The 54,842-nt window shown below is 35.8% G+C and overlaps 1 protein-coding gene across 1 annotated transcript; it reads right to left on the reverse strand.

Moving 5' to 3' along the window:
* Window positions 1-5,040: 5,040 nt before the first annotated feature.
* On the reverse strand, window positions 5,041-30,574 carry Dsg4 (desmoglein 4; the record flags this gene model as incomplete). The annotated part of the gene is given in 15 exon segments (XM_026400760.2): window positions 5,041-5,808; window positions 8,535-8,743; window positions 10,150-10,213; window positions 10,368-10,507; window positions 12,247-12,552; window positions 14,554-14,772; window positions 17,278-17,417; window positions 18,718-18,989; window positions 22,095-22,280; window positions 23,481-23,615; window positions 23,883-24,049; window positions 25,930-26,074; window positions 26,595-26,750; window positions 28,777-28,908; window positions 30,515-30,574. Coding segments are annotated over 15 exon segments (3,099 nt in total), but the record flags the coding sequence as incomplete, so codon positions are not given.
* Between the last annotated feature and the right edge of the window lie 24,268 nt (window positions 30,575-54,842).

The raw sequence follows: 54,842 nt of genomic DNA on the forward strand, positions 1-54,842 counted from the left end.
CTTTGAAGAGGGAATTTCAGCTTCTGTGTCTATATGGATGTGTGTGTAGAATGTGTATGTAAGATATAAGCTAATGTTCATGTAGCATTATTTATAATTGTAAAAACTGGAGTCCATCTTTTTGGTAACAAGAAAATGATAACAACACATGTTGCAAATATATGAATATTTGCAGATTTTTTGGAAGAATGAAATCTGACATTGAATGATGTTTATTATAATGTGAGAAAATCAAGTTACAGATGAGTATGACAGAAAAAAATATTCAATGACGAAATCATGGTGCCAAACTCATATTGTAATAGCTCTATTTTGGTTAACTCTGGGAAAATCCACTCTGCTGTCATGGCTGTAAATACTGGCTGTGTTGGATATTAGTGTTGGATTGCAATTGTCAATTCTGCATTATTATCATCATTCACTTTTAAGGTTTTCAAAGTCCCACCAAAGTCAGCTCCCAGTCATTGTATCACTGTTAAATACATAATAAAGAAGTCCTTGTGAATCAATGTTTATTTTGGCCATTTTTCAGATTCACATTCCAGACTCACTTTCTCTATAACACTTCTAGGATTTATTTTATCCATCTACACCATCATTGTTTCCAAAAAGCGTGAGACCATAACTTCATTTTGGTACTCTTTATGCAAAAGATCCATTTTGCCTGAATTTTCATTGTGGGTTATATACTTGCATATTCTTGCTAAGGGTGACATTTGCACAAGCCTTTGGAAGATCACCCCAGAGCCTGCTATCTAGAGGGACACTGTTGAACTAAAGACACTTGGTTTCAGGTGCTAGAGAGAATTGAACTATATTCTTCTAAAATTAATAAGGGCATACTAAGTCCTAGACATTCTAATAACACTGCAGATAGAGAAATGAGAAGAGTGTTGTTTTTGATTTCAAGGAGTTCACAGTCTAGCAAATAAAGTAGAAATAGTGTGTTCATTACTCAAGGGAGCAAGGAAGGAGAGCTAGATAAACAAGCAGGTTGTGGTTGTGGGAGGAAGATCCAGCAATGCTCCTGAGAATTGGCAGTGCTTGAGGTGTGTTGAGGGGTAAGAGAAAGCTAAACAGATGAGGGGAGTGGAGAGGGTTCTAGATTAAGGAACTAGGGTGGTGCAGGGTGACAGAAGTATGAGGAAGCATGCCTTGTTCCAGAAATTATGAATAGGCCACACACCTCTCTTAAAGTAATAAAAAAAAGTCAAGGGCATTCATTGTGTAAATTTAATTAACACAGAGAATGACTAATCAGCATCACTTTAGATAATTCAACCCAAACCAGAGCTCTCTTTAGTGGTGATCTGAAAGATCTCCTTGTCTTGGGATGTTGACTTAACAGATCCTGACTGCTACAGAAGCAAATACCAGGCTCTCAGCTTCAGTGATCCATTCATGAGGGTGTGTCTGTTGTGGTGATCAAAGCACATCAGCTGTCCCATAAAATAGGATCTGGCTACTGCTTGGCACAAAAGTTTCAACAATTAAATCCAACCCTCTAGTGAGATTCAAGATCCTCTTTCCCTCATGTATCCTTCCAGAATAACAGTAACAGATTTTGGTGAGTAAGAATAGTCTTTGGAGTTAGATTTTTGATTTGATTTTTAAACCTGCTACTCACTTAAGCTCTAACATAAAAGTAACAATTTTTAGCTTGAGCATCTTCATCTGTGATATGGGTATAAATCATACTTTATTAGTGTTGTTTTGAGGATTCAATAGGATAATTTATGATAATTCAATAGAATGATTTATAATTATATGGCAATTTTGTAATTCAGATTCAGATATTTTTATTATATTTAATTTGAATATTTAATAGTTTTTAGATATGTTTTTGACCTTTGAATCTTTGTGATTCCTATCAGACAAAATCTACTTGACCAAGGCTAGATGTCACCATCTTCAAAGCAACTTTCTGAATTCCCCTAACTGAAATTAATCATTCTTTCCTTATTTCCGTAGAAATTGGTACATTTAGTACAGAAATAATAATAGTAATTTTGTTGAATTTAAATCCAGTGGGAAGAGACAGTATAAGAGACTATAATTACAATGTCTAGAATAATTTCTGATGTTTATTCATATGATTTGTTATTTTATAATGAGCATTCAAAAATAAAACAATGATTCTATTAAGAATTCTTCCATTAATAAACAAACGGATTATTGTGATTTCAATTTACAAATGAATTCATGCCCCTGTATCATACACACAATGAGAAGAATGACACTCATCTAGTGACACAATGGGAAAAGCTTTCCCCAATGGGTATCTGTGTTTATGCATGGAATACGATGTGTACCCAGGATAAAGTGAAGCCTTTTTTTTTTCTCTCTTAGCACACATTTTTTTAATTGAAGAATTATATAAAACATTATTACATTTAGTAAGATATTGCAATCAAAATATTTAAACAGGGGGTTTTTAAAAGAATAATTCCCTTTGAACAAATCAATAAATATGCTCATATTCTAAGTGATTTCCTTTCCCCTCACCTAAGATTTTTCCAAGAGAGTCCATTTATTCATTTAGTAATGCCATCTACTTAAGCAATTCCACAGGTCAGGCAATATGGCTCAAACAATATGCTGTTATATTTATTTATCAAATCTCATTTCCTAGACTTCTGCATTCATTTTCAAACCTTAACATAAATGCTATATTAAGTTTACTTCTTAGACAAAACAATATTCTAACTCTTAAGCAGTGAAGAGGGATCTTGGTTTATGCTTTCTATTTTGTTTGGGATGATATTTAGAAATGCCTCACTTTCAGAATCTGGAAATACATGTGAACAACCCTCACCATCAGGGCATGATGGGAAAGTTGCCTCTCACTGTATGCTGAGAGAGAAAATGGAAAGCTTCTGTTCTTGTTTTCACAGAGAATGTGGGGGAAGGCATCCATAAGAGGCGGATTTCCTCTTTTAGAGGTAATTGTAAGTTTTTGTGTATTGATAAAGAGAGAGGAAAAACTTCACAGAAAAAATTTCTTACCCTTCTCACAAGTAGTTTCATCTCCTTTCAAACTTTTAATCTGTTAATCAATGCTTATTTCTATTTTATTTATTTCTCAAATTTCATAGTGTTTTCAGTTTTCACTTCACTAACACTTTACATTCAATTATCCACTAATCATTTTATAATTCTGAGAATTATTGGCTTAATAGAATGCACATTTCAAGAGTAATGTCCATGTCAGGACAGAATTGAACACATGAACAGGCTATGGGGCAGGCCATTTTGATTGAGTGTTAAAATGACCACAGATTAGTGATGCTTGGCTCCACCCTAGATGTCATCAAATTATAGATTAATAAAGTGTAGCAGAATCTTTGTTATAAATGACTAAAGCGAGGAATGACTGTAACAGTTGGCAGTACCCACAATTTGAAAACTAGTACAAAATGTGCAATGCTTTAGTTATTTTGCACTTAAACTTCATAAAACCTATTTCTTTAAGAGATACTTTTTGTTCCAAATAGCAATAGCAAAGTCCATGCAATAGACAAAATCTAATCCTCTTCATTCTGATGAAGTTATAGTATTGAAACACTGGCTAGGTATCTGAGTAATGGGTTCAAGGTTTTGTTCTACAACTAGCTCCTTGTGGTCATTTAATCCACTTTTAGATTCATTGTCTATAAAATTGGTGAAATGGGTAAATGATTATGTAAGATGACTCAATTTCTATAATAGTTTTATTCATAAAGGAACAAACAAAAAACCAAGAAGTCCAATTACTTCCTTATGAAAGGAAAAAAGCCCTGAAAATGTTTATTTCATTTACATTATCTTTCTAGTCACATTATAGTTACTACTATATAGTTTACATATTTTACAGAATTAAATAAAACTACCCTGCAGAATTTCTTTTTCTTAAACCAACTTTTATGTCTACTGAAACAATCTGTGCACGTTTCCATTTCATTCATTCAGTGTGAGTAGTAATATTAGAAACCCAGCTTGGTAATGGATCAAATAGGTTACTAGTTATTCTTGGTAGGAACTCAAAGTCATATTTCAGAGTTTTATTTTAAGTATAGAAATGAATTAAAGGCTCTATGAAGATAGGAATCATGTCTGTCTTTTTTACCTCTGTGCTCACAGACCCAAGACCAGTGTTCAACACCTAGTAGCTTCTAAGTAAATATTGTTGAGTATATTAAAAAAAGATAGGTGTGCTTTAGAAAACATCTGGCTGCCAAATGAAAGCCCTATGATCCAGGTCAATAAAACTGCTTAAACTATGTCTCACATAGTTTTAGACAAAATTAGAAAAAAGTAGTGAAAAAATTCCCTTTACTGGGGAAAATGCTAAGATTTCTCTTAAGATCTGTTTTTATTGTAGATTTGTCATAAATTTTCTTTTGCAATTCTAAATTAATATTACAGTAATGATACAAATCAATAAAGTGCAATAAAATTGATATGTGTATATATATTTCCTTTGGAGTAGCCACTTCCTGTTGGCAAACTCTTCTTAAAAAATTAAGCATGCCCTATCACTTAATATTGCTTATCTTGAGAAATCGTTTGAAAAAACAAATGACTTCAGATATCTATTAACATATGTTCCATATTCCTTTACCATTTCCTTTCAGAAATGTACTTTTCATTAGAAAATTTTTAAAAGACATATTTCTCTAAAGAAAAATGTTGCCAGATAAGACTTCTTTGCAAATTCCAAGAACGTGGACATCTTGATTTATGTGACTTTCTACAGGCCTCAAGACCCACTGGATTTGTGAAATGAGTTATGCACTTTAGACAATATCAAAGGATACAAAATATTTTCTTTAGGTTTTTTGGCATATATTGAAAATCAGAAAAAAACTAAGAAAGATTTATCTAAAGTGCTTAGCCATATTTATCCCTCGAAAGATCCAATCAAAGCCACCTTAAACTTAGAACATCTGAATGTTTGTTGACTATTAACATTTTAAATATAGTACATTATACATCTTTGATGAATGTTTTGGTGACTATTAGGCTGCAAGATCAGCATCTACTATACCGGTCATAAGTCACTTACTGTTGGGAGTAATGTATGTTACTATATCTTGTTACTCTGTGTCGAGATGTCATTGGGGATGTAGAGCCAATGGTTTGGCTTATGTGAATGTCTGGACTCACCATTTGTGTCACTTGAATTTCTGGTCCTACCAAAATACCACCACTCATCACAGGTCCCATACAACCATCAGTCATGCTACCATTGTTCACGTCAGGCATACCAGGGCTAGACAGGACTCTCTCGGCATAGTATACATTGTGTGTGTTGGCTAACTCGGCAGGCACACAAATATTCCCTTGAACATCATAGACAGGTGCCATCACTGTTTCTGTTACTACCACATTGGGAGGAAGCTGAGGATCAAAAACAATTGTTGTGGGTTGTACACATGGGTCAGCCGTAGTGTAAGTCTCAGTCACTATGATATCCCCATGAATCATGGGTTCAGAGGCTGCCATTTCTGCTTGGAATTCAGCTTCTGAGAGAGTCATTCCTGAAGATTCATTAACAAAGTAATTAGGTCCCAGCAAAGGGAGGTCAGTACTGATAGGGATACAGGCCTGGTGTGAAGGAAATGGCTCAATTTCGGTGTCTAAGCAGATTTCAGCAAGAGTCCGAAATTTTGGATCTAAAGTTTCCATGTAGCTTTCATCCAGGTCGTCCACGATCCAACTGCAGCAACCAATGGAGCCCACTGGTGACCCCACTCCCTCGTGGTCGTAGATAAGCAAGCAGTCATTGGCTGGTCGGCCTTCATCCTCATCTGCATATGCGTATGCTTTCTAAAATTAGAAGAAAAATGGAGAAGTAGAAGTTTCCTTTCCCTTAAAATAATCAGAGAAGCCCTGCCAGTGGCCCATGCTTATAATCTCAGAGGCTGGGGAGGCTGAGGCAGGAAGATTGTGAATTGAAAGCCAGCCTCAGCAAAAGCGAGGTGCTAAGCCACCCAGTGAGACCCTGTCTCTAAATAAAATGTAAAATAGGCCTGGGGATGTGGCTCAGTGGTCCAGTGCCCCTGAGTTAAATCCCTGGTACCTGCCCCCCAAAAATAATAATCAAAGAAGACTAATAGCAATGCTTCAGAGACTTCTAAGATTAAATCAAGGAATAAATTGAGGAAAAAGACTAGCACTTAATGTATTACTAAATAACTGGAATTTTTAAAAAGGAGATCAGATTGCATTAATGATGCATTCAATTTGAGGATTAAACATGAATTTCTCTTATTTGAAAACTAATAAATAATAATGACTATATTTTGTTCAGATTTGAATCAAAACTAATATTTAAATCTTTTGTAGTTATAGATTTTTGTTTCTGGAATAAAATTGTATTTAGTTATGTTCAAACTATTTATATAAAGAGAGATATTTGATCAATTTGAAATGAAAGCATTTATAAAGATTTAAATCTTTCTGAGCTACAGGGACTTGTGTTAGAATGTTCATGAAATTTTATGTGGCTTGAGCTGAGAGAGCTGGAATGATCTCTGGAGTTAGTTCCATAAAAAGGAAGGCACTAAAAGATCATCTACCATGATTTTCAAATTATTCTTTAAAGAAAGACATTTAAAATGAAACCTTACGTTGGAGCACAATATGTAGAATAAAACAGATGCAAGTAGAATCTCCCTATTTGGAGGGAGTGCAGACCTGCCAGCTCTCTTCCTTCTTCCCTCACCTATAATGGTCTTTGTTATTTAAAATCAGAAAAAAAAAAACCCAAAAACTGAAAAAGCCTTATCTAAAGTGCTTAGCCATAAATCTTATGGAATCTTACAGGTCCTGCAGAACAGCATTTGAAATCCCTTGATGTAGTTCAACATTCTGTTTACCTTATAAAGTAACTACAAGCCCAGAGAAGGTAAGAGTTGAATTGCTTGCCCAAGACCCAAACAGTCTTAAAACAAAACTTCAAATCCAATTTTCCCCTTTACACAATATGGTGTTTCCCCTCTGATCCAGCTTTTAAATTCTACCATTAGAAATGGAATGATTTTTAGGCTTTGAACCAACAATTCATGAGTTTAGAATAACCTTAAGCCTTTGTTATGTAATATTTGGAATGACTCCTCAGTAAGAGGGTAATCTCCTCTTGCATGCATGGAACACAAATTAGTTCCCCCGGGGTAGATGTTGGAGATGTGTAAGGTGGCAGGAAGGAAGCATTAGTAAAATTTTGCAGAGGCTCACCCTGGGGTAGGGAGAGCTTGAGTCTCCTGAAATCACCTCAAAAATTTAGCACCACTTTTAAAGTTTCTAGCTAAATGTTTTGGGAAGGATGATCTCAGTTCCCACAAAGGAACACATTTTTATTTTGTCTCATAAAGCACTGATGATAACCAAAGGAAAAATGCCAGGTGCAATTTGCCATTAATGGTAGAGCACCTTTGATACTGGTGGGGGTTTTATGAATAATTTAAAAAAATATTTCTTCTATGATATATTATTTGTGCCTGTTCGTTGAATGAATTGATTAATGGTATCTACCATTCATTTCAATGAGTTTATGGTCTGAAACAGTATTTTTACTTGTTTAAATAAGAGACAGGGTTTCACAAAGTTGCTAAGGCTGGCCTGGAATTTTGGGATCCTCCAGTCTCAGTCTCCTGTGTCTCTAAGATGACATGTGTGCACCACTGAGCCCAGCTTGTTGCAAAAGTATTTTTTTAACTACTAATTTTAAGATATAGTTTACATCTGCAACAACATCTTCAGCATTTTTTTGTGTGTGTGAATAGCAGTGGTGAAATTCATGACTGAGAAATGGTGAATAAAATGGGTTTGTTGAAATATGAGATCCAATGAATTGCTAATTAAGCAAATTAAACTTTCTGAATAGGATACACAAGATTTATTTACCCATTATGTTATTGTATTAGGCAAACTCTGGTGACTATGGGCCTTTCTTCTTTGGGATGCTCATTAATAGACCTATGACCCTTTTTCTTTGTGAGAGTGAGTTTAGTGGAAGGCAGGATGGGTGATCTCGCTTCTAGGTCCTCATTTGTAACCAAATTGTGGTGATGCTATATGTGTACCTGAGCTTTCACTCCCTTCACTTCCCAGTTTTGACTTTTAATTTATTCTCCATTTCTGGAGAACAGATGGGACATCATAAAGAGAGGACATGAATGCACATTTTTTTGGTGTTTTTTTTTTTGGATCAGCATTCTTCTTGTTTTTTGATGCTATGGGAAACAGAGAAGAAATCAGAAGGAAACAGAAGACAAGAAAATGGAAAAGAGAAGTGGAGAATGAAGAGGAATGCTAGCTTTTTTTTTCTTTTGTTTTTCTTTCTTTTTTTACAGTATTAAATTTTGTTATGGCAACTGAATATGTAATACTGCTGTGAGTTGGCTTTATGTATGTTAAGGAGAAGTAAAATGTTTCTTTATTAAGATTAGGATAGGGCTAAGAATATTTGAATGTATTTCTGGAGGGGCCCACTGCCCTTGTTTTCATGGTTAGTCACAGATATGTTGTGTGTAACTGCATAAGAAAATTACCTCTGAGAAGTAGCTGTCCAGGAAGGCCATGTTCATGCCAGTGTCTGCATACTCCCGAAGGGTGCCTATGGTAGAACTCCTCTTCCTCAATGTCCCCATAGTTCCTCCAGCCACCATGCCCTCTGCCATTCCAACGCCTGTATTGAGTTCCACTCCTGACACACCTCCTTCAACTGTTCCTCCACCTGCATAGGTGTTGGTGTAGATTTCTGAAAAGAGAGGATGTCCCTTAATAGTGCTTGAGTTGCCTGCGTTGCTCATGCACCCCAAACATTGCCAGCTGCTGTCTTCCAGCCCTCCACACCATACAATAAGCAGGCTCTGGAAAACCAGGCAAGGAACAGCAGGAATTACACCCAGAATCTCCAAGCTTGGTGAGAAAACAAAAGTAGCTGATACAGAGGGAGCAAGTTATGGGAGATAGACTTCGTGTATGCACAGAACCTTCTCCTCTAGACTTAGAGGTGTAGAGCTTGCCACGAGGAGCGGGGTCTCTGCATTGGTGCCAGTTCCTGCCTTTGCTACCTCTGGCAAGTGCCCCAGCTCCCGTGAAAGGATGTGACTTGCATTTCCAACAGTTGAAATTCCAGGTCCTCATTCATACTGGTACTGAATGGAGAGCTGGAATTCTCACAGGAATGTTCAGTCAATGTATATCTTTGCATGGAAAGTGTCAGACTTGGGATACTAAGGAAAAGAAATCTCATGTCTGCTTCAGAATGGGGGCAGCTCTCTGTTTGGTTCCAGCATTGCACAATATCCGGGTATTTTTCAGTATTCTAAAGTGTGGGTGGGACTGGTAAGTTAGGAAAGTATAAGACACTGTTTAGGCAAAAGAACATGTGAATTGAAGGAAAGTTATTCAATTTTTATTAGAACATATTTGCTGCTTTTTCTTTTGTTCTTATTTATATTATTGTAAATAATCCCTATAAGAGCCTATGCTCTGTCAGGGACAATTCTCATATATATTTTGTGACATCTACCTGTATCATACCTAATATATGTGTAAGTTTTGATAACATATTTAATATTTGTGTGTGTTTAGTTCATTCCTCCTAGCTACACTTTGAAGTAGGTATTGTGATAATTTCGATTTTAAAGAGAAGGAAATAGGCTCAGGGAAGTTGGGTCTTGCCCAGGGACTATTCTTACTAATGAGTGGCTGAGCCAGGAATCAAATGGAAACACTCTGATTTCAGAATTTGTTGTAAAAGATAAGTTTAAGATAGAAAAATAAAGTGGCCACTTCAACACGTCACTTTCCCTGTGATTATACCATCCATTAAGGAGATCGACAGATTTTTTTTTGCGGGGGAGGGTACCAGAGATTGACCTCAGGGGCATTCGACCACTGAGCCACATCCCCAGCCCTATTTTGTATTTTATTTAGAGACAGGGTCTCGCTGAGTTGCTTAGTGCCTCGATTTTGCTGAGGCTGGCTTTGAACTTTCAATACTCCTGTCTCAGCCTCCAGAGGTGCTGGATTACAGGCATGCACCACTGTGCCTGGCTGGATATGTTATTTTTTTTATAAGATACTTTTAGGTAAGATAGGTTTGGTTGAATAATTTTGCAAATTGAAAAAGAAAAACAGAATTTATTGTTCACTGACCAGATGAATCAATACGATCCTGGGTATTAGAAGCTGTCATGGGTGCGCATATATTGGACACATCCTGAAAAGAAAAAAAAAAAGATTTTAAAACAAATGTGTTATGTTAAACATTTTAACATTGACATCCACTCATTTTTGTGTCATGGGTAATCATTAAAGCATGCACAAGTTCCACCTAAACTCTGAGCTTCTCTGGAAAGTGACAGACCACTTACCCTGTCCTCGGGTTGGGCCCCCTCTATCCTCCAGGACTGCATCACTCCTTCTCCACCCTCAGGCACAGGAGCAAACCTGGTCCCCAGGCCCTCTGGTTGTCTTCGTTTGCAGCAGCACATGAGCAGCAAGAGTGGCGACACTGCCCAAGAAAGCAATAAGTAAGGCTTAAAATCTGTCGCTCAATCTAGGAAGCCAATGAATTCATTGTTTTTTTTTTTTTTTTTTTTTTTTTTGTGTGTGTGTGTGTGTGTGTGGCATTATGGTTAGAACCAAAGGGATAAATATTAAGATAAAAAATATTTAGGATAAATACTAAAGTAAAATAAATTTTGCTCCTACAGGATTGAGAACACATATCCATGTCTATAAATACTAACTTAACCAAATCACATAGGACTTTAGAATGGAAATGGAGGGAGTGTGAGATCACTTAATCCAGACCCTTTACTGATAAAAGTAGGAAAGTAAAGTCCACTCTTTCCTCTAGTCCAAGACTCCTGAGCCTGTTGGTAGCATATTCAGGTCAGGAAGACTAATGAAATTCTAGTGCTATCCTGCAGAAAATGTAGCTGATTCTGGGTTTTAACCTTTAAATTCCCAAAGGCTTAAATATGCAGGTGCTTGGGTTTCGTTTTGGGTTAGGGCTCAGATGTGAGTAATTATAAAGCCTTCTAGGTGTTTCTTAATGCTGCTAGAGCTGAGAACAGCTGATTTAAAGGCTAGCTGCCATCTCAGTTGCTCTGGAATTGTGTTCTGGGAAAATGTCTCTAATATTATTTTGAGCATCATCCATTATTTTTTATAGCTTTGCAAAATCACAGATTATTTTAAGGATGATAGGCTATCCAAAAGTCAGTTGCTAATTTTTTATACTTTGAAATGATAATGTTTTAATTTGTGCTCATTCATTAACACATGTTCAATCCTTTTTAGTTTTAGAACCAGTGTTTGAACCCCATGAAACTTAAGTCTTGCAAGGGCAACCTAAAATACGTGAAGTATTTCTGTTTTGAGACTCTGCATGGTTTTTAAAAAGATATATAGAGAGGAGAACTTCATTTTGAAAGTTCTGCTTGGGGCTCTTGTCATGGTCTTAGTTCAGAGCACAGAAGCTAATTCCCTTTTCTAAACTAGATTCCAAGCATCCTATTGCATCATAGACAGCAGGTCACCAGATCACCTGAGCTCCAGGTCCTTACTGATTCCTTGTTGCCTGTGAATCAAAGCCCAGAACATTTGGTATATCATGAACGTGCCTCCACGTGGGTCCCCGACCTATTTTTTAGCCTGTTCACCTCCTGGGTGTGCTCTGCTTTTCCATTCTCCTCCTGTCTGTTGTTTTATTTTGGTTTTTGGTTCTGAGGATTGAACCCAGGGCCTCACTCATGCTAAACATGTGCTGGGATACACTCCTAGCCTCTCTCCTGTTTGTGTGATTTCTTTGTTGTAGATGGCTATTTGGCTTTCCTACAAACATCATCCTTCTAAAAAAATTCTCAGCTTTCAAAGGCCAGCTGAAAATCCATTTCTTCCATAAAGATTTTCCCAATATTCCTATTTTGAATTAATTGCTTTTGCTTTTCTGCTCTTAAAGCATGTTGATGAAATTCCCATTATAAGCTTATTTTATGCTCTTCTATATTTATGTTGCTGATTAGCATGGGGTTCTCATTTTCAGGACACTCACTAACTTCAGGTCAGTTACCATTATTGAATAGATGCCTACCTTATCAGCCCCATCGTTTATTTCCAAGGACACACAAAAATTGCCATAGATTCCAAAAAGAAACAGCCACGTGAACCTAGCCATCCTGGTGTGCCTGGTGACAGCCCTATTTTGAAGAACTGCTGAAAAGGTGGACTTAATACAATACTTACAGAGCAGAAGTAAGCCACCCATCGCCATCATGCCAATTGCTGCTGGTCCAAGACCAACATTTGACTCTCTAGCTTGGTCATCAGTGATTGTCCCGTACATGTCATCAGGGGATGAGCTGATGTCTTCAGTATGGATACCCGGAGTGCTAGAGTGCAGGCATATGCCATTGCTATCACAACTGCAGGCATCAAACTGCACAATCTGTGGCAATTCACATGCCCTGTTATAGCTGTCCTTCACTAGGATTGGGATTTGGTGAAGTCCTGGAGATATCACCTCATCAGTGGTCAGGATTGCAAAGGTCCCTGAAAAGGAAGAGAAGAAACAGAATCAATTAAAATTCCTTGAGGGTAGCTCTTAATACCCAAGACTAAATTAGAAGCCGAAGTTTCCATGCTCTTAGTTGTAAAGCATCCTCTCCTTTGACTAATATTTTCATTTATAATTAATTGTTCAGTACTGCTCCCTGCTTATTTCTACAAAACAGGCAGGGACTCTGTTGATTAATTCTGGAGCAACAATACCTGGAATTTGATAGACACTCAATAAAATTGGTCTAATGATGAATTATACTTAGTTGAAAAAAAATATTGGAAGTTTCCTATTGAGTATTACAGTTCACAAAATAATCTCCTTAGAGCTGTTATTTATTAATTGCCTTTGCATTTAAAATTAATTCAATAGCTATTCTAATTCTTTGTGCTACCTTGATTATGAATTTCTATGTGAAATATTACTTAAACATTGGTTGATATATACTTATTAACCCAGGGAAAGTTTAGAGATGATTAAATCTTTACCTAAAATATGAATAGTAACAAACTAATGTTAATAGTAACTGATTAGTGTAACACATAATTTTTTTTGGTGTGATGGTTTATTACCTTCAGTTAGCTTTATAAAAAGCCAGCTGTGTCTGCCAAAATCTAACCTGTGCACAAAATAAGAATCAAGTAAGGCAACATCACAGCAAGTAGACAAAGTTCATTGCATTCTTCAACATTAAAATGGATTCTAGGAAAATTCTCTCTGGTGTGGTTATATTTATTGGCAAATTTATAATGTCATTTGTATACCTTTGCCAACCTTCATGTAAAACAGTTTTTAAAAATATTTTTTACTCACAATACCTAGGATATGAATGAAGAAAAAAGTGGCTAGCAATTATCATTTAAGAATGCTCTATTAAGCTTTATAGGGGAAGGTAGATTGAGAGTTATCTTGATTTTAGTGGAATTTCTTTAATGTGTTTAGCTTTTAAAATATTGATGTGGTTTTGTTGCCAAAAAAATAAAAAATAAATAAAAAAGACTTACATCAAGTCTTTATTGGTGGTATTTTTTCCAGTATCATTCAGGGTTTCTCCATCCTGTGAAGTCTGTGAATGATGGTCTCAGAGTGGTGGGAAGTATTTTCTCTCGCTTTGAGGGTAGTCTGACACCCTCCTTGGTACCCCTCAAAGTTTTTTGTATTGCCCCAAATAAATGTGAACTCAGGGTACTATCTTAGTCCAAATTAGGTTTCTCATAGTATTTAATTTTCTATTTATACAATTAATGTTTCAGGAGAAAGAATCCATGGTAGATAAAATGGTATGTTGCTTAAAATTTACTGATTTTTTAAAAAAATCAACGTCAGACATTCATTTCTATGTATCTATAGTCAGCACAGATACACAGAATGAGTCTTTCGCTTCACATTCTTTGGTTTATGCATTCCTTTGTGTTTAAATACTTTGCATGATTCTAATTTTAATGGCTGTGTAGTACCACATCTTAATAATATGTACCAGAATTTGTTCAACCTTTCTTCTAATACCGGGAAATTTGGGTTTAAATTTTTATCCTTACTAATAGCTCCCGATTAGAAACATTTTCATGGATCTTATGTGCTCCTTAGTAGACTATATATAAATGTGTCTACATGAATACCCAAATTTCAGAGATTAATGACATGCATGAAATTATTCAGAATAGGGAACTGTGACATTAGATGATTTAGTTAAGTGTTCTGTTTATTTCATCTGATCAAATATTGGTTTACTCACTATCTATATAAAATGATGGGTAAACTGGTATCTGTTATTTATATACCACTATTTATAAATGCAGTATTAATGAAACATTTTGACATTTATTTCAGTCTAAATTTTCCCTCAAGTATCCTAAGTGTTTATGAGAAATTTTTTTCCATTTAATGTGAACATGGCAAGAATTATGAAAAACAGACATAGAAATGACTTACCTAATTATTTGGTAACTGTTTTGCCTTTGGACTTAAAGCGACCAAGTTTACATTTCACTTACCATTTATTGGTTCGATATTCCATATGTCAGCTGTTCCTGGTGGCTCATCAACAACACAGAAGGTAAAGGGAGCCCCATAAGAATGATCACTAACATAGATAGGGACGGATGGAGAAACCATGCAGGTGGTGCTGCTTTCAGGACAAATGATTGGACAGTAGTCATTGACATCAGGAACCTCAATACATATGGTTCCTGTAGCTGTTTTCCCAGAGCCGTCTGAAAAGCAAAGCATTATGTGTTGAGATAAATGCTGCCAGGGAGAAAACTCTGTCTCATATTTCATGATGATGCCACAGTATATAGGAATTGTTTACCAGTTCATCAACCTGCTTTCACTCTTGCTCTTCCTTTGTGTGTTTCATTTCAGTCTCATTGGCTTCTTTTGCTTTTTTTTTTTTTGCAGAGCTGAGACCTGTACAGGAAGCCTTGCTCATGCCAGGCAAATGCCCTACCACTGAGCTACACCACCAGCCCTTTTTGGGTTGCTGGAACAATTTTTTTTCCTAACTTGAGGTTCTTATGCATTCTGTTCACTCTTCCTAAAGTGATTTTCATCTTCATTTCATTCCCCTAAAATCTCTGCATCCTAAGGTGGAAAATTAAATGTCCTTCTTTAGAGAAATTTCACTGCGTTCTATTCTCACACTGTCCCAATAAATTAGGGTCGCCCAGACCAGGTGACAACCTTCCATTTGGGATGCTTATGGAGACTTAGGTGTTGGAAATAACTGCAATTAAAATTAAAATAGTTGTGTATTTTTCTTTCTGTTTCTTTGTTAATTTGAATCCCTTCCTATTTCTCTCTGAAATGTTACTTCTGAAAATAAATGTGAATCTATTTGATTTTTTCCTCCTAACCCATTTGAAACAGATTTTTAGTTAACATAATTTATTGGAAAAACCAGGGGATAAGAATTAGGAATCTGTGCCTGGTCCACTTTTTAATTCTATGTTCTCTGATAGTGAATAAAGAATTTCATGTTTGCTTTTGCAACCCACTTTGGTTTTCTCATCATTTGCAGACTAGAACATTATCACTTCTAGGACTTTACTAGGTCATTTTCTGAGAAGTTAATTGATTTTGTTTATCGCTTTTGTGTGTGTATCTAAGTGGAGTCACTGAGTTTACCAAATGGCAATAAACCAATGAGCTATCCATGTCTAGCATGATTTTGTACAGTCTGTTCTGATACCCTATTTAGCAATAGATTGTCTAAAGTATTTATTCACTCAGTCTCTCATTAGAGAGATGATCGCATAGATTGCTTTGACATTCTCTGGTCCTCCTTGCTTTCTTATGGCCTCCTGGTGTAGTAACCAAAGCTGAAGCTATTGCTTACAGCACCTACTCTCCAATGCAGTTTGGTTCCTCCGGAGTTCTGTCTTCATTCATGATGGCCAGGCAGCCTGGGTCAAAACAGAACTGTCTGGATATCTCTGTGCCATGCAGACACTGCTCAGGTGACAAATGATGAGCCTGTGTTTAGTTTACCACGGGTACATTTTGATTACACTTTCACTCTCTCTTTCTGTACTTGAAATGACTACTTTTCTATTTCTAGTTTAGGAAGATTGGCTTCAAATATAATCAATATGTAAACATGGGGTGTGGTCAATGTGGTTAAAATCCATTTCCTTCTAGAATACTGATAGTAAATATTATTCATAAACTGACTCAGATGTTGAAAGTTACACCCTTAGGATGAAGACCAGAATCTGTGGCCCATTGCTTGGACTTTAATCACGGTCTCTTTTTGAATCTTATGCTGCTCATTGTATCTTTCTCGTTTGGCTATTGTAAAGATCAGATATAAAAGTAGTGCAAACCTACAGTATTTATCTTACATTAGGCATGTGTTTGAGGCATCTATCTTTCCCCTTCTTTCCTGGTTACTGACCTATCTCTGTTTTGTTCTGTAGCAGCTGGTTTCCTAGGCACTGCTCTGAAGAATCATTAACTGCTGAAAAATCAACAAATCCTGTTGCTACTCATCCAGATGAATGTGTAATAGATTTTCTCATGTGGGAAGTGGCTCAATTACAAATTAATTCAGTGCATTTGTGCTTCTAGGCTTTAAATTTGAATCTTCTATTTGGAATAATCTGGTACTTTCATGGCTCATAGTATCTTATTCTGGGCAATACGTCTAATAAAACAGTACTTATGCAAATTTGTCATTGTAGTTCAGTTTTGGTGGCTCTAAAATAACTATTGCCTTCCCAGCAGGTGACCCCACAGTGAACTTTGTGCACAGATTGTAGAATTTACTTTAGGTAAGCATTCCTGACATACTTGAAGGTGGGATTAGTCATACTTAAGAGATGAGGTAATAAATGGAAACAAACCTATATACTTTTTCTTTTTTTGGTGATGTTGCAGACCAAACCTACAGCCTCACACATATAGGCAAGCTCTCTACCACTGAACTAACTCCCCAGTCCTATGTATATATATATTTAATCTTCTATGTTTTATTCTGTAAACCATATTAAATTCTTTTTGAAAGTAGGTGAAATAAATTATACCTAAGTGTAAATTAAATTTATAAGTGTAGTTAAATTCAGTTTTTGATCTTAGGTGCTTAGAACGTTCCTTAAGTCTTGCCTATACCACTAAACGATATATTTTGTGACTCATATATCAACATAAGAATAATAACATTTATAATATTTAATATAATAGGATTAATTTTTTAAAATATTGGAAATAAATATTCTTACCATCTATAGCCAGGATCTGTGCTGTGTACATCCCATTGGTAATATATTTTGACTTCTTATCAAATTCTCTAGAAAATTGTATTTCACCAGTCCTTGAATCAACTTTTAACCACTTGCCTGCATCATGCCCTATGACGTACCTGTTTTTAAATAAGTTCATCATTATGTTTTTATGAAAATTAATACTTTAAAATCACGTAAGAGATTCAATGTGGTAAACATATTGTTTCTGCGTGCTTTATAGTGACAATTGTCTTGGTTTATAAAAGGCATATATATATATATATATATATATGACAATAAGAATCCAATATTAAATGTAATAATGCACAGGTTGACAATAAAGTATTGAAATTTCATCATTCTTACTCTTCTAGCTCTGAGTGTAATTAACAAAATGTATGAGTTTCAGATCTATTTATTAAATCATAGCAATATTAAATATATTTTATTTATTTTAAAAAACAATTATGGTGTATTCATTTTTACATGTGGCATACTTAGTATATGTGCTGTGGATTTTAGGGCATCTTGATTTCAGAGAACCCCATTGCTGGCTTGTTTGGGAGCTCTCCTTGCTTCTCTCTCTGGGTCTTTTTATAGCTAATGGATTTAAAGTTCTTGACCTAATTGGAGGGAGATTTGGGTCTCTGTACCAGGCACAATTTCAAATCTTCAGTTCATTTATTTGATATTCCTCTTCCTTTCCCCTATACCATCAGGCTTCATACTTTTTTTGAATCTGTCAACTTGTTATTTAATTAGTTGAAACTGTTAATATCAAAGTAACTTATAAGTCAATAGACTTTCTTGACTACAAAAATATTAGAAGGAATAAAAGGAGAGAGATGGGAAGCATATAGAGAAGACCCAAATACTTCACTGTTTTTCATCGTTTTAATTTGTATCTATGTACCTAGTTCCCCTCATACCTACCTTTCTATTTCTCCCATTGTGACTCTTTATGTTCATTAAATTTCTGAAACAACCATGTTTTAGCTTTTTCTATTGTTTTTCTTTTTCCTCTTAGGTTAAGCAGAGGGTTGAAATGAGTCTCAAAGTCATAGACACCCACAGGCTTTAAGAAAACAAGCAGTGACTCATCTTTAGAGTGTGTTTCTGTCTACAATATGATTTAATCAGCCTTAGTCCAGGCTAGTACAACTGGGTACAAGAGATCAAAGAGACTGCTGGAGTAACTTGGGTGGATCTTTAGTTCTACAATTGTTCCTTGCACACAACTAATCTTAGAATCAATTGGAGCTCTCATAAAAAAAATTTCAAATGCCACACTAGTTTTCTTAAAGAAATATTCATACAAAGAAGAGCAAAACAAAGTCTCAAAAAAGTATTTATAACCAAAATACACTAGCAGATATCACATAAATTAACAATGGCCAGAATCAAGCTACACCAACATGAATCAAGCATTGGCAGTACCTGACATTTGTTGCAGGATTTCCTGTGTCCATATCAATGGCTGTGTATGTGCCAAGCACATAATTCAATAAGGAATCTCCTCTTATTCCTTCCCGTACACTAAAAGTCATGGAAGTTGGATGAAATGTGGGTCCTTCTCTCACGTTAACAATTTGAATTCTCACAGGGGTTGAGTGCATTCGGAATTGAGAAGCAACCGAGTGGTGAAAATCAGCTTGGTTTTTAACTCCAATACCAAGATTTACATTAGGCACTTGTTCATAATCCAGGGTCTAAAATAATGAAAAGTGAAAAACTCTGAAACAGCCAACAACTCTCTTTTTATAGAAGGAGAAACCAGGACTAAAGCCCAGGAGCTATGCAACTCAGATTTTAAATGGGAAAAATAGTAATTACTGCATTGGGTATTTTAGCATTTGATTCTTTTTTGTCTTTTGGCATAATCAGGTAGGTATGTAGGTCATTTAAGTCTGTGGCTTTAAATTGGAGTCTAGTTTTGAATTTCTTATACAAAAACCCTTATACAAATGAACAGTTTATAAAAAATAAAAAATAAATTTAGAATGAAATAAAAAATGTTCACAACCATTGAATGAATAAATCAATAGGACCCAGATTTCCTTTGTAGAACTCACATTTGAGAATCTGTTGGAAGTATGAAGAGCAGATTAAAGGAGTCAAAATATCTGACATAATTAAACAAATAATTTTAAAAAAAACGACACAAACAGTTCTAAAGAACTTAGGAGTATTATAGTCAGCCCTACACTATAATTTAATTGCACTGGGCCTGGTGGATAAGAAGACTCCTTTATAGGGCTCATTCAAAAAAGTAAATACCACACCCTGAGAAAAATAACCTTTGAACTTGGTTTTCTGGGTGAAAGATGAATAGAATCATTTTATCTAGAGTGACTGATGTGGTGACATGAAAAGTTCCAAGAGAAAAAGCCGTTGTAAACAAGGGAGTGCTGGCCAATGTCTATCCAGATGTGCTCTGGAAGCTAAGGTGAGAATCACTTGCGACACATTTGCCAACAATAAAAGTCAAGATGTCTGTGGTCCCAGAGAAGTTCCAGGACATCATGAATGTTTTATTAGATTTTGGAGTTCAAATTTCCACATGTGCTGATAAGATAGATAGAAATATAAGCAGAAATTCACATGAATTTTTGTTGGGACATGGCTTAGCATGCCTCACTTGAACTTCAGCTAAAACCCTTGAGTTCTAGAATTTTGATTGCTTTTATACATCTGTTGACAGTTGCCACCATAATACAGATGAATGTGCCAGTGCACATAATATGAACTATGGAGCTAAATAGGAATTGCATACTGAAAGATGAATTTTCAATGGGAAGAGATTCCTGTTCTACAACTCAATTTTTATTTTCTAGAATTCCATGTTATCTTTAAGTAAATGAAAAATCTGGGAAACTATTCTGGTAGAGAAATCTCTTGGGGTTTTTCTATGTGTATATGCACAAATACACTTCTGTTCATTACAGTAGTTCTCTCCCTAATGAACAGACTGTAATGCAAATAGACTAACGTATGCCTACATTTGTACCTACTATAGGAACTCATGGAATCTAGGGACAGGAAATTGATTGAGGATCAATATTCTTTTTAGCAGGGAAGATTACAAGGGGAAACACAGACATTTGCATTTATTTTTTCCAAGTGGGATCCTTTGTCAAGAATTTTCTGATTGTGTCTAGACATCTTAGGTTTGCAAAGAACAACAATAACAAACTGTTTACCCCAAATTGTCTTCTTGGAGTGAATGACTAAATCAGATTCTTAGGACCTAAGGACTTAATTAATATAGTAATTATTTTTGTAAGTTTGATCTTTTCAGAGTTGAGCTCATAAGCCTATTGCTATTTTTTTAAAATTCCAAAGCATTTCTTAGTGTTTAATAAAGGGCCGAAAACTTTTTTTGGTCAAAGTTGTGATAGTAAATATTTTAGATTTTGGGAGTTGTGTACAATTTCTGTCTTAGTATTCATCTTAGCCCTTGCAGTATGAAAATAGCTAGAGAAAAATGTGTAAATGAATGAATGTACCTGTGTTCCAACAAAAAATTTATTTATAGAGTAGAGGGTTGGCCAGATTTGGCCAATCGGCCAAAGTTTGTGGACCTTAAAGCAACATTCTCAAACAGTAAGACTATAGTGTATTCTTTGAGTCCTTGTGTTTTCAGAAAGAATTTTAAAATTTTGTGGTTTCGTTTGAATGACAAAAAGTCTATAGAGATATCTTCTATAATTTTTGTGACCCTATCATAAATTAATACACTGCATGATTTCAGTGCATGATTGTATTTTGTTGGCAAAGTAATAATACTTTAAAAATTGCTTCAGGCACTTGAGAAAAGGAAAGATACTTGATGCACAGATGGTGTGTTTATATTAGGTGAAGGCTAAATGGATTCCTAATATACTTTAAAAAAAATTCACAGTAACATCAACAGAAAAAAGTAGTGACCAAATGGGATAATCACAAGCATATTATGTACCAACCTAAATAGATGTGCCTGTGTGTGTCTGAGTGTGTATTTTCCTGCCTATAAGTGTTGTTTATATTGTTAATGGCAATTTCCTTGGAGAAACAAAATTCTCTCATTATATGAATATTCATGTGATTTTATTGGTTTGTGGTTTTGTTTTTAATTTATCAATGTTTAGATTTCATTGTTGCCCATGAAGTAAAATAATAAAGTAGTTTAAGAAAAGATGTAGGAAAAAGTCACCCCTGAGTGTTCAGTATTCAAGGTTCTCAGCATAATAACCCTATGCGACATCTATATTCCTCCTTCTCTTTCTTTCCTATGTAAAACCTCTGCTTAGCACAGCCTCACAGGGCTCTTATCAGGGACCAAATATGTGTCATGTTTTCTTGCCTCTGTGTGTTTGCTCCTGCCATTATACATAGTAGCAATCTCAGTTACAAGGTCTTGCTTAAATCCTACTCTCTGCTTTTCAGACAAATCTAGCTCTGAAGGATCTCCCCTTCTCATGTCATTAATTAGTTCATATTTCATCCACTTGGCAATCAGTTAAGTTTTACACCATGAAATCTGTACCACTATTTATTATATTGCTAAATTCACAGCTGTTGTTTAATTCAGAGATACTTCCTTTATGTTCTCAAATAGATCTGGGCACTGTGAGAACAAACCAGTCTTCTTATTTTTCCTTAGTAATAACTGTATTGTTGGGAGGGAAGGGTCAGACTGACACAGTGCCCTGCTTGAGACACATGTCAATATAAGCTGCATTCAAGGTTTTACGGAGTACTTTAAAGGCAGATTCTGTCACTGAGAATTATTAAAAAATTCTTTGAAAGAAAATATCGCAGATCCCATACTATACCTTGACTACTTTCAAAATGCCTTCGTTGGTACGTGGGTCTGTTTGAATATCAAACCAGTTTCCATCATTTCCAGAAAGGATTAAATATTGTGCCAACCAATTATCGGTGCCTTCTTCATCAAGATCGATTGCTCGTAGTCTGATCAGTTCTGAACTCAAACAATTTTCTTCAATGCTTGCTGAGTACTGAAATGACATGGATTGATTTTATAATCAATGAATTTTCAAAAGCAAAAAGATATTTACTAATACATAGTCATCTTCTAAAATGCTAAAGATCAACTATGTCAATGAGTTTGTACTGTTGTTAAATGGCAAATGTCCAATCATAAATAAAATAATTAAATAATTCTAAGATAACAAAATAGATTTTCATGTGCTGCATGTGAAATCAAGATCAAATTGGCACTCTCTCATTTTGTCTTGATTTTAGAATTCAAATGATTGTCTTCATCTGCATCTGTGGCACATAGCTTTATCACCAGTGCATACAGAAATAAAGATAATGGTGGAAAATGGCTGGGAATTCCATTAAAATTAGTTCAGCAAATCAGTAGACATAAAAAGGAAGAGTGGTTGGACTTCTGAATTCTCTTCATTAGAGTTTTCTATGAGTGTGTGTCTGAGTGTGTATATTTTTATCAACAGTATATTTTTATCGACTCCATTCCTTTCTGTTAGATAGGGATCAGATTTTTTTCTGTAAAGGGCTGATAACAAATACATTAGATTTTATGGCCCAGAAAAATCCCCTTTTTTTGTCTCTGTGGTTGAAGCACAAGGTAGCTACAGACAACATGGAAAAGAATGATCAATAAAATACATTTTTACAAAAACAGGTGGCAAGTCAGATTTGTCCCTGGTATTTTTATGCCTGAATATGAAAATTGAAGTTGAGACTGCTTGGGATTCTGGTGGAATTAATTCAGCCAATCATGAGTCATATATGAACATATTATTATTACATTATTCTGATTTATATCAACGAATTTATACATTTATGTGAGGAGATTATATGGAGTAGATAGTTCTTGCTTTCAGATAGATTTTCTTTGAAATAGTGAGTTAAACATAAACAGGCTAGGGTTGTGGCTCAGTGGTACAGCGCTTGCCTTGCATATACAAGGCACTGGGTTAATTTCCCCGGCACCACATAAAAAAACTAAATAAATAAAATAAAGGTATTGTGTTCATCTACATCTAAAAATATTCTTAAAAATAAATCTAAAAAGATGAATATATAACATTAAGTTATATTATTATACATAAGAAATTCAGAGTCCATCCATACAAGTGACAAAACCAGGCTCATGAACTAACTAACTAATTGAAAGCAAATCGATTACTGATACTTATGGAAGAATGATCATAAGAATATCCACTTACTGAAGTCTTCTCTAAGATGGGGAAATTATCATTGACGTCCAAAACCTTGATTCTACAGTCACACTCAGAGGACAGTCCATCTTCAGCTCCATCACGGTCAGAGCCCCGCACAAGTAGGTTGTACATACTGTGTTGCTTAATTAAGATGAAAAAAAAAATTGTAAGACTTAGATCTTGTCTTGAATAGAATCCAACATATTCCAGTGCCAGTATCTGTCTTTTTAAAATATCCACATTAAATAAAATCTATATGATTGATCTTTTAATTTTCATTAAAAATGACTGGAATTGTTTTCCATCCCTCCTTCACATGGGATTAAGGGCAGACATGGATCATTTCATCTTTGCCTCTTCATAACTGAATTCTTTATTTCTTATCATTCCATTCACAGAAGGCTTTACCTCTCTGTCAAGGAAACTCGACATGGTGCGGACTTCTCCAGTGTACCTGTTCACAATGAACATTGGTGCACCTGCAGGCTCCTGAGAGATGATCTTGTAGGCGATTTTAGAATTTAAATGATTGTCTTCATCTGCATCTGTGGCACTTAGCTTTATCACCAGTGCATCTAGAAATAAAGATAATGGTGGAAAATGGCTGGGAATTCCATTAGAATTAACTCAGCAAATCAGTAGACATAAAAAGGAAGAGTGGTTGGACTTCTGAATTCTCTTCATTAGAGTTTTCTATGAGAGTATATTCCATAACTCACAGTTATACTGGTGATTACTAAAACAGCAGATTTGCTTATATGAAACTTATATGAAACTTTCTACTATTTATAAAGTACTTTACTCCTTAAATGATTAAATGGTAAATTAGTAAATATAGTGCTCTTTAGTGTGTGAAAAAGAAGTTCAGAAGACTATCAAAAGTCAAAGGAAGTGATTGTGTCAGTTTCAATTTTTTTGCTATGGTCTTGTGAAACTACTTTAAAATGCCCAATTGAGAAATATTATAACTTAGTTAAATTAAACATTGCAATTATTTACTGAGCACCCACATTCTTAATTGTCACTCACCTAGAAAGCAGAGAATTACTATTGGTTACACTGGAAGATAATAGCACTTTACTAAGCAGTCAAAAATACATAATTACTGAAAAGATTTGCTCATAGGAATATAAGACATTTTAAATTATTCACAGAGACAAAGAACAGGCATCCCAAGCCAATCCCCAGGGACAGTAGTGCATGGGGCACATTTTCCAGAGTTGACAGATTCCCTAACATACTTTTGCTTTGCAGGTCCCAAAGTAAAAAAATCCTACCCCAGATAACCAGGGAGGCCTTGAATAGAAAGAGCCAGGATTCAACCCATCATAGTCTAAATGCAGGTTGTGCCCTGGCCCTGCAGTCTTTAGCCAGTAACTACTCTCTCTGGAGGAAGCATTAATGACTTCTTTTTTTGAGCTTGTGATTTTTTAAAAAATTCTAATTTGTTATGTATGACAGCAGAACGCATTACAATTCATATTACATATATAAAGCACAATTTTTCATATCTCTGGTTGTACACAAAGCAGAGTCACACCATTTGTGTTTTTTTTTATACGTGTACTTAGGATAATGATGTTCATCTCATTTATGGTCTTTCCTACCCCCCTGCCCCTTCCTTCCCCTCCCTCCCCTTTGCTCTATCTAGAGTGCATCTAACCCACCCATGTTCCCCCCCCAACCCCATTATGAATCAGCCTCCTTATATCAGAGAAAACACTCGGCATTTGTTTTTTTTGGAATTGGCTAACTTCATTAAACAACATCTCATCAGCAAGGTGGTTACTTGGCTGAAGGTATTGCCTTCTCTTCTTCACCAAGGTTGTCCTGAAGTATGTTATCAAGGAAGCACTCTCTGTTTTGCCTCCTTTTGGCAAATCTTTCTCTCTGCCTCTTTAGGTTCTCCCATCTTTTACATTAAAAAACATTTTGTGTTTATCTGCTTTCCTTCTGAAACTTATTTTTTTTTCCCCCAACATTTCCCTCCAAATGGACTTAGAGGTATTTTGGCAGGATTTGTAAGGGAAAGGGATGTTAGAGGACTGTGTGTGAGGAAGAGGGGTAGCCAGCACCATCACTCTGTCCTGGTGTGGTTCAGCCAATAATTTTGAGGACAGACCAGAAAGGGGCCTTATTTAACATTCATGATTTCTTCCTCAGGTTACTCTTGTGGAACTCAGTTCACCGTGAACCCATGAATACTTGAGAAAGGTGCAAGCACTGGCTTAATTGCATGTGTAAAAATACCTAAAAATAAGAGGATATTTAGTATTTTTAGGCATGAGTTCTTTCCTGAGTTTTCAGTTATAAGTTTGTGGAGTTTACTCAAAATGCAAGTTGAGCTCTTTCCCATCTTTAAGTTACCAATATCTTTAAGTTTCATTGTTCTAAAGCTTTTGATGAAAGGAGTTAGATACAGTGTAAAGTAGAGAAAGGACATCTTCTGACTTACTCGCGTCACTGTTTTCTTCAATGCTGGCTGTGTACACGTTCTGTGTGAAGACGGGGGGGTTATCATTTATGTCCATAACTTTGACTCTGAGCTCCAGCGGTCTCTCTAAATCTTCACCCCGTGAATTCAGAGCCCGGCAATAGATCTGTGGAAAGTTGAGAAAAACAACAACAACAACAACAACAACAACAAACCCAAAATTGACATTCTCCACCAAAGGAAAGAAAGTAACATGTTTGAAAGTGCAGGCTGAAATATGTAAAGAAACAACTTTTTATTGAAGTCAGACCATATTGTCGTCTACAATTAAAATGTCATCAAGACATTTGGTCATGCGATACTGCAACACACAAGAGAATCTTGCATTATAAACATACATTTTCACTTTTCCCACTCCCTCACGTCCTTCATTTGTTTCAATTTAGTGTTTTATCAAAAGTAAGCCATATGCCTGAAATGATTTATTTTTTTTTTCTTTCTTTAGTTTTAGATGGACACAATCACTTTATTTATTTATTTTTATGTTTTGCTGAGGATCAAACCCAGTGACTTACATGCTAGGCAAGTGCTCTACCACTGAGCCACAACCCCAGCCCCCCACAGCCGCTGAAATGATTTTTAAAAAAAATAATATGAATAAATCTCAACGCACTGCTGTGACTTACCAAGAAGAGTGGAGTTATCTCTCTGTCCACCACAGAAGTGATGTTAATTTCCCCAGTGCGAGGATTAATGGTGAACACCCCATAAGGTGGCCGATCAATCCCTGCTCCAGAGATTCGGTATGTGATCTTGTGGTTCACTTCGCAGTCTGATCGAATCTATGAGCAAAGTGGTTAGGATTATGAAAGCAAATCATGATCCTCAGAATGTCTTGGAATGAAAGCAAGTGGGAATTGTAGACAGATGGTCTTTGGTTTGAGAGCACAAGACTTATTCAAACACCGGCTCTTGGTGAGGACAACACTATTACTTGATAGGCTAGTTGGGGGGTTGTATGAAATGATTATACAGCCCCAGTGAAAAGTGTATGTGCACATGGGATACACACTTGATACTAGATTTGTTATATTAGCAATACGTTCAATTCTGATTTTGTTTTCATAGAGGCAATCTGATAGAAGAAATCAGAATTGTCAGCATTTAAAAATGTGTTATATTAATAAGTACCGTGCTTAGATTTGAGATTTAGCCAAAATGGCAGATAAATTTTAAAAAATTGGAAGAGAAATACAATGTTTAGAAAATTTAAAAAATTTAATTTATTGTGTCATTCTTCTTCCAAATAGATTTTATGGTCAATATTCTACCATATGGATTTTTTGGGGGGCACTTTACCACTGAGCTACATCCTCATTTTGAAACTTTATCTGTATACTAAACTTTATCTAATCTGGTAAAAGATTAGTATTTATTATCCAAACAGCTACAATTAATTAAAGTCAGTGAAGAATATATTCAGTTAGCTCAAGTCTATTCCATATGTAGAAGAAAACTCAGAAATATCCACAATGCAAATAAAAAAGAATGTGCAATATGAGGAGAATAATATAAAGGTATAACTGTGAATTTAATGAAAATACAAATGATAATTTAAAAATAATAATTTAAAAGCTTTCTCTAGCCCCTATTGTTGAGGGTCTTGTTAAATTGCCCTGGCTGATCTTAAATTTATGCTTCTCCTGCCTTAGCCTCCCAAGTAGCTGAGATTATAGGTGTGTGCCACTTTGCCTAGTTTTATTTCTTGAGCTGAGGTTACACCTATAACCTCATTGCTAATACTTACTCTATTTGTTGTTGTTGTTGTTGTTGATATTCATTTGAATCTAAGGGAACTCCATCACTGAGCTATATCCCTAGCCCATTGAAAAATTTTGAGACAGTGTCTTGCTATGTTGCCCAGGCTGGCCTTGAACTTGCAATCTTGTTGCCTCACCTTCCTGAGTATCTGGGATTATTGGCATGTACCACCATGTCTGGCTGATACTTTATTTTTAATGTAAAGCTGTAAAGCAGGAATTTTGGTAGATAAATCTGCTGTTGATTTCAAATTTAGTCCAAGGTCAAGAGAGCCAGAAAGAGCTAGCAAAGTTGTTAATGTGGATCCTAGTCTGCATGGATTGTTCAATTACATATGATTCTTTGTTTAGCTCTCCTTCCTTATTGGTAGACATTGTTTGTGAAGGCCTTTTAAATTTTTTTTAAGCTTTTTTTTTCCTCTTCTCCTTTTCAGTATTAAACCCTAGCTTGCATACTAGGCAAGCTGTCTCCTATTGAACTACATCCTCAGCAACCCCCACCATTTTTCCATGAGACAGTGTTTCCCTATGTTGACCAGGCTGGCCTCAAACTTGTGATCTTCCTGCCTCAGCCTCCTGAGTAGCTGGGAAACAGGAGGCACCATCAGGCTTGACTTGTAAAGGCCTTTTAATATCCTTGTACCTCCTGGTTGTAGAGATCTGATGGGAACATTTCTGATGTCATCTTTATTTGCTTGACTTCATCAAAAGCGATACACCCTTGATTTTTTCAAGATATAGTCTTCAGACTATCATAAATTTCCTATAACACAGATATGTAGTTATGAGCAGCACACAAACAAATAAAATCCACTGGTGCTAGAGATTACGTCTTTCTTCTTGGCCAAGTCAAGTCTTTCCACTTGTACTCTCTGTTCTGTATCAACCCCCAGCACCTGGTACTCAAAAAGTGCCTCAGCAACACAAGCCATGACTGCATACCATCTTTTTAATTCACCATGGGCACTGAAGACTGCAAATGTTCTAGAGCTTTCTGGCACAAAAGCATTGCAATCAGCTCAGGATATTCCCGCTTGTCATCACTTACTCTGGCGATTGGATTCCTCTTCGAGTTGTCTTCTCCTTCTCGACAGGCAGCTGCGAACTTGATCCACTCCCGTTTTTGTCTTCTGACGGTTTGCCACGTTGTCGTGCCATTTTCAATGTCTAGTTCTTTCACCTTAAGCAAAAATGGTTCATATTTCTTATAGTGTTAAAACACTTTTACTTAGGATAGACATGCATTTAACACTGTCGGGAGCATCCAGAAGAAACAACTGTGTTGAATTTGAGGAACAAAGGGATTTTTTTTTTTTAACTAAATCACAACTCTGGAAAGATATAACTTGCCTACCTCTGCCTATTACTTATTTTGGAATCATCTTATTTTTAACTATAAGATTCTAGTGCAACAGATTTCATTAGCTGTCTGTGTACTCAAAATGGACATACTTCATCATATGGTGGAGTTTTTCTCTTATCTAGCCTCACCAGGTAGAGGCCTTTCCTACCTTACCCTTCCTTGAGCTCTGACCAGACTTTACCAACTCTAGAGTGCAGATTGTCACTGTTCCATGTGAGTATGTCCCTTAAAAAGTGGTAGTTAGATAGTTGTGCTCAACTAAAAGAGACAAGGTATTTTTTCTTCTGTTGATAAGACACCACTGTGGCTAAGCATCCAAATATGTTATCGCAAAATTAGAAGAATATTGTTAAATGATGGGACCAGAAATAATCTCTTGCATGTCTTTATGGCTTCTCAGTTTTGTATATTTGTATCTCTGCTTGCTATATATTTGTCCCATTATAATTTCATGTTACAATTGTTGGTGAGTGCTTAACAATTTTATACTAACTACTGCAGAGTTTAGAAATGCTACTACATCGAAAACATACATAATGTGAATTTATTTTTGGAAGTTCTAATGTATTTATTGAAGCATAAGCGGTTATATGTTTACTTAAGCTAAGACTTTAATTACCACTTTTTGGGAAGCAGATGTTCTATATAAATGGAGCTTATTTTTTTATCAAGAACTATTGCATTTACACTTGATTTTAATACAATTTCATGAAAGGCATACATATTTCCTATTTTGTAAATAGAAATTAGAAAAGTAATTTCATCTTTTCCAATGATTAGAGATAATTATAATGAAAATTAACTATGATAATAAAATTAAGCACCAACAGAGAATAGGAGAGTAGGTTTATTTCCTGGCTGACTTCCACTGTGTGTGTGTGTGTGTGTGTGTGTGTGTGTGTGTGTGTTTGGTGCTGGGGATTGAACTCATATCTTCATTCATACTAGGCACTGGCCGCTGAGCTACATCTCCAGCCCTGTGGATCTCACTTGAAAAGGTACCACATTATTTTTGGCTTAGTTAGTGATACTTAAAAATGTTTTTTATTTTTAATCTTTCCCTCATTCATAGACCATCAACTGTCATTCTTGTTGATGTGTCTAAAAATCCTCTTCCATTCTAAAATGTTTCTTTGCTTCTTTTGCTGTGCCATTGGTTGGGGGACATGTAAGTAAGCTACTAACATAGTCTGATGAGTAGGTGTCACTACGGAGACACTGAGCTGACACAAACCATGCTCTAAATAGAAATTTGGGAGTCTGAGTTTTGTCATTACAATTTAAATTTGGTTGAGGTTATATCTCTTAATTTTGATCTGGATGTCTTACAGATTCAAACATTCTAATTTTTTATATATGATACATTGTAGAATCCAGCTTTCTTTTAATTTTATGTAGAGAAAATAATTTTATCATACATTACCTCGACAATAAATTCGCTGTTTACTTCCAGCACCACCTGTCATGGAAGACACAGTATTAGCAAACATTTTCATATTTAGTGTTTTAAAAGCATTGGTAGCATTTTTCAATCACTTATTTCTTAAATATATATTTAATTATTAATACAGAATAAACTTGAGTAATAGAAAATGGATAAGACTTTCCAATTTAGAAGGCATTTAAACTTTTAGGGAAGATGAAAGAATAACTCTTCAGTAAGACATGATAAGATACCTGCTTCAATGGAGCACCCATGGGCTCAAAGGAAGGGTAAAATAGGCAACTGAAGGTATCAAAACAAATTTGAGGGGGGCTTCATAGGGAAGTGGGGTTCTGAAGAGAATTGCAGGATGAAGCTGTTTGGATAAGAGGAATTAATAAGGAAGAATATTTTAGCTAAAGTAAAACCAGAACACATGGAAAGGTACAAAGCTTCAGAGAATGTTATAGAAATGGTAAATATTAGGGGGAAGGTAGAGATGTCGTGGAATGAAGTTTGGAATGTCAGTTTGAAGGAAGATCAGGAAGTGCTTTATGCAACAGGCTAAGTAGCTTGGATTTAACTGGATAGAGGCTGGGAGTGACAAAAACATTGTCTTTAAAACATTGATATAAGGGAAGATTACAAAAGAATGCCCTCAAGACACTTAGGAATTATCAATGGATTAGGTAAGATGTAGTTAGAACAGGATCCTCAGTGCTGCAATGGCACTGGAGAGAGAAGGAGATATCACCCAAAGATATCACCCCAACACTGATAGGGCTTATAGACCAAGGGATTTGAGGGGAGGAAAAGTCAGATGATTCTGGTGACTTTAGCTTAACTTTCTGGAAGAAGAGAAGTACTATTAACAGAAATGGAAAATTCAGCAGGAGACCATCACTGCAGGAAGGTGATAGTTTAAGTTTGTTCCATTGATTTTCAAGGCACTTCTAATATCAGAGATAGATACAAAACCTGAAAACATGAAAGTTTTCCAAACAGCCTTGTTTGAAGTTAAAAGAAATGAGGACACAAAATCAAACAGTTTAAGAAGATAAATGGAGTGAACAGAGAATAGAGTCTTGTGGGAAATGCTTACTCTCTGGCAAGGAACTATAGGAAGAAGTCTGAAGGCAGAGGGCTTTGATTGAGGACAAGAGACCCTGGGTGGGCCAAGAGCAGGTTCTTAGTGTAAGAATATTGAGAAATGTGGAGGATTGGTATAGATGCAGGGTTTAGAAAGGAGAAGAGATTGGATAAGGAGGCAGAAGGAGTGCAGTGCTAAGAAGTCAGACAAACAAGGGCTATTTAATGGTTTATGTGCTGTAGCAAAGTCAAGGAGAATGGGAATTGACAGCCCTGGGATTTTAAAGCAGGCAATCATGGCTCACTTTTGCAAGTGGCATGCATCACATTGCAGGAAGTCAAGAAATTAGTGAGGAGGAAAGCAGAAATAGCGATCATAGATTATATTTTGAACAAGTTAGCATGAAAAAGAAATATAAGAGGTTTGATACACTTCAAGGTCTCATTAAATCCAGGAGTAATTTTTTAGTTTGGAAAACTATGACCAAATATATAATCTACAGGGATAGGAGAAAGGGTTTATGGGAAAAGAATAGTAGAATGAGAAGAGAGAAAGGGCGAGGAGGAAGAAGAGGAAGAGGAGGGAGAGGAGGAGGAGGAAAAGAAGTAGTAGATGCAGTTGTGATTAAGAGACAGTAGGAATGGTTAAACTAAAAGTACAGGTAAATGATAATAAGGAGAAAGAATATTTCCTCCTCTGGAATGGAATGTCAACATATATATGATATTTATGTGTTATAAAATACACACATTCATACATAAAATATATATAACATTTCAAAAACCAACAGAAGAATACAACAGAGATAAAAAAAAAAAAACATCATGAGGTGTAATTGGTGGAAAATTACTTACATCTCTATTCCCTAGCTTTGTGGTGAGCAAGAATGAGGAGGATTAGAAGTGACAGGAAGTTTCTAGAAGTCTTTAGGGAAGTGGCAGGAAGCCACCTAAATGCCATGGGATGGAGGAGAGAGGTAGGCCCACCCTGTATTGTTGAGTTAGGAAACATTTGAGCTCAGAATACTAGAAGAAGAAACAAAACTATTATTCTATGGTTGGTGAAGATTTGTGGCGAAGCTGAGATGAGGAAGTAAGAATAGAATACTTATTTCTCCTGTTTGTTGACTTCTCTGTAGAACTTGGTAAACCCCGAGTAGGGAGAGGAGGACATGAGGACTGTCCCGGGGTTGGGGATGGTGGTGGAGGCAGAGTGGAGAGTTAGGGAAGAGATGAGGTACTACTGTGAACTCCAGCCAGTTGGGGAGCAGAGTGAGCCTGGAGAGCTCCTGTGAACTGAGGCTGGAGACTGGACAGGTGGAGTGGGCCAGAGCAGATTCTGCAGTGGGGGTGGTTGTAAGAGGGAGCAGAGGGAGGGTATGGGCAGGATTTGTCATGGCAAAAGATAAGTCCAGAAGGGACCAACAGAGATGAGAAATTTGTTGGTAAGAATTGAGTCTCTTCTTAACTCACTTTCTCATATAAAATTTTACTAGATATGAGTAAAATATCTAGACCTGGGAATGAATATCAATATTTACTAGATCATATTATTTGGTTGCATAGAATATGCTATTTTATGGAATAAATTTTTGACCTTTTGTGGGTTAAATTTTTGATGTTAGAAAAGCAGATGATTCTGGAATATACAAGAAAAAAATCAAATAGGATCTCATGAACAGGAGTTAGCAATTTTTTGTCACATTTTTTCTTTGTAAAACCCATACTTTCACAAACTAATTTTTTTTTTGGTCTGGGGATTGAATGCAGAGTTGCTTTACCACTGAGTCACAACCTCAGCCCTTTTATCTTTTTTTGAGACAGGGTCTCATTAAGTTGCTTTAGGGCCTTGCTAATTACTGAGGCTGGCCTCAAACTTGGGATCCTTCTACCTCAGCCTCTTGATTCACTGGGATTACAGCCATGTGCCACCATGCCCAGCTAATTTTTTTTTAAATCAAAAAGAAACCATGTATATTGAATTTTTAAATTTGCCTTTGCACTCAATGGCTAACATGGTAAGTTCTGTGTCCATGCATACATATAGACTTATGTTTCAATGTTGCCTTATGTATCATTTAGTAGTGGCTGTCTTTCATTCTGGTCACTGGGACATTAGGGTAACTGAGAACCAGTACCTTGAGCAGTTCATGCTGCACACTAGACTCTGACATGCAGTTCTCAGGAAACTCCTTCAGTGGGAGGTGAACTGGAAGCCCTGCTCTGGTGAATGCCAGGTTGGTGAGCTCAGAGCATGTGAGCCCTTTATTAACAAGAGTCTCCCTGTCTTCATTTTTGGCTCCACAATAGTTTCTGTTTCCTCCCTTTTCTTCTCCATTGCTCTCTTTCTTTCTCCTCTTTGATATTCTCTTCCAGTTGTCCCCTTCTTCCTTCCTGATCCTGTCTCTGATCTGATGGAACCACGGTAACATCATTATGTTGCTTCCCTCACCCACCCTGGCATGGGCAAACTGGGCTGCAGAACTTCAGAACTAATAATCTAATATTAAACAGTGAGAGTGAGTCGTCGCTGGGTTCTCTCTTAATTCAATTAGAGATGTGGAAGGTAATTTTCACTCTGTGGTGGAACGTATTCTCTCTGTTGTTTCTGCCTATTTACAATAAGCCTACAGGTTTATACTGTATCCATGAAGTATTAAAACAGCAACTGAGAATCGGCCCAAGTCCCGATCCTACTCATTATTTTATTTTTTAACACCTAAAACTTTTTTTTTTGAATTAACGAATATTACCTTACCAAACTGTTCTGATTTTGTTTGGATATTTTTGTCATATAATTGTGCCCCTGGCTCTGAATAAATATTGATGTTTATGTTGATTGGTACTGATATTATCTTTGCAAAGACTTCCAAAATTTTGCTCATGAACTTAAGACATTCTGAAATGCATTAAAGAAATGAACAAATGATCTGAGCAGACACTTCTCAAAAAATGAAATACAAATGGCTAATAATGATATTTTGAAATATTTAACTTAGCCACCCAGGAAATGCAAAATAAAAACAACCTTGCAATTTCACCCCACAGTCAGTATGGCTATTATAAAAATAAATAAGTAAATAAATAAATAACCAATGTTGGTGAAGATGTGGGGAAAAAAGAATCTATACATTGTTGGTGGGAATACAATACTAGCATAACCACTATGGAAAACAGTATGAAGATTCCTCAGAAAACTAAAAATAGACATACCATATGATTTAGCCATACCACTCCTGGGTGTATACCCTAAGGAAGTGAAGTCAACATACAAAATAGATACCTGCATAACTATTTTTATTATGGCATTTTCATAACAGATGAATGGAAAAGAAAATATAGTACCTATGCACAATGGAATATTATTCAGCCATAAATAAAAATGAAATCATGTCATTTACAGGAAAAAGAATGGAACTGAAGGTCATTGTGTTACAAGTGAAATAAGCCAGACACAGAAAGACAAGTATCACATGTTTTCTTTCACATGTGAAAAAAAAAAAGAAAGAAAGAAGATGGCGAAAAGAAGAAGAGGAAGGAAAGGCAAGTGGGGAGGGAGAGTGGAGAATACAATCAAAGAATAATAACTGTGTGTGACAGAAATGTCACAGTGAAATCTAAAAATCTGTATAATTAATGTGAGTTAAGAGTTACAGTAATAAAAACTGAATAAAGAAATTATCCTTGCTTTCCCCCAAAAATAGAGCAACAAATTTTTTTTTGAAAAGAAGATGTGCTTCTTTATATTTTTCTATAATGATAGCTAAATCTTGTCTTTTGATGCCCAGTATCGTCCATTTGAATAAGAAAAGTTACTAAGTTCTTTAACAGTCAGCATTTATTTTACTCCTATTTTTCCTTGAACTCTTATATCTTATTTCCATTGATGACCCAAAGGACTAGATTAGCCTTACAATCATAATGAACAGCACAATTGAGCATCAATATGCAAATATGAAAGTTTTGATACAATATAATTAAATACAAAAAATAAAACTTGATTGGAAATGTATCACAGAGATGAATGGAGTTTTAAAAAACCAATGGATAAGTAAGTAATACTAATTATTAGAATTAAACAAGTTTCAGCATCAATTCCAGTTGTTTTTGTCTTTTACTTGTAAATATAGTTCTTAGAGAACTTTAATAGCTAAATGATATTGGAGGACTTTTTCTTATACATTCTTTAAACTTATTCTGAATGACATGACCTAAAGTTACGGAGTAATCTATCCTTAAAAGTTATTTTTAGATGATATCTCTAGTCAACTGATAAATCTTTCAACTTTGTTGAAAACAAATAATTGAAAACCCTGACTAATGAAAAGATTGATTAAAAGCATTAGAATTACTGGGTGTGGTGGCACACACCTGTAATCCCAGTGGCTTGAGAGGCTGAGGCAGGAGGATTGAGAGTTCAAAGCCAACCTCAACAAGGGTGAGTCACTAAGCAATTCAGTGAGACCCTGCCTCTGAATAAAATGCAAAATAGGCCTGGGGGTGTGACTCAGTGGTTGAGTGTCCCAGAGTTCAATCCCTGGTACCGCCCCCGCCCCACAAAAAAAGAATCAGAGTCAATTTTCTTTCTCAATACCGAAATCATATTTTGAATTGTCTCTCAGTTTAGTGCCCCAGATAGTTTTATAGTCCATTGCACTACAACTTAGTAATGTTTACCATGGGCAATTTTTTTTTTTAAAGGGGAATGAAGAGAGAAGAACCAGCTCATACCTTGGGTTCAGGTGTAGGTTCAGCTAGTTTAATTTAAGGAAAGAATATAGAAACTGAGGACCTAGAAAATATGTCGTTGAAAAGTATGTGAGTCCTTTGAGCTGCTCAGGCATTTCAGTGAGTGTGCCCAACTGAAGACCACTGTTATGATAACAATGAAGCTGGTATCAAGTTTCTTAAATTGGTGCACACATAAAATCAGATGACTTCTATTCCATAGTGGACACTTAGGTTTATATTACCATTTGACTTGATAAAAACCAATGTGGTTTAGAGACACAAATTCCTTAGACTTGGAGGCAGAAGAGCTGGATAGGAGTCTTGATTCTGTCCTTTGCCAACAGTGTGACTATGGACAAACCCTCCAGGCCCTCTACTTCTGGCTCTGATCCAAATGGAATCACAGTGAGAAATGGAAGGACCCAGTAGACATTTGGTACATCTCTAAAGAGGAGAATGCAAGAAGTTTGTTTTTTTTTTTTTTTCCTGCTTTAGAGGTTGTGTTCATGGCACCCAGGCCATATAAAAGTACTAGTTAATCATTTTTAGAGACTGCAAAGTAGCCACATCAACTAGATTTTCTTTGGTTCAAAGAGAATAAGAAAGCATTTGAGATCCTGTTACTTTGTACTTGTCCAGTTTATGGAGAGCTTGAATAGCCCTAAGAATCCTGGAGTATAACCTCCTCTAAATCCTTTCACTGTTCCTGACATTTTCTAAGACCAGGGAAATGCAATGTTAGATCCCAAGTCATGTTAGGTGTTTCAGTTAACAGAACTTGTGCAGGATGGAGGCCTCTGTGATACACTGGTATTTCTGTTCCCTGCTCAGCTGACTTTACTGATGAGGGTTTCATTAGCCAAGTCCTCCAGTCTCACGGCTTCATGTGCAAGTCTCCTTGAAGGAACTCAGCAGGTGTTACTGGGGAGGCCTTTGAAATCATGAGCTCTGTCAGGAGCTCCTTACATTTCAGGAAACACCTGGCATGGGTGTTTTGGAGGAAATGTGAAATGATATCACCTTCCCAAACTGTGCAAAGTAGCATAACTGCGTGAACCTCAAACTCTGAAGAATATTTATGGGCTACTGGGTAATTGCAGAACTTCTTGGCTGTGAGAATCCCTTGCCATGTGTACTTTTCAGAGCATAGGCGGGCCAGACATAATCCTCTGATGTGGCTTAGCCTAAAAGCCTGGTTAAAAGACACCCACACAGAATGGAACTGGATGAAGCAGTCACCCCAGTGACAGAATACTAGAAATGGCAGTTGGAGGCATCTACTGTTGAGGGAGCAAATTAACCTGGACAACTGTGGGGCATCCTAAATGTATGATGGTTTCTGTGGACCTCATTGATGAGAGAGTTTTTGTCTTTTCTTTTTCTTTGTGTGTCCTTATAATAAGTTGCATTAATGAAAGGAACCAGAAAGTGCCTAAGAAAATAATTATAGGTGTTTGTGCATTAATTTATGAGAATTCAGTGGAGAGTAAGACACAGTTCCTGCCTAGAAAGGTTTGCATATTAAAAGAGAGGACAAGCAGATAAAAGAAAAAAAAAGATATAGGGAAGTATTTGACATTGTAAAAGAAGTATATGTCAATGGGACCTGTGTAGGCAGTCAATTCTGATTCAGTTAAAGTGCTTTTAATCTTGCATTGTTTGGTTCAAATCCAGCCTGTCCTAATTGTGGGTTCTCATTTCTTTCCTAATTTTTTTTTAAATTTCTAAAATGAGATACTTCTGTATACTTTTCAGGAATTTTGTCATATGTTGAAATAACATTGTTAACTGTAAAATATTTTGTTACTGTAATATGGTAGAACGACAACACAATGACAGACCTTACCCCCAGAACCTATTCCTCTTTGTCTGAGTTTAAAATGCTCAAGCTCATTTTGAAGCCCATTAATCACATTGATGCTGTCTGTCAACATGTGGGTGGTAAATACCATAAAATGATTTGGCAAAAAGAAACACAAGGTAGACACTAGATCCATTCATTTACTGAAAAGGTACATGTGATAGGCACTGTTCTCTGTATGCAAGTTCTGACTGGTTTTTATATACATGATTCCAAATGGAATAATAGAATATATGACATTAATAATATATTGCCATTTAACTTTTAGCAAAATTGCAGAGTATTTTTCTGGGTCTTGTCTTCTCTTTCAGTATTTGCTCCTAGAGAGAAACTGATGATTTTATAAAAGATATGTGAACTCCAAGTCATTACCTGGGTTCATTGAAATATCAGAATGCATGTTATTCTCTTACATATCGAGTGTATTTAAAGTCTGAAGTATTGAACAAGGCTATTTGTGTGCCTATGACTTGCCTTTTTGAAGTCAGTTTTGAATTCATTGGCACACCTAGGACCATCCTATTAATAAGCAGTTCTCTCTTGAATTATGCTTATAAAAATTATTGAGTAAAGTAGTTGCCATCTTCCTAGGGGTATGGCGGAGCCGCCAAGTTTGAGCCTAATTATACCACTTTTGTTTCTAATTGAAGGTATATCAAGTAATGGCCTTTTAGTTTGTAAGCCATGTAATTTTCTGTGTAGAAAGGGAGGGCAAACAGTTCTCATGCAAGTAATATCTAAGGGCTTCACTTGAGTCTCTTGTCATATACCCTGTCATCAAAATGCTCTCTATGAGGGAGGAGGAATTCCAACTGCCTTCCCACTTGGGAAAGGGAGGGAAGCATCACAACAGCCCAATTAATGGATTCATTGCTCTGTGATGAAGTCTTCCCTGGACCCCTAAACACTAGAAAGAAATCACCATTAGACGACCTATTTAGGATTCAATGTTCTCTAAAAAGAAGGAGTAGTATCTTTAAAAAGGAAAAGCATCACATAGTCTTAAGAGTCAAAAAAATACTTTTAAGGCAGGATTGTTATCCTGAAATTCTATAGGTAGATATCACCGAAGGAAACTGTACTAAAATTATAGTACGGTAATAATTCTTGCTATCTCTAGGAATATAAAACTTATTTTTTAAAACTTGAAGTTCCTATCATGGACTATGCGGGAATTGGAAGGTAAAATTATAAATGTGTCCATTTGGCTTAAAAAAGTACTTAATGAATATAATTCCTTAGCCACTTATATCAAGAGAAAAAAAGTAATAGAGATGAGATATCATGCTTCCATGTAACCTTTAGAGTTTCTGCAATATGCAGTGCTAAAACCAATCATTTAATGTGATCTAGGATATTCTGTTTAGTACAAATAAAACAATCAGATAATACATCCCATCCCACCACCCCTATCATTTTATTTCTGGAAACCTGCCAGTCAAAATAAATAATAGAGGTAAGATGTGCAAACACCAGCCCTTTTTTTTTGCTTTCCAAGAATCAGAATGTTTACTTGGAGTGTTTATATCTCATATGACAAACAAATGGTTACCATATATGGAAAAACTTGTTAATCTAATCAATGGCTGTTTTTTTTTCTTTATGGTTTTATCCCTTGATAGAATATAGTCCTCATTCAGCTAGTAACTATTCTGCTTCTAGTGATTCCTTCCTAAAAACAATTATACAATCTAAAAAAATTACCTAAATCTTTAGATTCTCTAGGCAAATTTACAAAACTAAGGTTCAGGAGCCAGTAATGAACTTCTAGTGCATAGGCATTCAGCAATGATAAACATAGAATAGCAGAGTTCTGACAGTGGAGGAGGCTTCGTGACATCATGTCTGACCACACATTCTCCCTGGGTTACAATAAAGCTCTGTGAAGTGCAATGCTTTCCCCTAAGTTACACAGCCACTTTGAAGGGTAGCTTGTGACTCGAACCTGAGATGTTTGAGTCTCAGTTCAGTTTTGATTGTACCCTACCAGCACATCCAGTTTATAGCAGAAGAACATGATGAACATCCTTAGAAAAAAAATGATAAAAAGACTAAAATAAAACACCCTATTGAAACCTAGAGTTTGGGGTACTTTTATTGGTTAAGCCAGTCAAAACTTTGTTTAAAGTACTCTTTGTGGTTAAGATGTAGCTGACACAAAGTACCCATAAGTCTGAGAGGTCGACACACCCTCATTAATGTAAGCTGCAATGATGCCCCAGAGAGCCTTTGATTTAGTTGATGAAAAAGGGGTAGAGTTCAAGTGTAGGAAATGGAAGAAAAATAGGCATGTTTATTTTCCTATAACACCTGTAATATCATATTGATTCTCCTAAACATTTCTTGGATTTGTCACAATCTTGAAATATGCTGGACATCTTTACTTTCCTGTTCCAGACATTTTTAATTGTTATCTTCAGGGAGCTGTTACAAATGCATAAGAACTTATCCTCATCACAATTACCATAAAATATCAAAACAAATACTATAGTATCAATGAGAAGTGGGAAAGGATTGAGTGTCAAAACTACTAGGATTACCAAGGAAAATAAATTAATACTACCAAAAAGAGGTCCTGGGAATCTGAAATAGAATACTCTTTCAAGATCAAGGAGAAGGTGAATTGACTCTTTAATTAAATAATAACACATTTAATAAAACATGCCTGTGCAGACAGCAATAGGAGACAAACTTCAGTTGCTTCTAAAATCTTGACCTAGGCAGTTTTCCTTGCTGAAAACAAAATGTTTATCTGAGCCAAAGCATGGATATACCCCAGAGAAGTATGACAAGAGGTATATGTGGATAATTTAATATTTTTCTTAAAGACAAGCCTGATTCTTAACCTTCCTTTAGTAACTTTGTCATTTAGTAAATAAATAACAATCATCTAATAAGACATTGCATTACTCTAGTGTTTTTCAGTTTAAAAATATTTTTTTTAAAAAATGGTCTTGTTGAATAATGTCTCTTCAACTAGGGGAACAGAATGTTCTATCAGTGTTCTCACGTTCCCTACTGAGCTTGGGCGCTGTGCCCTCTGGCAGTGTTGGGCTTCTGCACCGCTTTTGAAGTTCATAGAGACATAAACTCTGGAAACGACACTTCCTATGCCAACTGGTTAACCATGTGTTCCCATCTCTCCCAGCACTGGCTGCCCTGTCTTTTAGAACCAAAACTCATGAATTTAATGTCTCTTGTCTGGGAATAGCATGAGAATCATTTTCCAAGTTATGTCATGACACCCCTGCAGACATAACACCTCTGAGAAGACTGAGGTGGAGCCAAGTTTGGGGTATTGGCTTAATTTGCTTGGAAAAAATACTATATAATTTCCTCTCCTTATCTTTCTCTTATTCTTTTAATGTATTTTGACTGATTTGTTTTGTCATTTGATCATCTTAGACTTAAGTCTAATCTAATCTAAACCGGCTTAATTGCTTCTTTACAAATCTTTTCTAATTGAATTAGCAATAGTTACCTCCTCTAAGGGTAGGATACTCACTGTGAGTGGTGCCCAGAGAGACATTTCACACCTTGGCCACCCAGGGTTGAGGAAAGTAATATAACCTCTTAAATGCCATATTTATGTTAAAGAAACAGATCATTTAAATATTTCCTTCCTGACTAAAGGTCAACAAAAAGTATGTTGTTTCCCTAAGGTCTATGCATTGTATCAATGTTAACTTCCTAGTTTTCATATTGTATGTAGTTATATAAAATGTTTCCATTGAGGGAAAAATGGGTAAAAGGTATAAGGGACCTCTCTGTACTATTTTGGTATATTGCTAGGAATCTGTAATTATTCAAAGTAAATAATAATAATAATAATAATAAAATAAATAAATAAAAACTAATTAAATAAGTGAATAAATTTCCTTCCTGGCTTGTAGGAGGAATGCTTTAAATAATAAGACTTAAATATTTCATAATTAGTTGCAATGTAATTTTGATATAGCTGACATCCCTCATCTTTGAAGGAAACTCACAGGAAAAAACTGTTGAAAAGAAATGCACTATCTTAACTTTATATCCTTTCAAATATCAAATGCATTTGTACTAGGAATTTTCACAACAATCTGATTTAAATATAAGTCAAAGATGATGAAAAATGATTTTTTTCTAATTATAAATTTTAGAATATTCCTAGCATTTAATCTGGATTAGATTGTGTCTCTGAGACCATATAAGTTTAATTTATTAGTCTAACTAATTTCTCACTCTGTTTCTCTATGCCATTGGGTCCCTTGAGGCACACAGAATCCTGTGAAATAAATGGAAGCTGGACTTGTAGATCTGTCTTTGCAGAAAGGAGGTTAAAAATGGAATAAATTTCATGTAGAAAGAAAGCCCAAAGGAGACAGGAGAGACAAGAGCTGAAGGCTATATTTCCTTCCTTAGCCTTTAAATTCTACTTACCATTAGAATGATCAAAAGACAAATGTTTCTGAGAAGGAGCCAATCCATTCCTTCTGGTCTCTCTTACATGCAAACCCCACTGAGATTCAATTTTAGTCCTGGTCTTCTGAGTCCTGAATTAGGTTCTGTGGCAAGATGTGCTCCGGGATGCCCTTTTAGGAGGGCATGGATGATAACTCTGATGCTCTCCGGGCCGAGGGATTAAGATATTCTCTAATGACTCTGTTTCCCCACCCCAAACCCCTGGGCTGGTCTGGAAGGCTGGCATTGTTTGGTCCCTGGGTAAGAATGTAGACACACCTTGATTCTTATTGCAATGAAACCCTTTGTGGGGAACCCTCCCCCCCCAAAAAAAATCATCTTACAGAGGAGTACAAGATTTATAGGGAAGATACCCAATGAATAATAAATTACTCACAACATGAAAAATAATTAAAATGCTAGGGCCTATCATCATGCTGAATGAAATTAGAAGGCTGTTTCTGACTGCCAACATTGTAAAAGCAAAATTATATATACTGACAACACAGACACACACATGTCCACTACGGAATCAACTTCAAGGAATGATACGCTTAGCAGAGGGCATTGTAAAAAGGCAGCAGGCCTACAGAATGGTGTAGGGAGGAAGACGGAATAATGAAACTCTCCTCTCTTACTTCATAAGATTCCGGTTCCTCTGTAAGAAGTCCCATGGTTGACCTGCACTCTCAATTTTTAAAATGTTTTGGAATAACATGGTTAAGAAGAAGAAACTGATTTAACTGGTACCAGGATGTTTGTTTTTAAATTTTGGCACCTTTCTCCTGATTGTATAATTGAATCTCTGTGATAACAATACTTATGGAATTATGTTAAAATAACAGTACAATTTCCTTTACTCCTCATGGGCATTTCCACTAATCAACAATGTATGTATCCAACACGAATGAGGAACATCTTTTAAACTATCACAAATGTTCATTAAGGAAAAGTTGTAAGTTCATTAAAGAGAGTTTAAAAACTAAAACAAAAACCAGAGCTTATCTGGATTTTAAAAAAATCATTTTCCTGTTTAAATTTCTCTCTTTTCCTTAGTTAGTATGTGTTTTGAATAGGGTAGAGTCTTCAAAAAAATATTGCAGGTTGGCAGCAACATCAACCAACATAAAAAGAAAATATATTTAAATGTTCTCTAATTGCTAATACCTGTTGGTTGGAGAATTTCAAAGGGAGAAGGATCTTCACTATCCTGTCACTGTAATTCATAAGCACGGCAGACTCAGCAGACTCCGCTGTGGAATGTATGCTAAATGGTGCTTGCTTTCTTGAGAAACAGTGTAGCCTTTTTGGGAGCATCAGAAAGACTCTATAGGCAATTAGAGGGGCAGTATAGTACTCTAAAATGAAGAGAAATGAATTACATGTTGGACACATTTATGAGAAAGAGAGAAGAAAATTATATTTCAGCAATGGGGAAAATGAATTGCTGCAAAGAGGTAGTCTTTGAAGTTGTCTACCCAAGCCAAACCTTAAATTTGGGAATATCTGCCTGATTCAAAAATATATAAGGTGACCAGGTATTTTTTGTTTTATTTTATGTATGATTGAATTAGAATAATTTTATTTTCCTAACAGAATTAATGAAATAAGTCTAGATTCCTAAGTGACTTTGCTTTTCATAAAGGGAAGACTATATTCTTCTCTATTGCTATGTCTAATGGAAATATTTCAGGAAGGTTTTCACCTCTGTATTTCATTATGAGAGACTGATTTTGCTATGAAAATACCTGAGGCTGGGTAATGTATAAATAAATGAGGTTTATGCAGCTCACACTTTCGGAAGCTGAAAGTCCAAGATCAGGCAACCCCATTGTTTTGGCTTCTGGTGAGGGCCTTCAGGCTGCTAAGCAACATGGCAGATGGCATCATGGCAGGAGCACACACAAGAGTGGGATAGCAGTCACATGGTAGGGGAGAAAACAAGTGAGATTCAGGGGCCAGGCTTCCTTTTTCTATACCTTTTTGGAACTAACCAGAGTCTTTTAAGAACTACATTAATACCTTCCAAGGGCAGTGTCTCCAGTGACCTAATCATCTTCCCCAGACCCTGCCTCTCTAAGTTTCTGTCACTTCTTTACAATCACAATTCTGGCACATGGACCTCTGGGTGATGTTCAAATCATATTCAAAAAATAACAAGTAGTTTTAGAAGATTCTGTAATAATGAAGAAGAGACTACTATACACTCCATTATTTCATTTCTATTTACTCCTTGGGAGAGTTGTAGTCCTGATCTTAAAGTATAATCCCCAAAGACAATACTAGATCATGGTTCTGAGCTTGGGTAGATTAAGAGCAGCTACTTCTGTTTTACCTGAGAGCTTCCAGATACTATAGAAAAAAAGAACATTAACTATTAATACCTAAAGATACCATAGATATCATATAAAGCAATGTCTCTTCCTTCCCTTCTACTCTTGTTATAGCAGTAGTCCAGAGAGGCCAAAGACAGGGCAAGAATTTCATCTCCTGCTTCACCACCAATCTGTATAAATATCAGTATTTGTTACACGTGTGAAGGCAAAATAGTTGATGGTCAAGTATTATCGGTTTTAAGTAACTTTTACACACCTTACAGTTTGCTAAACTACTGAATTTAGTAGTTATTTCTATGAACAGAATTTTTTAAAGTAAGTTCTTCCTAGTATTTATCTTTGACGTCAAATCTATGGCATGTCATTTGCTCAGATAAAAGTATACCTTGAACTTCAGGAATGCTCTGGAAATTTAATGATTGTTCTTGTGTTTGTATAATATCATCCAAAATAGCAGGACATTTTCATTCCACATATTACATGTATATAGTGCATAGAACTCTTTTTTCTTTTTTATTATTAATTTTTAAAATTTATATATGACAGTGGAATGCATTACAATTCATATTACACATATAGAGCACAAATTTTTCATATCTTTGGTTGTATACAAAGCATATTCACATCAATTCGTGTCTTCATATATGTATTTTGGATAATGATGTCCATCACATTCCACCATCATTTCTAACCCCCTGTTCTCTCCTTTCCCCTCCCACCCCTCTGCCCTATCTAGAGTTTGTCTATTCCTCCCATGCACCCCCCTATCCCACTATGAATCAGCTTCCTTATATCAGAGAAAACATTCAGCATTTGTTTTTTGGAGATTGGCTAACTTAGCACTATCTTCTCTAATTCCATCCATTTACCTGCAAATGCCATGATTTTATTTTCTTTTATTGCTGAGTAATATTCCATTGTGTATATATGCCTCATTTTAAAAAATCCATTCATCTACTTAAGGACATCTAGGTTGGTTCCACAGTTTAGCTATTGTAAATTGTGCTTCTATAAACATTGATGTGGCTGTGTCCCTGTAGTATGCTGTTTTTATGTCCTTTGGGTCTAGACTGAGGAGAGGGATAGCTGGGTCAAATGGTCGTTCCATTCCCAATTTTCTAAGAAATCTCCATACTGCTTTCCATATTGGCTGCACCAATTTGTAGACCCACCAGCAGTGAATGAGTGTACCTTTTTCCCCACATCCTTGCCAACACTTATGGTTGTTTGTCTTCATAATAGCTGCCATTCTGACTGGCGTGAGATGAAATCTTAGAGTGGTTTTGATTTGCATTTCTCTAATTGCTAGCAATGATACACTTTTTTTTATATGTTTGTTGATTGATTGTATATCGTCTTCTGAGAAGTGTCTGTTCAGGCCTTTGCCCATTTATTGATTGGGTCATTTTTTTTTTTTTGGTGTTTAGCTTTTTGAGATCTTTATATACCCTAGAGATTAGTACTCAATCTGATGTGTAAGAGGTAAAATTTGCTCCCAAGATGTAGGCTCTCTATTTACCTCACAGATTGTTTCTTTTACTGAGAAAAGTTTTTTAGCTTGAATCCATCCCATTTATTGATTCTTGATTTTAATTCTTGCACTATAGAAGTCTTATTAAGGAAGCTGGTGCCTAATCCCACATGATGGAGATTAGGGCCTACTTTTTCTTCTATTATTTGCAGGGCTTCTGGTTTTATTCCTAGGTCCTTGATTCATTTTGAGTTGAGTTTTATGCATGGTGAGAGATAGGGGTTTAATTGCATATAGATTTCCAGTTTTCCCAGCACCATTTGTTGAAGAGGCTATCTTTTCTCCAATGCATGTTTTTGGCACCTTTGTCTAACATAAGATAATTGTAATTTTGTGGGTTTTTCTCTGTGTCTTATATTCTGTATCATTGGTCTATGTGTCTGTTTTGGTACAGATACCATGCTATTTTTGTTAGTATTGCTCTTATGTAGTATAGTTAAGGTCTAGTATAGTGATGCCACCTGCTTCACTCTTCCTGCTAAGGATTGCTTTAGCTATTCTGGCTCTCTTATTTTTCCAGATGAATTTCATGACTGCTTTTTCTATTTCTATGGGGAATGTCATTGGGATTTTGATAGGAATTGCATTAAATCTTTATGGTGCTTTTGGTAGTATGGTCATTTTGATAATATTAACTCTGCCTATCCAAGAGCAAGGTAGATCTTTCCATCTTCTAGGGATGCCCTCTTTCATCACTTCTATTTAACATAGTTCTTGAAACACTGGCCAGATCAATTAGACAGACGAAACAAATTAAAGGGATACACCACAGGAAAAGAACAACTCAAATTAGCATTATTTGCTGATGATTATGATTCTATACCTAGAAGACTCAAAAAGTTCCACCAGAAAACTCCTAGAATTAGTAAATAAATTCAGCAATGTACCAAGATATAAAATCAACACCCATAGATCAAAGGCATTTCTATATATCAGTGACAAATCCTCAGAAAAGGAATTGAAGAAAACTACCCCATTTACAATAGCCACAAACAAACAAACAAAAAAACAAACTTGGGAATCAACTTAATGAAAGAGGTGAAAGATCTATATAATGAAAACTACAGAACCGTAAAGAAAGAAATTAGAGCATAGAACTCTTAACACTTGTATTTCCCAAAGTAATGCCACAAGAAGGCAGCTAATTCATTGTGTGCCAGTACAAGTTCTCTTTGAAAAAAAGAAATGTAATCTATATAGGCAAAGATCTTGTAGAAGTGATGTTAGGGAAAATTTTCCAACAAACTGTCATAGTATAGGGTTACTGGCAGATTGAAGGATTTAAATGCAGTTATACTTCTTGAAAGCATGTCTTCGAAGAAAGGACATTTACAAAATATTTATGGTCCTAAACTGTCAGATGTAGTTCAGTAGTTTCTAGAGCTGACACAAGCCAAAGCGTTTTCATTAGTCTGGACCTGGGGGGCATGGACAAAAGGTAAACAGGTTTGTTTAGCTTTGACCTAGAATGTGGCCGTGAGTACATGTCTGATGGTTCATCTACGGTCCTGAAGATAAGCATCCTATCCCCTCATTAAAGTCAATTTATGTATGGCAACGAGGGGCCCACCAACCAGGTTATTTAGTAGGTGTTAGAAATCATAGAGTTTAAATGTCAGTTTCCTGAAGTGTTACGTTAATATCATAAAGATGATGCTAATTTACACCCTAAACGCCCTAACAGAGGTAACTTGTTGATTCTTTCTGTGACTTTGCGTCACTGATGTGGATGTATTCCAAATACTAGGGACAGAATAGCATGGCTTCTAGCTCAAACATGTTTTAATTAAAGTGTGCTGTTTACATATTTATTACATACTTGCTATATGCATATCTTATTCTGATTTCTGACTCCCAATCGTGGCGGTGGTACCTGTACCACAGTGTGGTAGTTACTTAGATATCACTCTGGCTACTTGAGGACAACTGGTAGTGCCCTCTTGGGAAAAGCTGTACCATGTATACAGTTTATCTTTGATGCTGTTAGTTATGCATCTGGCCAACTTGGAGACAGGATCTGGGAAGCTCAGTTTGTTTCGGAAGAAATCTAGGAATAAGATGGTCAAAAGCTGGGAAGTGCCTTTTGAAATATGTTTCTTGGGCCAGTATATATAAAGTGCCTCTTTCTTGACCCCAGATATACTGAATCAGACTCTCTAGGAATGAGACCAAGAATTATTCATACTTAACATGTTCTCCAGGTAATACTGGGGTTGCAGGCTGAAGTTAAAAGCCATTGAGTCAGGATAATTACCTGTTCTTATGAGTGGTCTAGGGAAAAATGTCATCATGTAAAACAGGAATTTTTCTGATGTGAGTAACATTTAGTACCTCTTCATGTTGCAGGCAGCAGGGTGGTATTGGCCATTTGTGTTTCTTTTTTATGTGAAATGTTTATTTCCTTTTCTTTTTTTCCATTTTATTTATTATTGATTTGTAAACATATGCAACTTAATTAGAGAAAATGAAGGTGAAATCTTTACTGAGTTTGACCTTCAGCTTTCTCTCTCCTCCTCCAGTGACATGGAATTGGCTCCCCACAGGAATGTTCTCTGATAATTTTATAGTTTTCTTACACCCCTAGATTCTGAAGCATTGTGCCACTTTTAGGGACATTTCCATTCTTAATCTAGTCCATTCACAAAAATAGCAACAAAACAAAACAAAACAAAAAAAACCAAAATAGCAGAGGCTGGGTTGCTTATGAACAACAGACATTTATTCCTCTCAGTTCTGGAGGGTAAGTCCAAGATCAAGGTGCTGGCAGATTCAGTGTTTGGTGAGGGCCTATTTCCTGGTTCATAGATGGTATCTTTTGCTGTGGAAGGGATGGAGTTCCCTCGAGCTTACTTGATCAGGCAAATAATCCCATTGGTGAGGGTTCATCTCCTAAAGATTCCACCTCTTACTATCATCACCTTGGGGTTTAGGATTTCCTCATATGAATGGGAAAGGGCCAAACATCCAGATAATAGCAACCCTTAAGTGGAGTTGGAGAAACATCCGCTAGTTTTAAACCTTCCTACTTTGGAGACACATTTAGCACCATTCTTGGTGTTAGGTATGTGTTTGGGCAGATGGGTTGGTTACTATTTATTTTTTGAAGGTGGAATATTTCCTATTCTTATTTCACTTATTATTTTTATTTGGTTTCATGGAGCCCAATAGCGTAAAAACATCTTGACTCTCTGCTGATCATCCTCAGGGTCTCCATTTTCATCATCATTCAGAACTTTTGTTGTGTTCCAGCTAAAGTGTATTCTTATTTCTTCAACTTATCCCTAATTAGGGCTTCTAGTTGGTCAATAATCATACCATTATATCCCTATTTGCAGTTAAGGTAAATGTGCTTTGCCAGTGTAGTATATTGAAGCACTGAAGGTTCAGATCTGGCTCAAATTCTAGGAGTTCCACTAACTTGATCTGTTTTTGAGTGAGTAAATTCAGCCCTCTAAATTACAATTTCTTTATCTATTTCCCTATCTGGAGAATTTTGGGGGATTAATTTAGATATGTTTATATTATATAAAGAAACTAGCACTTTATAAAGTGTTCTCTTTGGTATTTCTTTCAAAATTTCTGGAATATTTCTATCTTTAACATTTTTGGTACTTATTAAAGTCTATGGTAATGGGTATGAATCTATGCTGTTTTTTTCTATATATTAAAACTTTTAAATAATGGTCATTAAACATGATTTTTCTTTCTTGTTTGTTAATGTAGTTCATAAAATCTAATTCATGATAATTTTCTTCCTGTATTTAAAACTATATTTCAGTCTTTTTATTTTGGTTGCAATAACTTTTAAATGCATTATGTGTCTTCTAAAAAATCTAGTTCATTTTCATCTCTTCACAAACAATTATGCCATTGAAGGAAGACTTTAAAACTGTTAATGATAAGTATTGCAAAAAAAAAAAATTCAGCCAGAAGTCTCCCAGGGTTTTTCCAAGGAGGACTAAGCTTAATTAATAATGGGGCTTGTCAATTACTTCATTTTACTAGAGTTTCCCCATTGCACAGTTTATATTCCAGTTTTCTTTTCTTTATTTTGAAATCAGATTGTTTTTTTAGTGATGAATTCTCAATAATCGAATAATAGAAGATGAAGGAAAAAGCAAAATATTAATCTGTTAATTTGCAGTATGTAATAACTTAATCCATGAATAATAACTCTTTGCAAAGTATATCTTCTGCTTGCCATAGCAATCAAGGAACAGTTCAAAAATATTTATTGGTCATGAATAGAGAACAAAGATGGAAGGATATTTCTACATTGTCTTCACTTGAGCTGCAGAGTTATTTTGCTTCATGATGGGGGAATTCTCATATTTTTTCTTGCAGTGAGTAGTATTTGGAAAGTTTTAGAATCTTTGCATATGTTTGATTTAACTTATTAGGTGACCTTATATATACATAAAGATGTATAAACACACATATATTTATTTATCTATCTCAGAACTATGGGAGCACATTTCTATTGCTACTATGGCTGTTGTTAAATGATTAAAGTCACATTTCTTCCCCAATTTTAGATTTCTTTCTTTACTCTATTTTTCCAAATAGTTGAAAAATATTTTCTTATATTTGAAAGCAAACTGATATTCTTGCAGTTTACCTTATAGTTTTAACAAAATACTAACTAAGGCATAATTTTTTAAACATATCTCATCTTTTCCCAAAACATATTTAAAACAATTGGTCAAGGCACACTGTACACTCTAACAAAGTTAACTCCTTAAGTCACTCAGTTTAAAGAGGCACTGGCACATTGAAGAACAATTCAGAACAAATAGCTCTATTTGGAACAGTGGGAATTTGATAAGCAATATAACATGATGCAGGGGATCAGTTCTCATATAGTCTGTCAATGCAAGGATGGATAGTAAAGCAACTTGAGTAGTGAATATACTATATTTATTCATGTGTTCAACAAATAATTATGGAGTTTCTGCTTACTGCTGGTTGAACTCTGTGCATCACACATTAATTCAAAATTTATTTAATTGCTTGTTTATCCAACTCATGGCAATGTAATTTTTGGTGTGCCTTTTCAAATAAACTAGGTGCAAGCACTCAAAGACAGAGTGATTTGGCATGACGTTGCTAGCAATAGACTATTAAAATATGGGGGTTGTGTCTATAAAACGTGGTAACTTTAGTGAACTGGTAGACTTTATTTTTGGCAATAAATATATATCAAAACAATTAGCTACTCCAGACACTCGTTAAGTCTGTAAGAGTAAAGCCAAGTCTGTATTATAGAATGATTACATGTTTAAGCAATCTATTGGAGGAAGTAAACATCTAAATAACATGAACGATAGAAAACCAGGAAGGTACAAGTTAATGACTAGGGGATCTGAAGGCTTTCCTATTTCACACCCTTGGGCTTTGTTGCCTAATTTATCATCATGTTGGCTCTATGAATCATTCTTATTTACAGGGGAATGTTCAAGAAAATCCTTTCAAATCAGAAAATTTTGAGGTTTTTTCTAGCACATTTCACCAGAGTGCTACAGAGTACACCGATGACTAAAAGACCTTCCCTAACAGGTCTCTTATTTTGTTCCTATTGTTTCAGGGTACACCCACCCCAAATATTAGCTCCTGCATTTCTTCACTTCAGTGATGCCAAAGCTACTTTATGCACCTGTTCAGCAGTCTCAGGGACCACAGATGTGCCTGAGATTCTCAGCTGGTGGCAGCTGGTGTGTGTGAATACTCCCCCTGGTGTTTTGAATGGTTCATTCTGCAATGCACGTACTGTGCACTTGCTACCAGTGGCTTTCCCAGGAAGATGGAGCTTCCGTTGTCCATGGTTGTACCCAACTTGATACTGTACCTCTTACTGTCTTCAATATTCCCTTTCTTGTTTCTCTTCCCACTTCCTGTTGTTGGTTTTTAAACTTCCTTCCAAAATTGCTTTCAAATCTCATCTCAGGATCTGTTTCTGGGTGAAGCCAATATAAGATACAATTATCACGAACAGAGAAACCCAGGTCTGTAATTTGTCTAGCAGAAAAATTGGAGCGATTATCTACTAAATTGAATGGACAAAAGTATTTTTCTTTGAAACATCATGACAAATTGCATGCTGGGTCAAATCAGAAGTGAATTTTGGTAAGAGTCAGAATTTTGGTAACTGTTCAGTTGTTTTCTGAACAGTTCTGGGAAAGGTCTGGAGGCAGAATCCATTCTCCCTCAGTTTCATATAAGAGACAAGAAAGAGGGGACTGAGAAACAGGTGCAGATTGGGATACACCAGGTTGATAAGCTTTCTTTGTCAAACTTGGAAAAGTCACTCCCCCACGGTCCGCAGGAATGTCTCTTCTTTCTTTCTTTGCTTTTTGGATATTGGGGATTGAACCCAGAGTTGCTTAACCACTGAGCCATATCCCCAGCCCTTTTATTTTATATTTTACTTAAGAGACAGGGCCTTGCAAAGCTGCTGAGGCTGGCTTTGAACTCACAATCCTCCTTCCTCAGCTTCCCAAGCTGCTGTAATTACGGGCATGTGCCAAGGCACCTGGCAGAAATTTCTTATTGGAACTCAATCACCAAGTACAGGACTAGAAACTGGCATAACTTTCAAATTTTGGTCAACCTAATATTCTTCATTTGCACTGTTAATGCTTGAGTTTTTCCAAGGCAGTTTATAATGAGCCTTAAATTTAAGCTGTTGCTCAGTGACCTTATATCCAGTTTCTTTCCGCATGCCGCTTTATTATTGACTTGTCTAGAATTTTTGTTTTGTTTTTGTCACTTGTTTTGCTACCAAACTGCCATGATCTGACCACTGTCTTGGATTATCACGGTAACCTTCTAGCCAGTTTCCTTGACTCTGTGATTTCCTTCCATGAGTGTCAACACTGTAAGTAGAGTGATATTTAAAAAATACAAAGCTGAGCAGAGCACTGCTCATCCCAGACTTTGCTAGTGGCTCTTCATTATACTCAGAATGAGTCAGAGTTTAGAATGGCCTCCAAGGCCAACTCAAGTTCACCCCTGTTACCTCTCAGACCTTGTGTCTTGTTGTTTTCCTTCTTGAACTCTCTCCAGACCCACAGATAACCTTGCTCTTTCTTGACTACCCCTTGGTCAGAAGGGTCCTGTGCCCAGAGAGATAGATACATGGCTTGCTGACACAGGAAGGAAGAGGTCTGACTTCAAAAGCAAAAAACAAAAGCCACTTAGAAGAAACAAAATGTGAGTGTAGACAAAACAGAGTATGAAAGAAAGAAGTAAAAGTATAAAATAAATATGTAATACATGAAATGCTAAAACATATCAAAAGTTTAAAATGCAAGCTTTTATTTATTTACTTTTTAAAAACCATCTGTTTATTTGAGTGAGGCTAACTACCTGGTCAAGGCTGGGCTCTGGCTTCCCTAAGGTGTACTCAAGAGTAGATCTCTCAGTAAACATGGAAAAAAAAAAAAAAAGAAAAAGAAAGGAAACTAGGAAAGGGAGAATGAAAACATATTTTAACATTGTGAAAATAAAATAATTATATCCTTGAGTATGGGCTGAAAATAATAACTAGATTTAATAACTCCTAATTATTTCTTACAATCTACAACCTCCCCCAACCTTATAATTCAGAAAAGATAACAGAGGCATATCAATCTTTATTGCTATAAACACAACTCTTTGGAATTACAAACTGTCTTAAAAGAGCCACCAATTATGAAGCAAGGAACTAGCACCCAAATAATCCCCAAACTTTTATGTTGAAACTTGAAGGAAAGCACCTTGTTTTAAACATCACCAAAGATGAACATCAGAGTTTTAAGATGCTTGGGAAATAGATAGACAATGAAAAATAAGTTAGATCAAAAGCAATTTGATCATGAATTGTTTAGTAATTAATATAAAATGAAATGAGAGAAAATATAGATAATTAAACAATAAATTATTCATATTTCAAAAGTGTTTGAAGAATAATAGGTTGATACATTCAGGCTTTGTCTTATCACAAATTGAATAATCCGGGACTAACAAGATTTGTTCTACTGTGAACTGTTATATTCCAATGCAATGTGAAGTAGGTCTTAAAAATATCAGAAATCCCCTACAAAGGCTGGAACTTATTAAATAGGCATGGAAAAATGTAAGTATTTTTTTTAAAGTCTTTCCAAAATAGTCATAGCCATTTTTTCCCACTGATTTTAACCCTTTTAATCTCCTACTAAAAATAAAGGGTGTCATATGTGTCATATGCTTTGGCTGACAATCAAATCTTGGTTTAAATTTAAATATAAATTATATAACTAAATACATCCACCTAATATAAAAAATGTAATTGTTTTAAAGATATATAATTAAAATTTAAGAATA

The sequence above is a fragment of the Urocitellus parryii genome, chromosome 13, assembly GCF_045843805.1.
Source record: "Urocitellus parryii isolate mUroPar1 chromosome 13, mUroPar1.hap1, whole genome shotgun sequence".
In the NCBI taxonomy this organism is placed as follows: domain Eukaryota; kingdom Metazoa; phylum Chordata; class Mammalia; order Rodentia; family Sciuridae; genus Urocitellus; species Urocitellus parryii.